Below are 72,089 nucleotides of genomic sequence, written 5' to 3'. Positions count from 1 at the left end.
GCTTGGCTGTTTTTTCCAAGAGGGACATTATGTGAATTGATCCTTGCCCATGGGGTGTTTGATTTCCTGCGCTTATTTCGAGACATTTAGCACCTTCCTGTAGTGGGTGGTTAGGAGACTGTTGGGCCTATGCTCAATGGTCCATAATTTGGACAATTTTATATGCGCAGGCCCCAAGGATTCCAATATGTGTACCAAGCTTTTGGAGACCATTCGTAGGATGTTTTTCAAATCTGGGGTTAATTTGGCAAAAGAACAAAAGAGGGGCCTATGAAATGTATAAAAAAGTTTTTGGGGATCAAGCTTGATTCTGAGCATCAGGAGTGCAGGCTGTCCAGGAATAAGATTTTGGATTTATGTGATAATTGTGTTGCATTTGGGAGGGAAAGATTTGGGGCCTCGTCCTATGTGTGACCTTGTTCAATATGAGTTCAATAAATAGGGCTTTAGTTGAACATGAACTATGGTCCATGTTAATCAAAGAATGAAATTCAACCACTTTCAATGGAATTTTTGTCAGTATTGTCAAAGGGTAAACTCTTTCTTTTACTTCTTGATACATATGTCTCCTATAGAAATCCTATAGAAATGAATAGAGAGTTGCGTAATTTCACTAGCAAACAGTGGCAAGCTCTACTTTGACTCTTTTAGAAATATGCCTGTGTATTATGTATGGAAACATACTACAAAATTCCAAAATAGGACATTTGCCCAAAATAGTTCAGAGATACGTTGGCTAGTGATTGTTCCACCCCAATAGCAAAGTGATCTACAAGTTTCATAGTTATCAAAAGTTTCATAGTAATACTAATTCAAGTATGTAGCAATTGTTTTGTTCTTGTTTCCCCCATCTGTGGGTGTATATATATATATATATATATATATATATATATATATATATATATATATATATATATATATATATATATATATATATATATATATATATATATATATATATATATAAAGTACTACCTTATATTTTATATTCTGTATTCTGTAAAATGTCAAACATGATAATGAGTACAGGTATGAGATCCGTTATCTGGAAACCCATTATCCAGAAAGCTCCAAATTACGGAATGGACTACATTATAATCAAATAATCCAAATTTAAAAAGATTTTCTAAGATATACGTAATCCTTTTTGGAAGCAAAACCAGCCTATTTAGTTTATTCAATTTCCACGATTTTCTAGTAGACGTAAGGTATGAAGATCCAAATTGCAGAAAGATCCTTTATTTGGAGAGCCGGAGGTCCCGAGCATTCTGGATAACAGGTCCAATACTTGTACTAGCAAAATCTAAAGTAGACTTGGATCCCTGCTGCCATCTAGTGTAAACAAACTAAAAAGGATACTGCACAATCCACAGATTCTGTTAAAATCATCATAATACTTCTTACACACTGGCATTTTTTTCCTGCATTTAAGGGTAGGACTACATGGACGTTTTAGGCGTGATGCGACGTGCTGTGACAAAACGCATACGACAAATCGCACGCGTCGGAAATAAGGTAAGAGATAGAAATGTCGGATGAAGTCGCAGCGCAGATCTGACGTGACACGACAGTCGCATTGTGTTGGATCAATGCTGCGACTTCATCCGACATTTATTCCTCTTACCTTATTTCCGTCGCATGCGATTTGTCGCACGCGTTTTGTCGCAGCTCGTCGGATCTCGCCGAAAACGCCTGTGTAGTCCTACCCTAAAGTGTGTTTAAATGTAGGCTAAAGAGCAAATAAACACATTCGCTAATTTATTTCAATTTATTCTGCCTGGCTGTACTAATGAGCCTTCTAAATTGCATTTTACTCCATTTGTTTTTCAGTGCATTTGTTTAGATGCAGCATGTCACATTTTCTTGCAACTGACGCGCATTCAGCTATCAATAGACTAGAGGGTTTCGTTTGGGACAGTAAAATTGTGCTTAATTGCTTTAAAAAAAGAAGCAAAATGCTATTTATGTGTTTCTATGTGCTCAGCATGCATTTGAAAAACGTAGAAACAAGTGCCTGTATGTAAGAGTCCTTAGTATTGCAACATAAGAAATTATAAACAAATTTCCTCTTATGCTTTATTTATATTGAATTAGGATTTGGCCTGGATATGCCTCAATTAACCTGAGTAAATTGCACTTAATAGTAGGGATGCAACGAATCCACTATTTTGGATTCGGCCAAAGCCCCGAATCCTTCGCAAAAGATTCGGCCGAATACTGAAAGGTATCCGAATACGTATTTGCGTATGCAAATTATGGGTGGGGAAAGGGAAAACATTTTTTACTTAGCTTGTTTTGTGACAAAGGGTCACGCAATTTCCCTCCTTGCCACTAATTTGCATATGCAAATTAGGATTCAGATTCAGAGAGATTCTCCCAGAGACCCCATTTTATCAATGTTATGCAATTTATTTTAAATTATTTCCTTTTTCTCTTTAATAATAAAACAGCTTGTACTTGACCCCAACCCCAATCCTTATTGGAAGCAAAATCAGCCTATTGGGTTTATTTAATGTTTTCATAATTTTCTAGTAAACTTAAAGGGATTCTGTCATGGGAAAACATGTTTTTTTCAAAATGCATCAGTTAATAGTGCTGCTCCAGAAGAATTCTGCACTGAAATCCAGGTCTCAAGATGACATTTTGAATAGTTATGAGTTTCATGCCACCAGCAATGTTTTGTACTGGATGACCTGCTGAGGTTTCCAGTCAGTCATAACAAAGTAGTGTTGTTCAGGAAGAACTAAAATACACCAGGCTGCCCTGTGTAGGACTCACTTTCCCTGAGGCAGAACAAAACTCGGCAGCATTGGCAGGTACACTGTGCTTTTTAAACATTTATTTGTGTTATGATTTTCTCTACATGTCATGCAATCCTATGCCTAGTGCAAACTTGTTATGCTTTGAAATTAACTGGAAAATTTGGAGGTTATAAACATTTTCTACAGAGGCAAAAGCAGAATGGGGCTGTTGGGGTTCCCATGTGGTCACCGCTTGGTGGCTGAAAATCCACAAACTTCATTGTTCTATATTAAAATTGGGAAGGTGCAGAAAAAAGTGAGGGTTGAGGCTAACTGCATTTCATGGCAAACATAACACAATTACTTATCACTACAACATTTATATATAGCCAAGTGCTGGATTTTACATCAAGTGCACTTGAATCCTGATAGGAGCACTAGGAGCCTACTGTGAACCAGAAGGGACAACTGCTATGCTCTCTACTTCTGCAACTAATTCCTCTACCACTTTTGAAGAAAATCTGGGTAAAACCTGTATATCATCATCATCATTTATTTATATAGCGCCAACAAGATACGCAGTGCTTTTCCTTAGTGATAACAAACAGAGAATAAATGGTGGATTACAAACAAGTGTTTACAGTACAGGAGTACAATAGGATTAGAGGGCCCTACAAATTAGAATTTACAAACTAAAGGTTAGGGCACAATTGAGACATTAGGATTTTAGAAATGATTGTGTGATTTATGATACAGCAATGATTGATTAATTAAGGTACATTGAATAAGCTTCTTTAAACAGGTGGGTCTTTAAGGAGCGTTTGAAAGTTTGGAAAGAGGGAGAAAGTCTAAGAGCTCGAGGCAGAGATTTCCAGAGAAGCAGAAGCCCGAGAGAAGTCTTGTCGACGAGAACGGGCAGAAATGATGAGAGGAGTGAGGCGAAGATCAGAAACAGAGCCAATGTTGCGTGCAGGAGAGTATTTGGAGATCAGAGATGAAATATAGGGAGGGGCTTCATTGTTATGGGCCTTGTATGTAAGCAGCGCCGGATTTCAATGTGCGGCGCCCCTAGGCCGCGCGGTCCGACCAGGCGGCCGCGCGGTCCGACCAGGCGGCCGCGCGGTCCTAGCGCCCACCTCACCTCCCCTTCCCAGCGCGCCAGCGTTTTTTCGCCGGCGCAGCTGCTGTAATTAAATGGGGACGCACGCGTCCCCATAGTGCGGCTGGGCGGCATGCCGTCCCTATTTTTTTGCCGCCCTAGGCCCGGGCCTGTATGTAAGTTTTAGTAATTTGAATTTGATTCTAGAGGAGATTGGGAGCCAGTGAAGGGACATACATATGGGAGCAGCTGATGTAGAGCCGTGAAATAGACTGAGTCTAGCAGCCGCATTTAGAACAGAGTGGAGTTTTGAAAGGTGACTTGTTGGAATACCTGTGAGGAGTAGGTTGCAGTAATCAAGGCGGGAGATGATAAGAGACTGAATCAGTGTTTTGGTTGATTCTGAACTGAGATATGGTCGTATTCAGGCAGAATGATTACGACAAGATTTTGCAAGTGTTTGAATATGTGGTGAATAAGACAGATGCGAGTCTAGGATAACTCCTAGGCAGCGTGCCTGTGTGGTGGAATGAAAGGTGGTGTTGTTTACTGTGAGTGATATCTGAGGGACAGGGGAAGATCTTGGAGGAGTTCTGATTTTGAAAGGTTCAGTTTCAGGTGGCGCTGTGACATCCAGGAGGAGACAGCAGAGAGAGTCTGTAACTTGGGAAAGGACAGAAGGAGAGAGGTCAGGAGTAGTCAAGTAGATAAATCTGATGAGTCAGGTCTACACGTGTGTATTGAAATGAATGATCTTTCCTGGAAAGATTTTTTCAAGGAAAGATCGTAATTGCTACGTCTATGGCCACCTTTACAAGGAGGGTATAATCAGATCCAAGATCAACTGCGAAATCTCCAGCCTGTGGTACTTTCTCCTATTGAGTGTACAGTCTCCTAGTACTTCCTCTTCTTCTGCCACTTCTGAACTCAAATGTCTCTTCCTGAGAAATTTAGTGGGGATCGAAAAAAATTCAGAGCCTTTGTAAACAGCTGCAAGCACTTCTTCACTCTTAAGCCACAGACCTATCTTACTGAACAGGTCAAGTTGGAATTTGCTATTTCACTGCTACAAGTGCAACCTCAGTCCTGGGCTTTCCAACTGACGAATCAACAAAATCCTACCCTATCATCTGTTGAAACATTATTCAGAGAAATGGCTACCCTCTATGACGACCCATACCACACAACTGCTGCTGAAGTTGCTTAATGTGCCGCTAGTCAAGGTATAGTCCTGTGGAGGACTATGCTGTGGAGTTCCGTGACTTTGCTGTGGACACTGAGTGGAATGAAGCAGCACTCAAACATCAATTTTGTTTGGGTTTATCCATGAGATTCAAAGATGAACTTGTTCAAGTTGAGATCCCTGGCTCTCTAGAGGACTTGATTCTCCTCATTATTCTTTGAGAAAGGAAAACAGAAAAACTTTTTGAACCTTTTCCCTTCTGGTTCACCCCTAAAGCTTCTCCCTCTGTTTGCAGTAATCATGAAACTCCTGATCCGGAACCTATTCAGATTGGACCATTAGACTGACCCTTTCCGCTGAAGAGAGGTTGACAACCACATTTAATTCATGTCTTTACTATGGGCAAGCAAGACATCTCCTTTGTACCTGTCCCATCACCTCAAGAAAAAGAGCTTTTTTCTCTGTTACTAATCAGTCTGCAAGATATTCTCCCTTACTGATTGTGTCCCTATCCTTACAGTAGGGAGACAAGCAAGTGACCCTGCCAGCCCTCGTTGACTCTGGAGCAAGTGGATGCTTTATTGACTCCCAAGTGTCCAATCATCATCACATCCCTCTTCCATCCAAGAAAGATCCAGTTCTGGACCTGTAACTGAAGAGATTGTTGCAGTTCTCATCTGTCTAAGTAAAAGTCACTTAAAGCAGTTGAACGTTGATGTAGTTGCTTCTCTATCATTGGCAGTAATGTTAGGACTTCCTTGTCCTTTTAGACATCTGGTTTGCACCCCTCAGTTCATCATCACCCTTGTTTTGTCCCCTCTATTAACAAGCCTGTTCTCCTTTCTGAAGTTAACCTTGAATTAAGTGACATCTTTGTTAAGAAGGGTGCTGACACCTTGCCTCCTTTACAGAATAAATCATTGTCCAATTGAACTTTTGCCTGGCAGTCAAGTCCTGTTTGGGATAATTTACCCTTTATCAAAACCACAATTAAAAGTTCTTAAAGACTATCTTGATGAAAACCTGGCTAAAGGATTTACAAGTTAGAAATGTCGGCTCGCACACCCAGGCCTTCAGTCAGGATAGCCAGGTGCTCAATGCTGGAGGGATCGGCACCCTCCCCAAGGTCAATAGTAGAAATACACTGGCACACACGGCAATTCAAACAGGGAAATCCCTTGTGTCTTTATTTGCAGAGAAGCAACGTTTCGGGGCAGTACCCCTTTGTCAAGCATAAAAATTGTGAACAGTGAACAAACATTTAACAACCCACAGGCAACGTGATTGGTTAATTACCACTGTGTGCAGAAGAGAACTTACACAAAAATCCAAACCTATCGCCACCTACTGGTGACCACAATAATAATAAAAAATTACAATATGTAAAAATTGCAAAATACATTCACGTACAGGTTCATTATAAATATTTAAATAGTGCAAATAGATGAAAAGACTCATTAAAAAATTTTTTGGTAAAAAGTGTTATCCAAAACGCGTATTTAAGACAAACCCACAGTATATGGTGATATAAAAAACATTTTACAAAATCGTTATAAAATCTAAGGGTTTAACCCTTAGTGCCGATCCCTCCAGCATTGAGCACCTGGCTATCCTGACTGAAGGCCTGGGTGTTCGAGCCGACATTTCTAACTTGTCTATATTTCTTCGGTGAGTCGTCCTCAGCACCCCTTCCTAAAGTGCCTCTGTGAAGATGTCATTTGCAGATATTGCTTCTACTACCAACAAGAAAGCTGAAACTTTTGGTTTCACTGAAACTGAACGAAAAAGGATTCTACAGGCGGCACATAGTTTGCCAGCACCTACCACTTCTTCAGAGAGTGAAATTCTCCGTAAGTTGGAACAGCTTAAGCGCCGGGACACAGCATGGGCATTGCACTCATCCTCCCTAGCAGAATATGCCAGAGCCCAAAGAATTCCTCGAGGGCTGAGGGTTACCCTGAAACCAGCATTATTCAGGGACGACGAGGACTTCAAACAGAAATGGCGGGGAATCCTCAACAGGTGCAGTTTAGACCTAATTGCCCTTACCATTCAACAGCTGCATATTGCCTCAAAGGACTTGAAACAGCAAATCCATGTGTTGGAGGAGGAGTATGCAGCTGTACCAGAGGTCGCCTCCAACACTGCCTTACAGGAACTGGAACAAAGGATAGAAAGTTTGAAACAGGAAATCCTCCAGGTCAAATTGAGGAAATACAGAAGAGATACATACGACTACGAACGCGGGGAAGTTTATACTTGGATGGACGCCAGACGCTTACATCGTCAGCAGCGCACCTCCTCTGCAGCACGCTCGGAACGATCACCTGCACAATCAGCCGCATCGGAACAGGAATCTCCGCTCTCTACACAGAGCTCTGCTGGATCTTCTCCGGTTCCTTTTTTATCGTGGGGCCACAGAAAAGGCAGCGTAAGATTCGAAGGGGGAAAAGGAGAGGCAAGATACAAGCCTCCATACAAGCAGAGGGGCCAGCGTTACCAACACAGGTAAATACTGTCTTTAACCTGTCGGCTTCTGAACTATCGCCAGACGAACTGCTGGTTCTTAATAAGGGCCTGGGTTTTGTCCCTATACAAACTGCTCCTCCATTTACATTTTCTATTGATTTGTTTAAATTCATACGATCTTTAAAACTCAAGGCGTATTTTAGTGATAAAGTTAGCATGCCTGAAACAGATGATTTTTCACGTCAATTAAGGAGTAAGTTAGGTAGCAAAAGTACATTTGTTCCCCCAGGTAATTATCCTGCTATAGACACCTTTGAAACTATGGTTGCATTTGAGACAAATAACATTATGCACAAAGTGGGTTGTAACATAAAGAAGGGTCCTTACAATATTACCTTGGCTGAAAAGAAAGCTCTCATGTCTCTACAGCAGAATGAAGCATTGGTTATCACTAAAGCTGATAAAGGTGGGGCGACGGTGGTTCTTAACAAAATTGATTATGAGGGGAAGCATTTCGACAGATATCTAACACCCTCCACTATAAAAAATTACGGAATGATCCCACACATGTTTTTAAAAACGAATTGAATGTATATTTGAATGCTTCTGTGATGGAGGGGGTTATATCTGATGAAATCTATCAGCTTTTGTACCAACAGTTTCCTAAAATACCTTATATGTACTTACTTCCAAAGATTCACAAAAGTTTGGAAAACCCGCCTGGTAGACCCATAGTTTCTAACGTGGGTTCTATATGGCAACCATTGGCCATTTACATTGATATGTACCTCCAGGTTGTTTTGCCAACTTTGAAACCATGTCTCCTGGATACAATGGAGTTTTTGAACAGATTAAAAACGGTCACGATACCAACAGGTGAATTTTATTTATGTTCTTTAGATGTCAAAGATCTATTTACATCCATTCCACATACTGAAGGCATTGAGTGTATACGCAGGTACTTAAGTGTCAGTAACCTTGCGGACTTCAAGGTTAATTTTCTTTGTAACTTGCTCGAGATGGTATTAACCAAAAATTATTTTTCGTTTTCTGGAGAATTTTTCCTACAGCTACAGGGTTGCGCAATGGGGGCCAACATGGCCCCTGCGTATGCTAATATATTTATGGACCACTTCGAGCAAGAGTATATTCTTACTAACCCTGCCTTTTGTCCTTATATTCAGAACTACATGCGTTATGTGGACGACACCTTTTTTGTTTGGACAGGGTCAATGGACATGTTACAAGCTTTTTTGGTGTATTTAAACAATGTCCACCCCACTATTAAATTCACCCTTGAAACTGACACCAATACATTACATTTTCTTGATGTTGTTATACAGGTTGCAGGGTCCTCGTTTACGACATCTGTGTATAACAAACCTACTGACCCTAACAATCTGTTAAAAGCCACAAGTTTCCACCCACAAGGTCTATTAAAAGGCCTCCCAAAGAGTCAATTGCTTCGAGTTAAGCGTATAACCTCTTCTGATGCCCTTTATGCACAGGAATCTGAAAAAATGGTTCAAAAATTTGTGGAGAAGGGATATAATGAAACTGAATTAAACAACATTCGTGATGAGATTGGGGTACTCTCAAGGGAGGATACCCTTAAGAAAAAAACAAAAAATACTACCAATAACCAGCGTATCCCTTTTGTAACAACATTTGATACTAACAATAAGGTCATTAGAAAAACAATTTTAAAAAATTGGGGAATTTTACAGTCAGACCCCAAATTGGGACACCTGTTTAAACAACCCCCAGTCTTTGCTTACAGAAGGGGTAGATCTATAAAAGAGCTGTTAAAACCTAAAGGCACCAGCATGGAAAAACCATTGGGGAAATTATCTAAACAAAATACAGGCACTTTCCCCTGCAGAAACTGCGGGCATTGTAATGGAATAATTCCAGGGTCTAATGTGCTACACCCCCAACATGGTACAAAACACATAATTAAAGGTTTTTTTACGTGTGATACTAAAGAGGTAATATATTCCATTAAGTGCCCTTGTGGGTTAGTGTACGTGGGCCAGACAGGTAGAGCTATAAAGGTAAGGCTCAATGAGCATAAATCTATTATACGCAATTACAAACCCCCTGTTCCTGACACTAATACGGATCTAAACCCTAGGTGTAAGGTTGTTGAGAAATATAAAAGGGAGACATTGTTGGCAAAACATTTTTTTATTCATGGACATAGAGTTTCACAGCTGCGTTGGCAGATACTAGAAAAGGTGACACAGAAACAAGGTTTTGATATTAAAAAGCGTCTTTTGCAGCGTGAATGCTATTGGATATGGCTGCTACAATCCAGGCATCCTAAGGGTTTGAACGAAGATTTTAATATGACATGTTATTTGTGAATCTTTGTATTAATTCCCTGTTCCGCTTTTTCTAGATAACCAAGTCTTCCAGTCTTCTCGATTTCCGCACAGGGACAGACTTCCTTTCCTCTTCCCTTTCCTGTAGGGTAAGATAAGATATCTAGTTATAGTTGATACATTTCCTTGTAATGGATTAAGTACTTATACTTTGACACAATGTCAGCAATGTAATGTTTTTTGTAAATGGCTAGACTGTTAATAATGCTTTGTAACAATGTCCCCTTTCTTACAATAACTTTTTTCTTGGCTGCTGGACGTTTTTCATCTCTGATCGGGTTTAACCCTTAGATTTTATAACGATTTTGTAAAATGTTTTTTATATCACCATATACTGTGGGTTTGTCTTAAATACGCGTTTTGGATAACACTTTTTACCAAAAAATTTTTTAATGAGTCTTTTCATCTATTTGCACTATTTAAATATTTATAATGAACCTGTACGTGAATGTATTTTGCAATTTTTACATATTGTAATTTTTTATTATTATTGTGGTCACCAGTAGGTGGCGATAGGTTTGGATTTTTGTGTAAGTTCTCTTCTGCACACAGTGGTAATTAACCAATCACGTTGCCTGTGGGTTGTTAAATGTTTGTTCACTGTTCACAATTTTTATGCTTGACAAAGGGGTACTGCCCCGAAACGTTGCTTCTCTGCAAATAAAGACACAAGGGATTTCCCTGTTTGAATTGCCGTGTGTGCCAGTGTATTTCTACTAAAGGATTTACAAGACCTTACACATCTCCAGCTGGAGCAGGTATTTTCTGTGTAGAAAAGAAGATGGTTCTTTGAGTCCATGTATCTATTATAGGGAATTGAATAAGATCATTATTAAGGATTGATATCCGCTTCCTCTTGTTCCAGAGCTTTTTCAACAGCTTCAATGTGTCTTCTCTAAATTAGAACTTTGTGGCAACTATAATCTGGTAAGGTTTGACAAAAGGAACGAGTGGAAACTGCTTTTCGCACTCACTACAGGTATTGTGAATATTTAGTCATGCACTTTGCATCGTGCAACATGCCAGCTACTTTTCAGCACTTTCCAAATGATGTCTTTCAGGACCTTGCTGATATTTTTGTATTTGTATATCTTGATGATAGTCTTATATTCTCACAATCTCTTCAGAAACATTGCATTCACGTGAAGAAATTATTTACAGGTATGGGACCTGTTATCCAGAAGGCGCAGGACCTGGGGTTTTCCCAGATAATGGATCTTTCCATAATTTGGATCTTCATACCTTAAGTCTAAATCATGTAAACATTAAATAAACCCAATAGTCTGCTTTTGTTTCCAATAAAGATTAATTATATCATAGTTTGGATCAAGTACAAGCTACTGTTTTATTATTCCAGAGAATAAGGAAATCATTTTTAAAAATTTCAATTATTTGGATAAAAATCTATGGAAGATGGCCTTTCCGCAAAGGCTTTCTGGATAATGGGTTTCCGGATAACAGAGCCCATATCTGTATGTTAAATTGGAGAAGTGTGAATTTGAGAGAGAATCTGTGGAATTCTTAGGTGTCATTGTTTCTGCTTAAAATAACAGAATTATTTCATAATTTACCCATACTTGCCCTCTTTTGTCTCTACAAACAGAAACAGCTATAGCACTAGAACTTCTTCTCAGTGTCATATCAAGCTCAGTATCAGAATATATGCCTTTATAAGCCCAGCCTGCTGTGAATTTTCTTAGAATGGTTGATAACTGATTCACCACAGGAGCAAAGTAAAAATTGCCTAAAGCACTGTTTAATGTGCTCTATAAATAGCAAATTGCACCCAAACCTGCCTAGGAATGATTCAGGACCAGATTACCTTCAGCTGTCACTATAAAATTGCCATTTTTTGTTCGTATAAAATACCAGATCCAAGATCTATTGTAAGAAAATACCCTACTGAATACAGAACAACAATAACCCAATCTGTAAAATAGGCATATTCCACCTTCTTACCCCTTTTGCCAAGCCATAACAACATCACTTGTTGCTAGGGCAGACTGCGATATTAATTTAAACACTCTTTCTTGCTCTATTATGTGCTCAGAAAACAAAGGAGTAACTTTTTTATATGTATATCTTCATTTTTCCTGTGTGCAGCTGGATATGAATGTTAACAATGTATCAGTTGGGAAATGAAAGAACACATCACTGATCTCACTGATTTAGCTTCTTTGTATCCACATTGTTCCAACTGAAAGCAGTAATTTTGTCAGTTGTATTTGCATTTTGTACCCATATGAGTGGATCTTAGCTTTAATTATGGTAGAGCGGGTTTGATCACACAATTGCCGACATACAAGGTGCAAGTTGATTGTGGTGGTTAGTGTCCTTTTAAAGTATATTTAAAAAGGCAAATAAGGCAAATAATGCCCCTGTCTCTAAAAGTCATGGCCAGTTGACCACATATGATCAAGACCAAATGAAATAAATAATAGCAAAGAAGTGGCTGGTTTAAAGACAAAAAAAGCAGGGATGCACCGAATCCAGGATTTGGTTCGGGATTCGGGCAGGATTCGGGCTTTTTCAGCAAGATTCGGATTCGGCCAAATCCTTCTGCCGGGCCGAACTGAATCCTAATTTGCATATGCAAATTAGGGGATGGGAGGGAAATCGCGTGACTTTTTGTCACAAAATAAGGAAGTAAAAATTGTTTTCCTGAATCCAAAATAGTGGATCCCTAAAAAAAAGTGTTAATCATTCAACCTTATATAAAGGTAAAAAAAATTGAATGCAACATAATAGTCTTGTTGGATAATATCCATGTTCTGTTCTGTTCTGTGATGCCATATACTGAAAATCACACTCTAAGAAGGGAAAAGAAAGTCTTTTGAGTCTAAATTAATAAAGGATCATTTCGCATCTGGTGGTTTTACCTTTAGCAGCTGTAGAATCGTGGATCTCTTCATTTCCATTGTAATATTTAACCTGAATGCCCCCTATAGTCCATTTCAAATATGCACAGTATACATTTTTCGTGTATTTCATGTATGCAATTTAAGATGTGCCTGTTAACCAAGGCCTATTTTGCATTGCAGTGCATTTGCTGTGCAGTAGACATATGTAAAGTGTAGTTAACCAGGTTTTCGCTATGTTTTATCAATAATATTAGCTCTTTCATTTCTTGACAAGCCATAAGCTAGGTGTTTTTGAATTTTATTACTGTTGTACATTCCAGAGGAGCTCATTAACTAACAGAGAAATACGCACACCTTCTTTATTATAGTGCCTGTGTTACACAGTTAACTTAATTATATTAATATTCACCAAATATCTCTGATTCGCAAGAGCTTAAGATCCTGACAGGATTAAAATGATGTGGATTATACCAATATATGGACCAGGAATGCAACATATACGTTTGTATGTTTTACTGTTCAGTAGGTTCTAATTGTTAATAGTTTCTAAAAGACCAGCTAACTTCTGTGTACTTCAAAAGTTGCACGTAGTTAACATACAGGGTATCTAGCATGCTTGTGACTAGTGGAGTGAGAGTAAGAAAAGTGTTAACGATATTAGGGCATTGCCCCATAGAATGATCAGGGCAATGTCATATCTAGCACCCATCTAGCATTTTATAGGCGTCATTTTTCCATGAGTGTTGAATACAGTGCAAACCCTGTGGAGGGGTTGAAGGAGCAGGTCCAGGGTTCCTTGGTCTTCCACAAGTTGTGTGCATGGTTTCTATTTTGCCACTTTATCAGGACCTTCATCATATAAATGATGGAAATGAGAGTCAGACTGGAATGAGCAGGTCTGCAGTTTGCTACTATGATGGGGAAGCATGCCACAACACAATACTCATTTTGCACTATATTTATCAAGGTCTGAAAACAGAGCTCACTTTAGACTACCAAAGTGAAATTTCCCCACTCTCTGTGCACGTACAGTGCCCTCCATAATGTTTGGGACAAAGACACATTTACTTTACCCTCAGTGTCAAATTTTAAAACGATGTGATTAAAAGGGCACATTATAGACTAAAATTGAGTTATTCGCATACATTTCAGTTTCAGTATGTAGAAGGTACAACACTTTGTATACAAAGTTCCCTACATTTCAGGGCACCATAATGTTTGGGATATTATTGGTTGGTATATTAAATTAGGCATGTTTAGTACTTTGTTGACTTGCATGCAATGTAGACATGACCAGGTGCTGAGTATCTTCTCTGGTGATGCTCTGCCAAGCCTTTGCTACAACCGCCTTCAACTTCTGCTTGTTCTGAGGGCTCGTCCCTTTATGTTTCCTATTCATATATGGACTGCCTTGGCCATTCAAGAATTTTTTTTATTTTTTAGCTTTGAGACACTTCCATATTGCCTTAGTAATATGTTTGGGATTATTATCTATTTTTAGGATGAAGTGCACAGTGAATTGTGCAGTTGAATGGAAGGTTTTATTGGAACTTAGGTCAGATAAGATGTTTCTATACATCTAAGAATTCATTGTCCAACTGCCATTAGCAGTTACATCATCAATTAAGTTAAGTGGGTGTATTTGGTTACCTTGTTTTTACACAGCATGAAAAACAGGCCCCTTTGCGTGTATAGCATGATGAAAATGTATTTGAGGTTGATGAAAATGTATTTGAGGTTTATGAAAAGGTTAACTTTCACAAGTTTGTCCACCAGATGTCAGTACATTCATAATGAAACAGCAAGGCAGCTGATACAAAGCAATAACAATATCCAATACTATATACTTAAGGGATAAGTAAGTGAAATTCTGTGAAATCATGCATTGTGGGCAAAAATATTGTTTAATTGCAGCCAAATTAAGAACTTTTTAAAGTATGCTGTAAAAAAAGGCATACAATAGAAACCTATGAACCTCTGAAACCATCAATAATCTAGCCAGACTGCCTTTGTACATGGAACTGCCTTGGACACCACAAAAGAGAAATAACCAGCTTTGATGGGGGGAGAGGAACAGAGGTGCACCAGAAATTGGTGGCTGCAAAAAAATGAATGGCAGCAAAATAAATGCTTTGGTTTGTTTGTATCTCCTAGACTATATGGCGCGCTTGCACACCCTGGCCTTCTATAGATATCGCCTGGTGCATGGTAAAGGAGAAGAAAGGGTTAAAAAGAAAAAGACTAAAATAATATCCAGTAAAGCAAAAAGAGCAAAACATTTTAATAGCGTAATATGTTACATCTAACATTTTTATAGAAATGACAAATTTATGACAAAAAGCTGGTAAAAAAAACAGAAATGACATACAGTCATATGAAAAAGTTTGGGAACCCCTCTCAGCCTGCATAATAATTTACTCCACTTTCAACAAAAAAGATAACAGAGATATGTCTTTCATTTCCCAGGAACATCTGAGTACTGGGGTGTTTTCTGAACAAAGATTTTTTAGTGAAGCAATATTCAGTTGTATGTAATTAAATCAAATGTGAAAAACTGGCTGTGCAAAACTCTGGGTACCCTTGTAATTTTGCTAATTTGAATGCGTGTAGCTACTCAATACTGATTACTGGCAACACCAAATTGGTTGGATTAGCTTGTTAAGTCTTGAACTTCATAGGCAGGTGTGTCCAATCATGAGAAAAGTTATTTAAGGTGGCCAATTGCAAGTTGTGCTTCTGTTTGACTCTCCTCTGAAGAGGCATGGGATCCTCAAAGCAACTCTCAAAAGATCTGGAAAAAAAGATTGTTCAGTATCATGATTTAGGGGAAGGCTACCTCAGAGGTTTAATATCCACGCTGCGTTTTCATCCGACAGTCTGATAAATGTAGTTCTTACCTGCGATTTGTCCTTCGATTCCTTTTTGTTTAGAACATCCGTCACGTCGCATGCATTTTGTCGCATTGTGACGTGTCGGCTCCTCTCGCATCTTACCCTTAGGGCTAATTTACTATTAATGCAAGTTGAAGAACCCTAAGGGGTGCAAAACTGCCCTTTTGGGACCCAATTTGCACTTTGAGCCCATTAGTGCTCCCTAGATTGGGCATGTGACATTGAATCTAACACATCTCACATGCCACTGCTCATGAATACATCTATGTCAAAAGCAGACAGCGGCGCATTCATCAGAAAGGTCTCTTTGTTATATTCTGGATTGCAAAAACGTATGGGGGGAATGTAATAAAAGATGCTAACAGAAAAATATTTGCAATTGCGAAAGGTTTTGCCTTTGTGAGAACAAATTTTCCTTTGTGCAAATTTAATATAGCTTTTGCGAATCCGGAAACTGTTTAGCGACCACTTCCGACAGTGGAAAAAGGTTTGCGAATTTTACAGTTTGCTCCAGTGTGCAGTGAATATGATAAAACTTCTCACTTAAAAAGTTTTGATATTTGCTCCAAAAGATTATGACATCTTCAAGCACTTCTTAAAAGTGGCCAATGGGCAGGGCCGGACTGGGAGAAAAAAAAATAGCCCTGGCAAACAATCAAAGCAGCCCACTTCAGGTATGGGATTGGTGATCTGGAAACCCATTATCCAGAAAGCTCCAAATTACTAAAAGGCCATCTCCATTATAATCAAACAATCCAAATGTTTAAAATGTATTTTATTTTCTCTGTAATAATAAAACAGAACCTTGTACTTGAGCCAAACTAAGATATAATTCATCCTTATTGGAAGCAAAACCAGCCTATTGGGTAAATTAAGAGGCACATTTATCAAAGGTCGAATTTCGAATTCATGAGAGTTTTTAAAAACTTATTGGGCTTATACTTTGCAGTCCAGATGGTTCCTTCCCCATCAAAAACCCCACACGGCAAACAAATCTATGCCTTTCAGCTTAAGCATTACTATTGTACATGTGTAGAGGTATGGGATCCGTTATCTGTAAACCAGTTATCCAAAAAGCTCTGAATTATGGAATGGCCATTTTCCGACTTCATTTTATCCAAATAATCCAAATTCTTTTTAATTATTCCCTTTTCTCTGTAATAATAAAACAGTACCTTGTACTTGATCCCAACTAAGATATAATTAGTCCTTATTGGAAGCAAACCCAGCCTATTGGGTTTATTTAATATTTACATGATTTTCCAATAGACAAAGTATGAAGATCCAAATTATGGAAATATCTGTTTTCCAGAAAACCCCAGGTTCTGAGCATTCTGGATAACAGGTCCCACACCTGTATATGTAAAGGAGACAGCAAATTACTGTTACAGAGCCTAATGATGAGAATGGGTTAAACGGGTGCTTCACGTTTCTGTTTCTGCCAATTTAAGCAACTTTTAAATTGATTGTCATTACTTATTTTTTTTTATAGTTTTTTAATTATTTTTCTTTTACTTGTGACTCTTTCCAGCTTTCAAATGGGGGTCACTGACCCCTTCTAATAACAAATGCTCCGTAAGGCTACAAATTTAATGTTATTGCTACTTTTAACTACTTGTCTTTCTATTCAACTCCTCTCCTATTCATTTTCCTGTCTCTTATTCAAATCACTGCATGGTCGCTAGGATAATTTGCACCCTAGCAACCCTGAAAATGCAAACTGGGGAGCCGTTGGATAAAAAGTGAAATAGCTCAAAAACTACAAATAATAAAAAATGAAAACCAATTGCAAATTGTCTTAGAATATCCCTCTCTACATCATACTAAAAGTTAATTTGAAGCTGAACAACCCTTTTAAACAGCAGCTAAACATTGAAATGTTTCATCCTTCAAAGTTCAACACACCCTGCGGTATTTTTGTTCTACTGGTGCATCATGGGATCTCTGACCAGACTTGCAGTTGTTTGGTGGGGGCTCATTTATCAACACTGGGCAAATTTGCCCATGGGCAGTAACCTATAGCAACCAATCAGTGAGTGGATTTCTTCAGTCAGCTGCAGGTAGAACAATGAATACAACAATTTGATTGGTTGTCATGGGTTACTGCCCACGGGCAAATTTGCCCAGTGTTGATAAATGACCCCACTGTGTGCTCAGCCCCAATGCTCTTTACACAGCGTTAATGCTTTCTGTGCTGAAGTGGCTGCTAAACCTGCAGTTCTTTCCCAATTCTAAAGGATTATTTGTACCTCCCTGCCTCCAATATAAACAGTTTTATATAATGTCACAATATAAACAGGACAGTTGTGTGTTTAAATTTCTATTACCTGCCGTGCAGCTGTTACATGTTATAATGAAGTTGTAACTATTATTATCTTCATAATGTTAAATGTTACTGTTCTGTTCTTCATAAACGCGTTCCCATGGTTCAGTCTCTTTAGCCCCAAATGGAAATAATTGAACATATCTTTGTATTTAGGATTTTTGTTTCCTTATGTCCACACGTGCTGGTGGCCAAGGTATAAACACATTGGTCATCTTTGATTCAGACTGGAATCCACAGAATGATTTGCAGGCACAAGCCGCAGCTCATCGTATTGGCCAAAAGAAACAGGTTGGCAAAGGGTTTATTTTAAGGCAGTATACTTTGATGTTCAATGTGATCCAATAAACTGGGCTATACTTCATAATTCTTCAATATTTGTAGTATTTACAGTCAATGTTCTCCTGAGTTTATCTGCCAATTATAATGACCTCTTCTTTATCTCTTTATTATGATACCACTGTCATCATAAGAGAACAGGAACTTCTTTTCATTCCTCGAACTTCAGGGGGGAGGGCAAATGTGTTGCCATTTTTAAAAGTTCCTCCTTTTCGCTTTGTAACCACATTCCCTTTACTCATAATGTTGAATTGGAGGCAGCTTTACATTACAAACAATGACTTACGTACTATTGAAAATAATATTAAAAGTAATATCAGTTCTGCTGCCAGTAAAATGTGTAGTGACCACTCTACCCCACCAGGTGTCAGTATATTACACCCAAATTGTATTGTTACACTTTTAAAATAAAATAGAACAAAAGGTGATGTTACAGTAACAACAGATACAAGGTAAATCCGTCGGTCTCTCCCTCTCTTTCAGTAACTGAAATTTTCTGAATGCTTGCTATGGTGGCCATCGATTTAAAGGGCAAGTCAACCCCAAAATAAAAATTTGCCTAATAAAAGAAAACCTAATTCTAAGCAACATTTCAATATACATTTAGTAAAAAAATGCAATGTTTTTTAAGTTATTTGTAAAAACAAGCAGCATCTGCTTGTTACTTATAAAACAATGTTGCAAAAGACGTTGTTCCCCAGCAAAGACAGGTCTGTTAATCAGCTGCCTTGTGTTACATTGTTTCAATAGCCAGTAACCAGGGTAGAGAATAGAAAGGGACAGACAAACACTGCTTTCAATAGCAATTCATTTACAAATAACTTAAAAACCATATAAAATGTGGGTTTACATTCCCTTTAAGATGCTGATTTGACTCTTTTAGATTAAGTTGGCAGCTTATCTGCCCACATATGGGGCCCTCCAAACAGGTTTACCAGCCTGATATCTGGTCATGAATTGGCAGATGTCGATCGAGCAAGTTCGTTTCTCATGGTGGATTGCCCCAAAAACCCCTTTTCTGATTATGGGCATATTGGGGGAAAGATACACTTGTTTGGCAGCCTTACCAGAGCAGATCTGCAATCTGGTTGCCAGGGTCCAAATTACCCTAGCAACCATACATTGATTTGAATAAGAATATGAAAGGGACTGAATAGAAAGATGAGTAACAGAAAGTAGCAATAACACTGAGGGGCAGAGTTATCAAAGGTCGAGGTGAATTTTCGAATGAAAAAAATTTGAATTTGAGATATTTTTTGTGTACTTTGACTAGGCAATATTCCAAATTCGATTCGAATTTGAAAAAAAATCGAATATCGAAATTTATCATGTACTGTCTCTTTAAAAATTCGACCATTTGCCATCTAAAACCTGCCGAATTGCTGTTTTAGTCTATGGCGGACCTCCTAGAACTCACTTGGAGTCAATAGGTGGACTTTGAAAAATCAAAGTTTTTTTTGGAAAAACTTTGAATCAAATTCGATCAAATGCGCTATTCCTTCGATTCGAATTCAGCCGAATACAGACCTTTTCGATAGAAAATGGACCTATTCGACCCAAAAAAACTTAATTGAAAGGTGAACCACAGAACCTCAAGTCAGAGGGGGTTTTGTGCTTAAGCCACCTTCTAACATAAATGAAAAAGAAAGCTGTTGTGTGATGTGTATACAGCCCATGACCCTCTATTTAGTAAATGTTAAAAGCATTATGAATAGTGATGGGCGAATTTGCGCGATTTGCCGCCAGCGAATAAATTCGCGAAAACGCCCACGAAAATTCGTCAAAAAAACATTTTCGCCGGCGTCAAAAATGGGCGCCGGCGTCAAAAATGGGCATCAGCATCAAAAACGAAACACCGGAGCTGTTTCGCAAATTTTTCGCCGTTTCGCGAATTTCGCAAATTTTTCGCCAAAGCGAAACGGCGCAAGTTCGCCCATCACTAATTATAAACATGAGTTATGTAGTGAATCAATCAAGGTTAATCCAGTGCAGCAATATTACTATATTCAGCTCTGCTATGTCCCCCTTCCTTCACTCAATGACACAGAAGTACCAGTGCCACAGAAAAACAAGTACTGGAGCATTTATTTGCACATATAATGGGTGAGGGCTTGTGATGTTAAAGGATAATTAAACCTTTAAAATAAATGAATGTAAAATTGATAAGGGTGCTATTCTAAGATATTTTGCAATGTACATTGATTATTTTGTTTTTATTCCAAGATATTAAGGGATACATGTACTGTTAATATGAATGCATTTTGTTACAACAGCGCCACCTGCTGGTCAGTTTCCCACCATTCCGATCAATAGTAGAAGTTGTCAGGAGAAAGAAAGATGCTGCTCTGATGTTCTTTTGCTTAGAAAAAAACAGCATCTTTCTTTCTCCTGACAGAAGCAGCACTATTAACTGATGCATTTTGAGAAAAAAAACTTTTTTCCCATGACAGTATCCCTTTAACTTTTCAGTGTCTGCTGCGTGCAATATTATAAAGAAGTTTGAGGGCCATGGTACAGTAGCCAAGCAACCTGAATGTGGACATGAAGAAAAATTGATAAAAGATTGCAGAGAATGATTGTTCAGAGTGTGAAAGAACCTCCATCAACTGCCAGGCAGATTCAAGCTAATCTTTAGATTAACTGAAAATGCCGTCTGAAGGCAGGAGACCACTGAAGATGCTACAGCTGATAGAAACATGAAGCACAACTGATGTTCACCAAATCACATCTGAACAAGAACAAATTCTGGGTGAAAGTCCTGTGGACACGAGTAGAGCTTTTCAGTAAAGCTTAACAAATATATAACATATATATCATTTCTGAGTTTAATGAAATAAGCAGCAATGTTTTTGGATATGGATTTACAGAGGTGCCAGCCCAGAAATGTATTTCGGGTGCCTCTAGCCGCACTCCATTATGCCCCTGGCCAGGCTCCCCTGTCACCCGCTTTGATGTCCAGTGCTCCTTGTTTCTGAGGGTTTTCAGGTGTGTTTCAATGCCTTTCACTGATAGAGGTTTACATTAATTTTGGGGCAAATGACATGGAGAGGAAGAGGTGGGGTTTATAAGGTGACATTTCCAATCTGTTTAGGATGAATCACAACTGACATTCATCTAAGAAGGCTTCTAGGATAGCTGCAGAGTAGGAGGTGAATAAAGATTTAGGTAGACTTCGCTCAAAAGATACCAACTGCTTAAGATTCATTTATAAGTTTGAAATTGACAACCTTCCATTGGTAGCCTCCCTCTCCAGACAGTGCCTCTAACCTTATATATAATAGAAACAATGTTGGCATTCCTGTTTATGTTAACCCCATACCAAGGAGAAACCATTTTTTCTTTCTTTTCCATCTGTATATGTTGCAATTGAAAATGTGGCCACATGAGGGAAGCACATTACCACCTGTCGGTGGCACTTCTAAAGATTTCTTGTTACATTCATTTCCAGAGAGCAGCAGAAAACCAGGAAAAATCTAATGTATGGGTAGGGTTGCCACCTTTTCTGGAAAAAAATACTGGCCTTCCTATATATCTATCATTTCTCCCTATTGATAACATTGGGATCAACCATCATTTTCACCGGCCACGCCGGTAAAATACCGGCCAGGTGGCAACCCTATGTATGGGGCATGAAGTAGCACTTTTAAGTGTGGCTCTGTCATTTTTATTCTCACAGTTCCCATTACAAAGGGAGTGTCCACATGGGCGTTTGAGTTACTGACACGCTGGTCCTGTGATGCAATCGTCACATGACCCGACTTCTACAGGAGGATGTCGCTCATACTCGCCAGCATCGCAGGACTTGGTCTTCCAGCCTCCCCAGCTCCTGCCCACTCACTTCCTGCAGCATAGGCTCCTGTGACAATGCTGCCAAGGTCCCCCCTGTACACAGAAATGGTAGGTGCCCCCTTTTTTTGTTAGAATTAGTGATGGGCAAATTTATTCACCAGGCGCGAATTCACGGCAAATTCACGGGATTCTCCGCCGGCGAATAAATTTGCAAAACTGTCGAAAAAATTCGCCCGCATAAAAAAAAAATGGATGCCGCCGTTTCGCAAATTTTTCACTGTTTCACGAATTTCGAGGGAAATTCGCAAATTTTTCGGCAAAGCAAAACGCCCCAAATTTGCACATCACTACTTGTGTACAAAATATACCATATGGTTTTCAAGGGTCTTTGTACTGTTAGGGGGTCTTACAGCACATAATACGCAGTCAGGGGGCTTTGTTCACAGAAGGCAAATTGGCCTGAGAAAATTGATATGCACTATATTCATTTTGGTTCTGTACATGCCACTTGCTTTGGTATTTCTATGCATATTGGGCATCAAACTATTCACTAGACCCTTGGCATTCATATTTAGGGTGGTTTGTATGTAAGAAATTGGATGAGATAAATGCAGCAAATTGCAATCATTTTATGGAATTTTCACGAAAAGGCATAAAAACTGCTGTCTATAGCATAGTTTGGTAGTTTGGAGTAGAAAAACATAATTATCCACATTGGATTTGTCAGAAAGTGTACTTAAAAGAAATACATGAATTTAAGGGTTTTGTTATGGTTTCCAGGGTAATGTTATGGGGTCTTACATCACATAAGGAAGGGTCACATCTGCCTGTGTGTCACTAGTTGGCGGTATTGCTGCATTGCACTGCTGCAATAATTTTAGAACAAGACTGCTGAGATACGGTTTTTAAATGTGCAGATCTGTAGGCATATACAGACCCCAAAACAATTTCCATCATTGGAACTCATACAGACCAAAATGTGTTAAATGTATATAAAGATGTGGTCATCAAATGCGCTGAGAAAAATTGGGACTGTGATTGGTAGGTTGGGCACTGACATTGAGGATTCGCTCTGGAGTTATTCCAATACATCCCAGAGGTGATCAGTTGGGTTGAGATCATGGTTCTTTGCAGGCCAGGCAGGTTCTTCAACTCGCAGCACTGTAAACCCATTCAGTGACCATGGCAATGCACCAGCTGCACACGGACAAGTTCTCTTCCAAAATGGACCTCAAGCTGCAATGTTACTGAACAGCTTTGAACTAATTTGTGCAATGAACAATTTGTTATCTCCAGACTACACCATTCAATAACAATGTGTGTGGCCCCTATGGAAAATGTGCCCAGGCACAATAGGTGACACAGATCTGGTGTACAAAGTCCATATCCATCTCTACAAAAGCTGCAGAGCTTCATATTCTGTAATGTTGTAGTAGTTTGCCAGCCTGATTGTGCACACATACATTTGGGCCCTTTAATTAGGATGATAGCTGAACCCCTGCCATTAGTATTATTGATACCCCCTAAATGTGACCATGGTGAAAGGTTAGTCTTGAAAGTAACGAGCAGTTGTCTGGTATCATCTATAGTTGCATTGCTGGCCATGTTAGGACTTTCTGATGATTAAAAGGTTAGAACTGTTACAATGGCACCCTATATTTTAAGCTGAAATATGAATCTGTTGAAAATGTAATATTTTTCTAGAGTCTATGTCACAGTGGGGTGCAAGAGACAGAGAAACGATCCCTTGAATGGGCTTTGGGGGGATTAAAAAAAAAAGAAAGACGCAAAGCTTGTTGTTAAAAATGTTTTACTTGAATTTCTTTCAATAAATAATTTACATTATCTACACAAGGCAATGGTTCTATAACTTTAATAACAGAATTTGTTTTCCCCTTTGTCCCATGTACTATACTGCTGGGTCTATCTTGGCATCATGTAACCAGGTCCTTTGTTAAATATGCCAAAATAAAGTGCTTCGCTTGAAATATTTAGACAAGGCAAATTCCAGCAATAATCCTTACTCCACTAATCACAATGGGCTTCCTGCAAAGCGGTAGGTCAGAATGGAACAAGGTCACATGAGCATTTAGCAGACAGTTGCCTGTCTGGGATCTCTGATTGGACCAACATGGTGCCCCATTTGGTGGGTGATGCTAAACCTTGTACAGGGGTGAATACACTGCTGTGGTGTTAGGTGTTATGGAAGGGAAATTTTAAAAGGAAAAATAAATGTTCACATACTGAAATAGGTAGCGCTTGATGCAAATGTATAGGGAAATACTGTATATGTATATATATATATATATATATATATATATATATATATATATATATATATATATATGGATTTAGTGTTGCTCTCCATGTATATAAAGGGGTGGTTCACCTTTAAGTTAACTTTTAGTATGTGCAGCTTTTCAATTGGCCTTCATTATTTCTTTTTTTATTATTTTTTTTTAATTATTTCCCTTCTTCTTTTGACTCTTTCCAGCTTTCAAGTGGAGATCATGGACTCCAACCAAAAAAAAAAAAAAAAATGCTCTGTAAGGCTACAGAGATATTGTTATTGCTACTTTTTATTGTTCCGCTTTATATTCAGGCCTCTCCTATTCATATTCTGAATTGCTGTTTTAGCCTATGGGGGACCTCCTAGAACCTATTTGGAGTCAATTGGTGAACTTTGAAAAAAAACTTTGGGAAAAACTTTGATTCGAATTCAAACGAATACGCTATTACTTCGATTCGTACAATTCAATTCGACCGAAAACGGACCTATTCGGCCAAAAAAAAAAGACTTCATTTCGGTTGGTCTTTTTGAATGACGTTTTTCAAATTCGACCCTTGATAAATATGCCCCTTAAAGTTAAATTAAAGGTGAACAACCCCTTTAAAATTACTTGTGGTTCCACACAAGCCTGTGTGTTTCTTCTCCAATATTCCATCAGTCCTGCCCTGCCCTATAATAGATATTTAGGAATCATAACAGCAGCAAGTCACAGAAGTCATAGATGCTCAGGCCAAAGCCCATTACTGGGATTCAAAGGAGCTGCCATTCATTTTAATGCTCCTATTTCATTTTATGTATGAATGTCAGCAGCACTTTGCTTTCGTCTTCACCAGTTAAATGTATGAATGGTATAAAATTCTTCTCCGCATGAATGTCTTGTAACCGAAGAAAATACGTTGCTCTTTTTCTGATTCTGACAGGACTGATGTTTGGAAGGAAAGTACAGGCAGTCATAGGGTAGGACTACACGGATATTTTTGGCGCGATCTGACATGCTGCAACAAAATGCCTGCAAAAAATTTCATGCGACGGAAATAAGGTAAGTGAATGCATTGTCGGATGAAGTTGTACCATGCAGCGTCAGCATCCGACAGTTGTGTCGGATCAACACTGCAACTTCATCCAACATTTCTATCTCTTACCTTATTTCCGTCGCATGCGTTTTGTCGCAGCGCGTCGGAACGCGCCGAAAACGTCCGTGTAGTCCTACCCATAGGATTGCTGGGCAATAACCAGGAATACATTGGGATAAAAAGGAGGTAATCTCCTATTCAGGAAGTAACATGTGCAAAGGAAAAATGCTTCTATATATATATATATATATATGAGCTGCAGATATAGCACCACTTACATGAAACCCTACAGCAACGTGTGGCTCTCCAGCTATTCCCCTGCACGGGAAGCTGAAAGATGCAGTTCACCAAACACTATAGAGCCTCACAGCCCTACGGCATTTACCTCTGCAGCAACCAGGCTTCTACGTTTTTTTGAGTTAAGAAAGAGTTAAAAGAGGAGAAAAAAGTAGTAAACACATCTATTTGTTTTTTTTACACTGGAACAAATGACATCTTTTCCTATGTACAGTGAGACTAAAAAGAACACGAGAGCTCCATATATTAGAGACAACATAAATTATATCCAAATACACGTTGCATTTCTTTGCTTTACATAGGAATTATTCTTTCATTGTATTTACACTGTACAGTTGTTCCAGTAATTCAGTTGGACTGATACCCTGCCTGCACTTCTACAGCCGCCCACTGGGGGGCACCAGGTAATGTGCAGCCCTCCCCTCCCCCTGTCTGAAGCTCTGATGGCTCAATGATATATATATTTATTTTTAATCCTTCTCTCTGGGCCTTATTTATATGGCATTCAGACAAAGTCAGGGAAGTGTGCAAGACTCCAGCTCTAAGGATGGTGGCTTTTTTTAGTCCCAAAACTGTCTCACCCCCAGACAGGCCCCCTTTTACTGGAGTGGGGCTAAACATAATGGGGGGGGGGGGGGTGGAATTCACTAAAGTGGTGATATTTAGACAAAATAAAAGTGGAGATTAAATTGTCAGATTTGCCACCAAATTCACAAACCTCTATCTCCACTATTTATATATATTTTATCTTAGATCAATTGCTGCTAAAACTAAAAAAAAAAATGGCTGGGACGCTTTACTTTTCCTTTAGATAATATATTCACTCAAATTGCTAATATTGCCTCATTCGTTAAGCTAAAAGTGTGAGTTCAAAACGTTTTACATATCAAATTGTATAAATTGCACTTTTTGTTTAATCAGTGTTTTACTTGTTTTGTTAATGAGGGTTTTACACCTATAGTCTTAGACAGAAACCTGTTCCCTGACTATAATATGCTAATACCTATTAATATGATAATTCTTCCCCAATGGGGCACCTACAAGAGGTGTGAAATGAAGATTGTCTGAACCAAAGCAGGGCAGTTTATGTTAGAATTGATCTGATACATGGGGAAGAGTAATACTGAATTTTACTCCATTTTAAAAATGATGGGAGAAAATGTTGTTTAAAATATTGTCTGTAAAGTGTCTTTCTTTCACTAAAATATGAAAAGTGGCGGTTGAGTCGGAATTTAGGCGGATTTCTGTTATTGTGATTATGGAGAAAGAATTTTACACCAGTTTACCACCACTTTAACTCCAAAAATGGTCTCTCTCCAATTTTGTCAATTCCCCCCAATGAGGTGTAGTCTGTTATCCGTCGGGGGAGGGGAAAAACCAAAAAGCAGCCCTACAGCAGTTTGCTGCCCCATTTAAAGAACTGAATAAATACCAGCACTGCACAAGAGAATGTTTACACAAACAATGTTCTGGCACGTCATATACTTGTCATTCCGTATAAGGCATCTCATACTGGGCCAGAATCAATAACAGTTCATGCATTAAGAGCTTATTACGAAACACAAAGCCACATTCACAAGTTTCACAGCCACCACAATGCCCGCAGTACCATGAGTGAGCTACAGAGGGCACCCCCTGCCTTTGCGCTTGGTATCTCCTGTAGATGAGGTATGATGCTTTTTGAACTGCCCTAGGTAATGTTAATAGCCATAAAACTACCTGTGCACTAATTTCCTTTCGGCTAGAAACACTTGCAATTGGCTTGAGGCTGCCTGACAGCTCAGTAACCTCCCTGCTCTGCATCAGTAAGAACACTTCTCTGAAGGGTTTAATATGCATTTCCACAGCTACTTTCTCCTGCCAGCAGTCCCTTTTCATTAGACGCAGTTCCAAACTAGAATTCCAAAGAAACGCTGCTGCCTTTTCTGGGTCGACAGTTGGGTGTGCAAGTTAAAGGGAAAATGTTTTAACATTTCTGAGTGCTTTCAATATACCTATTACACTTCACAACTACAGCTGTCTCTCTCGTTTTTTGTTTTTTTTATTATTATTTAAATAGTCCTATTCGGCTGGGGATTTACACAGTAAACAGATTTACAGCAACATTGCACAGCACTGAAGAATCAAACACACCAAAGCCACGAGGATTTCAGGAAAGTTCATTCCAGCTCGGGGAGCTGTATTCGGAGGCCCTAAATCTGTGGTCCTTTCAAACAAATGGACTTTGTTCTTGTTGGAGTGCAATAGTTTCACATCCTCGAAGGCGTAATAAGCAGCTAATGTGAAATTCACATCGCCTGTGGTGAGGAGGTCAAACACGCAAGACTGGAAGTAGAGGTCCTCCACCGGCAGCTTCTCCTTGCACTTGGCTTCTGCCGTTTGGGGGGTGAAGGAAGCAGCACTGGAGGCACTGGTTAGTCTCTTAAGACCAGTCTCTGGGGCTTGCAAGTGAAAGTTTCGAAAGTCAATCTGCTGGTTTTGAGGGCAACCATGAAGGCACAAGTAGAGTCCTTGGTTATCCTTGTCCTCCACAGCATTCACAACCTCCTCTGGCATCCGGACTGCAAAGGTCAAGTAGCGACCCACCTGACGGACTACAATTGTGGTGCCGATGTACTTGGCCTGAATCTCTATGTGCTGCCCTGACACTTTTTCAATGATTCTCAAGCTGTTGGCTCCACTCTTGTCTCCGCCATTTTTAGAACCATCAACGAAAGCTGCAGGAAGCTCATCCATCTCAGCCTGGTACACTTTCTGGTCCACGCACTCCTGGAAGTTCTTGAAAATTATTGTCAACTGAAAGATAGAATGAGAACATGTTGTATAAGTTGTAATTGAAGCCATCTAAAGTCGCAACTTTGCAAGTGGCCTAGTAACCCATCAGATTGCAGCATTACTGATACCCCATTTGGTTGCTATGGGTTTCCCATTAGACATTTTTTAATTCAGCACCCAAGAATTCCAACCAGAATGCTGGAACAGAACCTTGTCCATACAACCAAAAATAATGTACTGTACAGGCAATTTTTCTACCATAAGGATGGACAACATACACTATCCAGATGATGAACTATTAAAGGGATACGGTCATAGGAAAAATATTTTTTTCAAAACGCATCAGTTAATAGTGCTGCTCCAGCAGAATTCTACACTGAAATCCATTTCTCAAAAGAGCAAACAGATTTTTTTATTTTGAAATCTGACATGGTGCAAGACATATTGTCAGTTTCCCAGGAGCCTCCAGTCATGTGACTTGTGCTCTGATAAACCTCAGTCACTTTACTGCTGTACTGCAAATTTGAGTTATATCACCCTCTGCACCCTAACAATAGAACAATGGGAAGGTAACCAGATAGCAGCTCCCTAATGCAACATAACAGCTGCCTGGTAGATATAAGAACAGCACTCAATAGTAAAATCCAGGTCCCACTGTGTCACATTCAGTTACCTTGTGTAGGAGAAACAACAGCCTGCCAGAAAGCAGTTCCATCCTAAAGTGCTGGCTCTTTCTGAAAGCACATGACCAGGCTTAATGACCTGAGATGGCGCCTACACACCAATATTATAACTAAATAAAATACATTTGTTGGTTCAGGAATGAAATTTTATATTGTAGAGTGGATTATTTGCAGTGTAAACAGTGTAATTTAGAAATAAAAACTACATCATAAAAATCATGACAGAATCCCTTTAAATGTTTCTGGGTAACCTCTTGAGTTGTACTTCAGCATCATCTGTAGGGACACAGGCTTCACTTTCCAGCCTTTCCAGCCAGTTAGACCTCTTGAAAGGTCTCAATAGCCGGAATGACAAAATAATTAAAATTAGGGATATCTACTCCCCAATAACTGGGTAGAATATTCGGGAAAGATAAGAGTATAACTTTTTTAATTTACCAATAATAATAATAATAATAATAGCAGATTATTTCAAGAAGGAAATTCTTCATTCCTTTACCCAGTGTGAGTGACCTCCGGAATAAGGAAATGATGTCTGGCTGTGCCATTCCTTTACTATGATATTCTCATTCCTTCTTAGCAACACCGAAATGCAATTAAAAAAAGTTACTTGATCCACTGCTTTAAAACATAAGAACCTTTTCAATCCCTGGCATTGTTTTATATTGAGGATAACATTCTATCTATCACACACAACATCTCCCTCTTGTACAGAGTTGGCCTCTCCTGTCTATGCTTGAGGTCACTGCATCAGGCCTGAGTTACTGCTGACTCCCAGACTCTTATTCTTTTGCTTCCTCCTCTGAAATATTATACTCCCTGTACCTTCACTGGCAGCACATTTTTTTCTAGCAATTGCATCACAATCCGTTCTTTCTGGTCTACCATAAAGAAACAGATGCCCATGACTATTTATGCTTCTACTACTGTTGTTAACTTTTAGGAAATAGGCTATTGCCATGTAGGTTCCAGCGCTGTACAAAGCCGGACCCAATTACTATTACCCTTTAAAAAGCCTCTTCTAAGAATATGGAGCAAATGTTGGGTCAACCCCCTACAATTAAACTTCCCGTTATGATCTACAATTATTATTAAAAGTAGATACACAATTACTTCAAATCTTAAGGCAGCCAATAAATGGGCCACTCCTCGTAGGTATCTTCCCTGAGAGCTTAAAGGAGAACTAAACCATAAAAATGAATATGGCTAGAAATTCTATATTTTATATCCTGAACTTATTGCACCAGCCTAAAGTTTCAATTTCTCAATAGCAGCAATGATCCAGGACTTCAAACTTGTCACAGGGGGTCACCATCCTGTTTTGATCTACAATTATTATTAAAAGTAGATACACAATTACTTCAAATCTTAAGGCAGCCAATAAACGGGCCACTCCTCGTAGGTATCTTCTCTGAGAGCTTAAAGGAGAACTAAACCATAAAAATGAATGTGGCTAGAAATTCCATATTTTATAACCTGAACTTATTGCACCAGCCTAAAGTTTCAGCTTGTCAATAGCAGCAATGATCCAGGACTTCAAACTTGTCACAGGGGGTCCCCATCTTGGAAAGTGTCTGTGACACTCACATGCTCAGTGGGCTCTGAGCAGCTGTTGAGAAGCTATGCTTAGGGGTCGTCACAAATTTACAAGCAGAAAATAAATTTATTGGTAATATAAGCTGATGCTACAGGGCTGATTATTAAATGATGATGCTAGTTGCAGTGGTTTCTGAGCTGCCATGTAGTAATTAATGTGTCTTAAGTACTGATCATTGAGACATTTATATAATATATATTCATTTTTTTGTGCATCTGTCCCTAAGCTCAGTAAGTGACAGCAGCACAGAGCATGTGCAGTGAATCAGCAGAAAAGAAGATGGGGAGCTACTGGGGCATCTTTTGAGACACAGATCTTCTCTGCTAAAGGGATGTGGTTACTTTGGGCTGGTACAGATTTCAAAACTTAATGTACAACATTTCTAGCTACTTCTTTAGTTATGCTTTAGTTCTCCTTAAACAGATACCATACAGAGGAGCCATTCAAGTTATGGCCGCCTTCCTGTTGTTCGGATTGTTTGGGCAGACAGCCTCAACAATCAGCACACAAGAAAATGAATAGGAGATGCAGCTTCTTCACCTGCTGATGCAATATACACTGGAGGATAAAAATCTCCAACAGGCCTGATCTCCGGAACCTACAGATATTCCTAGTACATGTATATCGGCTAGAATCGTCAGCGGCCACACAAATTCTGAATAGAGTACAATAAAGATTTTCAGTAGAAGTATGGCTGGCTTATATCTTTTCTTGAAAAACTCACACTTGTTTCATCTAGATCCTACCCTACAATGGTCAGGAAACGACACAATCAACTATCCATTCAATGCTGGATCAATGCAATGCAGAAAACAAGTTATTCTAGTAATTAAAGGGGTAGTTCACCTTCCAAACATGTTTTCAGATTGTTCCCCAGAAATAAAGACTTTTTTCAATTACTTTCCATTATTTATTTTTTACTGTTTTTCCAAAATCTAATTTTAAAGTTTAATGTCCCTGTCTCTAGTATTTGAGTCTGGCAGCTCAGTAACTCCGGTGCAGACTCGGAGTCTAAACTGTTACAATTTTGCAGCATTTAGTTGATACATTTCTCAACAGCGTCTCTGGAGTATTAGCAACTATTGTATCAATTCAAACAGCTGCCTGTAATGAAACTCAGGGATTCTGCTCAGAAGGGGCAAAGATAAGAAATGTATCAACTAAATGTATCAATGTAGAACAGTTTACAGGGTCAGCGACCCCCTCCCAGAACTGCTTTAGAAGGTGAAAAATTACACTTTAATATTAGAAAACTGGTGACACATACAAAATAGAAAGTAATTGGAAAAAGTCGTTATTTCTGGTTATCTATCTGAAAACAACTAGTTGTTTGAAGGTGAACAACTCCTTTAACTTACGCAACATCAACTGGCACCATTGTTGATGCCAAAAGGAAATGCTAATCTATACCAAGGAGGCAGCTATAATAGAATGGGGGAGTAATCCCAATTTATAAGTAATTATTGTGCTGGATGGGGCAAGAGAATCATCACACTGAAGCTGGAGAGAGTTCACAGCTCACATATATATTTAGCATTTCCTCGGGGCATAGCTTCCATAAATACAGGCTAGGCCTGTTATTACTAAATCAGTGTTCAGCCCAAAGGTCATTAAAAGTTTATGTAAATGATTTGCATTTCCAGTGCTGCACCTTATCTAACCCTTAGGCGAGTGCCTGACAAGAAACCAACTTGCATGAACCTCTAAAACTGCCCTTCCAGGGGGCCTTCCTCAATACAGGTGCGGGGAGTGACAACATTTGTATTTTCGGGGTGATTGCTATGTATGAAATGTGTTTTACAGGTGGGGATTCCAACTAAAGTGAAGCAACAAGGATTGTGTTTGGTTGTGGGGGGCTGCCATATCATCAGGAACTTGCAGTGTTGCTGGGACTGCTCTGCTCGTTCGACTTGAGGTGGGCTATGCCTTGAACTGACTTGAGGTGGACTATGCCTTGAACCCGCAGTCTCATTGTATGTTTCAGAAACTCTATAGTGAAACAAACAAATCCATCCCAGTGACAAAGGACAATGATGGGCGAGTTACAATAGCCTGGATGTGCCTTGTGGGAGGCTTTATTTTTGCTCCCTTGCTTTGTTGTCACAACAAGAAGCAGTTGTTTGCCTGGGATATTGGTTAAGATCTTTTACATCAGCAGTGTTCAGTTTTAAACCAGTCTACTTGCTCTATTTATATGAATCACAACTGTAGAAACGGGCACAATTCTGCCAATGTGACATAAGTGTTCTATAAATATCCAGTGCCACTGTCATTGTGTGAGGAAATATTGCGAAAATGTAATATAAACTTCAGCATAATGAAATAGGAAACTTTGTAAATACAATCTATTAAAAGTTCTGAACTGTCTTGTTTCTGAAACAATCAAGTTTATCTTCACTATTCCTCTCTCAGCATCTGTTTCTCCTCATTCTGTCTTCATTCAGGAGTTGAGTGTCATATGATTGATCCAATATATCTTATAGAGGGGCTCCTTTTGCAAAAAAAGATGTATCAGAGCTCACTATTAAAATCACCAGAAATCCTGTCTCTCTACATGCAAAATTTGAGAGAAAGGCAGTTATTTTGTTACATTTTGTTGGTACTGGAATAAGTTATTTTTTAGTGAGCTCTAATACATCTGCTAGGAAAGCGAGTCCCCCCCCCATAAGATATATTGGATCATTCATCTGACACCCAACTGCTGCATGAAGAAAGAATGAAGAGAAAGATGCTGAGAGAGGAAAAGTGAAGGCAGATAAACTTGATTATTTCATAAACAACGCAGAATATTCAATTGATTGTATTTATAAAGTTTCTTATTTCAGTATGAGGAAGCTTATATTAAATGTTCATTTTCACGATAGTTCCCCTTTAAAATCACCAGACATCATGTCTCTCTACATGCAGGATTTGTGCGAAAGGCAGTTATTTTGTTAGATGTTATTTGTACTCGAATTAGTTATTTGAGTGGGCTTTAATACATCTGCTAGAAAAGGAAGCCCCCTTATAAGATATATTGGATCTAACTGTCAATGACTATCTGACACCCAACTGCTGCAAGAAGACAGAATAAAGAGAAACAGATGCTGAGAGAGGGATAGTGAAGATATACATGATTATTTCAGAAATAAATCAGAATATGTAATTGATTGTATTTACAAAGTTTCTTATTTTAGTACGCTGAAGCTAATATTACATTATACTTTTTTCCGATAGTTCCCCTCAAAGAAAGTCAATAGCTATATTGCCTACAACAATATAGGCCTCAGCAGCACTATGGCAGCTTTATGGCCAGTTGGAAAGACTGCTGGTGTGTGAAAAGTACATACTGCAACTGTCACTAGGAAGCTTTTCCTGGCAACCCTTTAAATGAGATATTATCATGAGCAAATACCCAGTGTTTACCTTGCTGGTCGCAGTGGCAGTTGATCCTGGAAGCACGGGAGTGTTGGTAACCTGCACATTCAAGTAATTATTGTCTATGAGGGGCCAAGCACCTTGGATTTTGCAGGTCTGAAAAGTGTCGGAAAACGTCCTAAGATGTGGGTCTCCAAAGAGGCCACAGTGGGTGTAGTTTGGAAGGGCAGAGGGTCTGTGGAAGCTTTTTTCATAATGACATATTTCAGGGCTGTCCGACCTCTCCTGGCTGTCCCCTGGAGGCAAGATGCGTGCACGTGGCTGAGAGGTGGGGCCATCTTTGGAGCAGTTATGGTGGCTCATGAGGTCGTCAATGCCATGGACAGTTGAATGGTAAGCCAGGTCTCCTCTGCATGTGCGTGCCGTGCGTCGACTGCAGTGGGCGTAGGTGCGAAGTGCCGTGCAGATCTCCACCGTGTCCTCAGCTCCTGTGTGATGGTGCGGGTTGGAAGTCGCTTGCAAGTAGTCGGCAGTGCACTTCAAAATCTTGCACGATGAGCTCACTAGACAGAGATACAGGGAGTTAATATACACCCTCTGCATAACAACTATAAGCCCTTCGTTTACATCAGCACTTACCAGGAATCTTACTTGGTATTTAATAGACATTTACATATTTATATAACAGCATTTACTTTCTATGACAACGGCATGACAAAACAAAATTCCCCCCCCCCATTCAAAGAGGAGGGGGGGGGGAGTCACCAGCAAGTGCACAAACCCTGTAGTAAGACATGTATTAAAGGAACAGTAACACCAAAAAATTAAAGTGTTTGACAATATAATATATTTTTGCCCTGCACTGGTAAAACATGTGTTTTTGTTTCGGAAACCCTAAAATAGTTTATATAAACAAGCAGCTGTGTAGCCATGGAGACAGCCATTAAAAGCTGAAGGAGAAAAGGCACAGGACACACAGCAGATAACAGATAAGCTCTGCAGTATACAGTGGGATTCTTCAGAACTGATCTGTTATCTACTGTGTATCCTGTGCTTGAATGGCTGCCCCCACGACTACACAGCAGCTTGTTTATATAAACTATAGAAGAGTATCTGATCCAAACACAACCGTTTTATCAGTGCAGGGAACAGTATATTATATTGTCATTCCTTTAAAACACTTTCATTTATTGCTGTTCCTGTTCCTTTAAAGGGAATATTCTACAGTACAAGCCCATGGCATAATGGTAGCCTTGAGGCAGGAGTTGTGCATGCCCCATGGTGGAAGGCCAGTGCCACATGGAACTCATTGCTATTTTATTGCACCAGCAGTCTGTTTCTCAACCACAAATAAGATTACTGTGAACCTCAGAGCCCAGTGCAGCTCCATCAGGACAGCCTGCCTGTGTATTTAGCATAATCCGCCGTGAGTAAATAAGTCTTGGTTTATTGGGCCAAACAAAGTAGAAATGTCAGCCAGTGGCAATCAGCATGTATAATGCAGCAGGCAATAAAGAGTGATCCTGCTAATCCTGATACCAGCCCCCACAGAAGATATGTACTTGTGAAAGGAGCAGAGGGAGGGGGCAGCAGAGCTTTGTCTTACTGAAAGACAAGGTTGAACGTGGGCAAATCACTATGGAGTCTTCAAATATTGTAAAACGCTTGTGAGTGTGTGCAGCCAGCTCCCCCCATTACAAGCACATAGGGGCAAATAGCATCATTTAAACAGTGGGAACAGGCCGCCCATTTTAATTCACGGGACTCTTTCCTTTTCTTTTTCTTGCAGGGGGTGGCTGGGAGTTTTAGAACAGTTTTTACTTTATTACTAGATTGTTCCGGAAGAAGCAGACACTGAACAGGCCTTGGTGCCAAAACAAACAAGCTGCCTGAACTGTATTGTAAAAAAAATAAAAATAAAAACCTAAAGGGCAACTCTAGAGGAAGGTGTAAAAATTCCCAAACCCAGGGATTCCTCCCTGTGGCCTCTCGTGTGTACAGATGTGCCCTGCAGGGCCGCTCCTACCATGAGACAAGGTGAGAATCTGACAGCAGCGAGCTGGCAATTACAAGGGGATGCATGATGTTTTAAGTGGAGGGGGCGGCAGAAGTACTTTGGATCGTCCCTGCCTGCAGAGTCACTGGGCTAAGCACTGCTCCACTACAGCACCTTATAAGCCAGGATCTGGATCTCAGTAGATACAAAACTAGACATTACAGGTCCCACCATGCTGCATGTACTGAAACTGGACATCACTCACAGTCTCTGCAGGCTTCCCTGGACTCTTAGTAGGCCCCCGGGAGAAATTGGCTCTGCCACCCCTATAACTAAGAGCCTGCATGGTACATCCCCTTGCACTCTGCTAATTGTTCCTTTTTTTCTCTTATGTTCAAGAACATCAATTTGTTCAGTAATTGAATGATTCACAGTAATTATAATAAATGGGTCTCTGTGCCTGGAAGCCATGGATAATGATGAGTGGAAGCAACATGCAGAAGGGGTGTAGCTCCCAACCAGTCTTGTCGTACTGACAAATATTCCACCCTGGTAGCAACACTCCATACTGTCCAGCCAGGGTATAATGCTGCAGCCAGAGCATGATGGATCAGAGAGGTGCACTGGGTTTTATCCCAGCCAGGGCATTGGCTGTATGTAAACAGGACAATAAAATGAAAGTAAAAATGACAGCATCTGTGTGGGTCTTATTGCCCTAAATTAGCTTAAGTGTTGGCTATATGGCTCAAACTGGTTATTACGCAGTTAATAAATCCAGATCCGACAGGTTTTATGCCTAAATGTTCCACTGATGTCAACTTGAGGAGGCTGTACTATAACATGCAAGTCCCCCGTGGCAATTAGGGGTCCAGGGTAGTGGATTCTGAATTTCCTTGATTCTGAAAAAGCCTTTGACTTCATTGTGTGGCCCTATTTGTGGGATACGGCTTTGTGGACCACTACATTAAGAACCCCACAGCAAAAAAACAGGTCAGCAACTTTATCACTTCAGAATTCCCATTGGCCAGGGGAACCTTCCAAGGGTGCCCTCTGTCACCACTACTATTTGCATTGGCTATTGAGCTGTTAGCCACACAGGTTAGACTGTCTCCTCAACTGACAGGCTTCAAATATAGTGTCATCAAAGAATGAATTTCATGATATGCAGCTGCTCAACCTGCATATGCAGCTGCCCTGCTGAGACCCTTACTAACAGCTATATTAAGCATTTTCTTTACATTCACCTATACACAGGTCTTTGTATCAATTGGTCCAAATCTATAATTTTCCCGCTAGAGCCTGATCTGGACCCCAGTCTAGCAGCTGACTCAAGATTGCAATGGGTCACAGGCTTTAAGTATTTAGGGATAAACATCCATGGAGACCCAAATAATTTTCTAGCCCGCAACATCACCCCCCACTAATGCAATGGCAGCCTGGAACTCCCTGCCACTTACCCTATGGGGTAAAATAAACACAATCAAAGTGATTTTCCTACCTAAATACTTGTACTCCATAACACACCAGTAGTCATGCCCAAAGGGGTATTTGACTCAATACAAGCATTAATCAGAGAAGCAAAGTACCACGAGTCTTCTTTCACGCACTAACTGGACATACCTGTCCTTAGTGAGGAGCAATGGGAGGAGGTGAAAGATAATCTTTATAAGATCTGTGCTAGAGATAAGCTGATCCAACACAAATTCATATTGAGAACTTATCTGTCCCCCCAATAGGCTGCACAGCATGGGAAAGGTTCCCTCCCTGACTTGTAAAAGGTATGGGGACAATGACGGGTCCTATTGGCACATGGTATGGATCTGTCCTATTGGCACATGGTATGGACCTGTCCTATAATCCATTGGTACTGAACAGCTGTCTCTAAATGTATGTTGAAAATGCTAGCTCATCCCCTGATCCTGTCCCCTGAAATATGCTTATTGAGCATGGTGCATGACCTTCTTCCTACAAATAAAGCAAGGTTGTTATTAAGATCCCTCCTTTATTTTGCCAGGAAAGGAAGAATCATGAGACGGATGTCCCCTCTTTCTCCGAAGACAGGTGCATGGGTAGACTATGTCAATTGGATGCACCCATTAATAAAGTTAACATATGAAGCTTCTGGTTGCCCTGACAAATTTGGTAACATATGGAACCCATGGCCAGATGTGCATTTGTTAGCTTTACCTTGATACTGTGAAACACTTACATTGCTGTACAACTGACTATGTAAATCTGATTAGATACTGCTGTACCCCACTCCCCTCTATTCTTCTGTAGCCTACCTCTGTTACTTTTTGAAAATAAAAAGAGTTAACAATATATTAAAAAAAATCACAGCATCTACAGTCTACTATAAACATATATGCAGTGGGTAAATATTGCAAAGCCTATGTTAAACACAGAACATACAGCAATGCTCTTCTCTCGTGATGATGTCATGTATGTGAAGGAGTGATTTGACATGGAGAGAGAGAGAGAGAGAGAGAGAGAGAGAGAGAGAGAGAGAGAGAGAGAGAGAGAGAGAGAGAGAGAGAGAGAGAGAGAGAGAGAGAGAGAGAGAGAGAGAGAGAGAGAGAGAGAGAGAGAGAGAGAGAGAGAGAGAGAGAGAGAGAGAGAGAGAGAGAGAGAGAGAGAGAGGCATAAAAGGGCTCTTTTTACCTTGGGACAGGGATGGCTGCAAAGTATACAATGTGTCAATGTATTTATAGAGTCTGAGCTAAGAAATCTAACCCCGGGCCGCTGAGGACAGCTGCATTCCCGGGTGAGGCATTCAAGGCAAAAAAGAAAAAAAAAAACCTCCACCTCCCTTATTTGAAAGTGCATATTGGCTGCAGGCATCAAAAGTGAACACCTGAAAGCAGCAATGACATGTTTGAGTACCTGGCAGCTGACACATAAACAGTTAATCGCTGTCCCAGTCAATGAAAAATAACATACCCAGCGTCATCAGCAGACAGGTCTCCTTTTCTTCAGGGCGACAATCTCCCCGAACTGCCTTCCCCCTGCCCTCCGCCGGCTAAGATGAAAATCGCCTGCGGCAATGCACACGCTGCGCTTCGTTTTCCGGAGTTGCCTCACAAGGAAACTTTGGGCGACTTCGGAAAACGAAGTGCCGCGTGTGCATTGCCGCAGATGATTTTCGTTTTAACTGGCGGAGGGCAGGGGGAAGGCAGATTCCCCCTGAATCTGCTCGTGTGGCCTGACCCTTAAGAGCTATGAAGACAAGACACTGCATTGTTCAAGATGCCCGTATAATTACAATCTCAAATGCCTCCTAACTTGGACGTTTCTCCTTCTTTCCTCCTTTTTTTCTCCTTCCTACAGCAAAGTAAACAAGTATGGCATCTGTTATATAAGGAGGAAAAATTACATCTTGGGAAAAGATTAAAAAAGAAGCTTTGTGCTTTTATCAGTATCATAAATGCTCAAGCTAAGTGCTGTTTGCTTCTCGTTATATCACTGTGAATTAGACAGTTCATACAAGCAACATATTCTTTGCCAGTCTGCGGGTGTGTTCACCAGACGTGCTCCTTATATAACAGATGCCAAACCTAACTCTATACTTTTCCTATAGCTTGTTTGGATAAAATTGTGGGACGGCAATGGCCTTTGCAAGGAACTGATGTCTGTAACATGTCTGTGAAGAGTGCTGGAAATTACGTTAAAGGGGAACTATCGCGAAAATGAGGATTTAATATAAGCTTCAGCATACTGAAATAAGAAACTTTATATAAATATAATCAATTAAATATTCTGTACCGTTTCTGAAATAATCATCTGTTTCTCTTCATTCTGTCTTCATGCAGGAGTTGGGTGTCTCATTGACAGTTAGATCCAATATATCTTATAGGGGGGCTCCTTCTGCCTAGAAGATTTATTAGAGCTCACTCTATTAAAATCACCAGAAATCCTGTCTCTCTACATGCAGGATTTGTGCAAAAGGCAGTTATTTTGTTAGATTTTGTTAGTAATGGAATCAGTTATTTGAATGAGCTCTAATACATCTGCTAGGAAAGGAAGCCCCACTGTTGCATGAAGACAGAATGAAGAGAAAAGGATGCAGAGAGAGGAATAGTGAAGATAAACTTGATTATTTCAGAAATTATGCTGAATATTTAATTAATTATATTTACAAATTTTCTTATTTCAGTATGATGAAGCTAATACTTTATTAAAATTAGGGATGCGCCAATCGGGATTCGGCCAGGATTCTGCCTTTTTCAGCAGGATTCGAATTCGGCCGAATCCTTCTGCCTGGCCGAACCGAATCCTAATTTGCATATGCAAATTAAGGGGGAGGGAAATATCGTGCCTTTTTGGCACAAAACAAGGAAGTAAAAAAAAAATCTCCCTTCCCACCCCATATGCAATATGCAAATTAGGATTCGGGTTCGGTATTTGGCCGAATCTTTAGTGAAGTGGATTCGGTGCACCCCTAATTGCATGAAAGATAGCCTTTCTATAAATCGGAACTTTATGGATAAACAGGTTTCCAGATAACGGATCCCATCCCTGTATTAAATTTTCCTTTTCATGATAGTTAATTTGTACAGGAAGATTCCAATGCTCCAATGAGGAGTGCAGAGGAGGCTATGGGAAAGGACTAAAGTTGATGAATGTTAGCACAGGTGGCTTATTTCATGGCTCTGGCTTTATGACTGATCTACCTGTACTCTGGCTCGTGGCTGCATGTGCGGCTTCTTGTTTTGCAGGCCCAGAGAAAAAAGAAAGGAGGTTTGTGTGGGAAGAGGTGTTTGCTAAATTAAGGTCAAGGAAAGCTCCATTAAAACCAGCGAATACAAACGTAGAGCTTTACAGCACGGGCTGCCATGTAAAAGACGCAGATTCACGTCAGGCGCCTGCTCAATAGCACAGTTGTTTGAGACCTGGACCGATCACAAATCCTTCTTGTGTGACTCATGCCTGGCAGCACCCGTTGGTATTGTTGGCACCCACTGCTTTAGAACTTAGTTTACTTGGTTTTGACACAGAAAGAAAGAAAACCGTGCCAACATATCTTGGCTAGTGGCAGCCACATCTTTCAACAGAAAGACCAGAAGATTGAAAAATTAGCTGATCGAAATGAACGCTAAAAAAAAAAAAACAAAAAAAAAACTCCCTTTATTCAAGCTGTTTCACGACTGGTTTTCAGTGCCGCACACCCTGAAAGGTGCCACCGTCAGAAATCTTGTTTCTTTTCAATAGGACTAATTGGCTTCATGCATCATTTTTATGCCTGCGGGATTTTCCGACTTTAACTTCTTTTCTACAAACAGTATTTCCAGGAAGACAGAGAACCATGGGCAGGCCCGGACTGGCAATCTGTGGCTGCTATAAAGTCCCATAGAAAGTCAGTATTTAGTGGGCTGGTGGGGGCTGTTTGGGCCTCTGTGTACCTGAAATTCCAGGGCCTATTTTAATTCTCAGTCCGGACCTGACCATGGGCCACACTAGAACCGCCCAGGCAAAACTTTAACAACCATAAATGTCACTGAAACTCCTGCCCTTGCAATATGGGAACTCTATAGAAAGTCACCATTAAAATGGCTGAGGCTGCTTTTCACAGGTAACTTGGAGCAACGCCTGACCTGTACTTTGTAAGTTCTAATCTCGCAAAGGAACCGCCATACCTTTCATCTGCCGATACTGATAACCAGTGTTCCCATTGGAATGACATTAATCACCGTTACTATGTTGTAAAAAAAAAAGGCTGCGGTGGTGGAATTTGTCGGTGGAATTTGTCGCACAAAAGCACACAACTTTATAGCCTTTTTTTTTTATTTAAAGGAGTGGTTTGCCTTTAAGATAACTTTTAGTATGTTATATAATGACCAGTTCTAAGCAACTTTTCAATTGGTCTTCATTATTTATTCTATATCGTTTTTTTTAATGATTTGCCTTCTTCTTCTGGCTCTTTCCAGCTTTCAAACAGGGGTCACTGACCCCATCTAAAAACAAATGCTCTGTAAGGCTGCAAATTAATTGTTATTGCTACTTTGTATTACTCATCTTTCTATTCAGACCCTCTCCTATTCATATTCTAGTCTCTTAGTCATATCAATGCATGGTTCTTAGGCTGTTTTCAACCTTAGTAACCAGATGGCTGAAACTGCAGACTGGAGAGCTGCTGAGTAAAAAGCTAAATAACTCAAAAAAACACAAATAATAAAAACCAATTGCTAATTTTCTCAGAATATCACTCTACATCATACTAAAAGTAAACTCAAAAGTGCACAACCCCATTAAAAGGGGTCAACACATTAAAACGTGAATCATATTGTATTATATTTGTAGCCATACAGAGCATTTTTAGATGGGGTCAGTGACCCCCAATTTGAAAGCTACAAAGAGTCAGAAGAAGTAAATTAATTAAAAAGAAATATAAAATAAAAAATAACGAAAAAAACAATTTAAATGTTGCTTAGAATTAACCATTGTAAAACATACTAAAGGTCATCTTAAGGGTGAACCACCCCTTTAAGTGCAATGGCACTCAAGGTGTTTTATCTTCTGTGGTAAATCTGGGCAACAAAAAATCCCGTGTGTTCATTCCCACCAGCATCAATGGTATTTGCCAGTGGGAAAACATATGCGCTGTGAAGAAGCCAGAAGTATTCAAAGTGACAGCTAGATCTGCCACTTGATTCCATGGACTCTAGGAATATTTGACAATGATTATATTTTACCTCCCAACATTTTGGAAGTAAAAAGAGAGACAAAAATTTGCGAAATGTTGTGACCACGCCCCTTTCTGTGGCCGCACCCCCTAACTACCATGTTCATGATACATAATTTGGCAGGTTATGAAAGGTTGAAAAGATTTCTCCTTATCTAAACCGTTTTTTTTTTTTTTTGTCTCAAAATTGTTACAAAGTATCTTATTTGCACCTGTTAGCTGTTCTGTGCTTTCTGCTAAAATCCAATTAAGTGAGAAACTTTGTTTCTTTTTCTGGCTGTTCAGTGAAAGTAGGGACTTTTCAGCACAAAGAGGGACTGCAGGTTGAGCTATCAAAAGAGGGACTGTCCCTCCAAAAAAAGGGACAGTTGGGAGGTATGATTATATCATCTTATACTGTCACTAGAAAGGAGGTGGGGGAATTAAGTGGCAGTATGAATTATAAATGTCTCCCCTGTTGTAGTTGTCCTTTATACATGTTTAAAGGGATTCTGTCATGATTTTTATGGTGTAGTTTTTATTTCTAAATTACACTGTTTACACTGCAAATAATTCATTCTACCATGCAAAATTGAATTCCTAACACAGCAAGTATATTTCTTTTTAGTTATAATATTGGTGTGTAGGCACCATCTCAGGTCATTTTGCCTGGTCATGTGCTTTCAAAAAGAACCAGGACTTTGGGATGGAACTGCTTTCTGGCAGGCTGTTGTTTCTCCTACTCAATGTCATTGAATGTGTCGCAGTGGGACTTGGATTTTGCTATTGAGTGCTTTTCATATATCTACCAGGCAGCTGTTATCTGGTTACCTTCCCATTCTTTTGTTGTTAGGCTGCAGGGGGGAGAAGGGGAGGGGGTGAAATGACGCTAAAGGTGGCCATACACAGGGAGATCTGCTCATATGGCGATGTTGCCAAAGATCGGATCTCTCCCCGATATGCCCACATTGAGGTGGGCGATATTGTGCTGATCCAATCGTGGGCCCTAGGGCCCAACGATCGAATCAGAATGGAGGCCATACTGGTGGTCAGATCGCGGGACTGCATCAACGAACAATGGCAAGATTTTTTACCCTGTCTGATCCGCATCTGCCTGACTTTCGGACAGATATCGATCAGGGAAGCCTGTTGGAGGGCCCCATACATGGGCCAATAAGCTGCCGCATTTTTATGGGGGCCTTTACTTAAAGTGCAGCAGTAAAGAGTGACTGAAGTTTTTCAGAGCACAAGTCACATGACTGTGGACACCTGGGAAACTGACAATATGACTAGCCCCATGTCAGATTTCAAAATTCAATATCAAAAAATCAGTTTGCGCTTTTAAAAAAACAAATTTCAGTGCAGAATTCTGCTGGAGCAGCACTGTTAACTGATGTATTTTGAAAAAAACATGTTTTTCCCATTACAGTATCCCTTTATGGGAGAATCTGCCTGTTGTTTAATGACCTGACCTTCATGATTATCACATTAATGTGAAAAGCAGCTTTAACATGTGAATGATCAGTTAATGTGATCCCACAATATGCCAGTACTTTGCATACATGCTCTGCTAATCTCAAACCTCTACGGCCGGGACATGCCCAGCCTCCCTCATTTGCAACACACTGCCGCATTAATGAAGATTAAATCCATGACATGTATAAAAGTGAAAGAATGAAAGAAAGAGGCTCTCCAAGGTTCATTGTCTAGTCAATTACCTTTGGCCTAAAGTGAAACTTCCAAGGGAAAGAAAAGGAATTCAGTAAAGCAGAAATAGTGAATATTTGTCTGTGGGCTTTGGGGTCCTTCCAGTGACCTCTTTTGAACTGTTAATGGAGCAATCTTGCGGAATAATGAGCTGATTATTGTTGCCTTGTTTGCATAACAAAGTGTTCCAATAAAACCTATTTGACTGTACTCAGAGGGGTGTGAAAGATCAGCTGAGAACCGAGTCTATGGAATGCACCCGCCTCACTATAGCTTGGGCCCAGGAATAAAGACAATGCAATGTGCCATTAAGGGAGGCCCAACAGGCCAATAAATTACCCCATGTGCAAAGGGATTAGATCAGGTTTCAGTTACACTCAGGAGGTGGAAGAGTGCAACAACAAAAAGAAAACCTTTTCTTAAAGACACAGAACTTTCTTTCATTCAATGCCTTCACAACAGGGATCTTCTGAGACATATGGTCTGATGCTTCATTATTCAGCTACTAAATAATGCATTGCTGGGTTCAATCATTCCTCTGCTACATACCATGCCCTGCTATCTCTGGACCACCTGCATTTTAAAAGCTGACGATTCCGAGTTGGCAACTACATGATAATTGGGCAAATAATATTTGCGCAGGCTTGTAAATCCAGTCGGATGACGACCTCATTGGCCCAACAATGGCATCAGCCGGATTTGGTCGCCCATAGACTTGTATGTTGCTGCGCGTCAAAAAAAAAATTGACGCCCATAGACTTTATTGGACGTCAGCAACATTTCACTGGCGGCGAATTTTTGTCAAAACTAAACAGGTCAAATTCGCACGTCACTAGCTGTGAAGTGTTTGCCTGTATCTTACGCTGCAGGAGATAATGGTGCTATACTGTATAAACAGTCACCAAAAAGTCTGTCCATGACTCCGTGAAACCTGAGGATCTTTGGCTATTATGAACTACACCTCTCAGTATCCCCTCCTAGAGCAGACAGCCGGAATCTACATTATAATAGAGCTGCCTTGACATTTCCCCGTATCCTGCTCAGAATACACTGTAGACATCAACCCACCACCCAAACAATATTACTGTCTGCCAGAGAAACCTGATCTAGTAACGCTGCAAGCCGTTTCAACATGGAAGCCCGAATGCATGTTTGGCCAACCCGGCAAGACACCCCCAGAACAGGTTGCCGGCCATTGCCCTATTGCATCATCTATGAAAGACATGGGAAGATTTTACAAAGCAAACAAGGCTGGCCTGCCCCAATATAACTCTGACAGCATAAATGATAGAATGCTGCGAGAAGCTCACTGATCTGGCCCCAGCCTTTAATAGTGTAACGGCAGCTCACTTCCTACATTAATGAGATGGGAGAACACAAAAGCCATTGTATGCTAAAAACAAGAATGCACATATAGCCATAAAATATGCAGTCCCACCTTAGGGCCCAACTGCAAGGAAACACCCGGGGCATTTGAATAGGCTGCTCAGCTCACTCTATGTAACTGAACACGGAGAGAAAGAAAAGCAAGGGAAATGCCTGCAGAAATCCCATATGGAGTGGTTAATCTATGAGATAAGAATACATCCCAGAGCTGTCAGCAGACTCTCATTATCTTGCAGTACTTGTGAGAATACGCTCAAGTAGTCAGCGCAGATACTCCCAGCACTACAGACAACTTTCAGATACTCCAAAGTACTGATACAATATAATAATCACGGCTTTGCTAACACGTCAGGCTGATGACACCACAAAGGGAAACCAGAGAGAAGCATCAGAACAAACTGTCAGTTCTTAGGGTTGAAAGTGGCGACAGGGCATGACAAATACAACACGTGCACTGGTATATAACACGGAGATGCCAATCATGTGGCCCTGTTTACTGCCCAGTAATGTTGATAGCTGCAGTTCCACTACAGCTACAGGGCCACACACAACTTATTTTGTTACAGGAACGTAGGGCTGTTGGCAAAGGAGCATTTCTAGTTCACAGCAATGATACACTAGTAATTGGATCAGTGTGACCAGGTGCACACACAGCCTTAAAGGAACAGTTTAGTGTAAAAAAAAAACTGGGTAAATATATAGGCTGTGCAAAATAAAAATGTTTCTAATATAGTTAGTCAAAAATGTAATGTATAAAGGCTGGAGTGACTGGATTTCTAAAATAACAGAACACTTCTTGCTTTTCAGCTCTCTAACTCTGAGTTAGTCAGCGACTTGAAGGGGGGCCACATGGGACATAACTGTTCAGTGAGTTTGCAATTTATTCTCAGTAAGCAGCTCAGAAGCAACGGCAATGTGGTCTCCCCTCATGTCACTGATTGGTTACTGCCTGGTAACCAATCAGTGGAAACCAAGAGAGCTGAAAAGCAGGAATTAGTGTTCTGGCTATTATGTGAGACATCCAGTCTCTCCAGCCTTTATACATTACATTTGTAGCTAACTAACTATATTAGAAACATCTTTTATTTTATCTATTTACCCAGTTTTTATTTTTACACTGAACAATTCCTTTAAACCCGCACACAGGAACTGAATCGGACAAATTGGTCTTATAACGTACACTATGCAGACCCCAAACTATTTCTGAGCCTGAGTAATATTTCAGCTAATTCATTCCCAAAGAAACACAACCAACTGTACAATTAGCTCTCCAAATAAGGCTAAATGGCAGCTTGACCACTGGCAGCATCTGGCCCACTTTACTGGGTTAATGCGCAAGATGTTTTGGCAAGAAATAGTATGTGACCTCTACTGAAATATCAGCTACTCCTGATTGGAAAATCCACACACTATCTGCCCTTGCAATGTAAATACACTTTAGCTCATAAAGCCCAGTCCTACAGGCCGCTCGGATCTGAGATATCTGACTATCAGCAAACTGGGGATTTTCATATGTTGTTGAATGTGACACAAAGCAAATACATATCCTGCAGGGTGAATGTCTTTTCATTGCAGCTACATACTATATGGAAAAAGGATTTTGGAACGCTAGGCTGCCATATAGATTTTAGGGAGAATACAAACACTGGTGTTAAATTGGTGGTTCACCCTCAAGGTAACTTTTCACATGTTATAGAGAGCAACTTTTCGATTGGTCTTCTTTATTTATTTTTTTTATAGTTTTTAAATTGTTTGCCGTTTTCTTCGGACTCTTTCCAGCTTTCAAAAGGGGGTCACTGGCCCCATCTAAAAACAAATGCTCTGAAAGGCTACAAATCTATTGTTTTTGCTTTTTATTTGTCATCTTTCTTTTCAAGCCCTTTCCTATTCATATTCCAGTGTCTTATTCAAATCTATGCATGGTTGCTAGGGTAATTTGGACCCTGGCAGCCAGGTTGCTGAAACTGCAAACTGGAGAGCTGCTGAATAACTCAAAAAACTGAAAATTAAATCTAATTGCAACTTGTCTCAGAATATCACTCTCTACACCATACATAAAAGTTATTTTAAAGGTGAACAACGCCTTTAAAGCCTACAATAAAAGGTAATGACATATGCACCAGGTACTTTATAAAGACAATAGCTGGAGGGAAATAAGTCTGCATGTGCCCAGGTTAGTGCTATAGACAAAATAGGAATCTGGTTTAGCATATATGATCCATTTTGGAATTATACATGTACTCCAAATGACACATGCCTTGTGTTTCTATACACAATTACAGAAACTATAATGCTATTCAGTCTTGTATTGTCCTCGTGGAACACTACTTGTCCTATAATGCGTGCCATGAAAGATAGAGCACAGCTTTGATTCTTCAAAAACAAAGAATATTTTCACATCTGCGAGTTTTGTTGCCTTTTTTAAAAACTTTCCAAAGGTGTTATTTTTGTGCAGCCCAGGGCCCCTCTGGCCTGAGTTTTCAATAGGACTGAGCACATCCCCCATGGCTGCCATGAAGAGACACAAAGGTGATTTATCAGCCTCTTTGATAAACCTCCAATAAGGCTGATCTTTATCTAAACAAACCGCACAGACTGGATACGAGGTGCTGCTTCTTCTGAAAAGCACTTCAATCAATTAATATATCACCTTCCTTTCACATAGCCAGAGGGGCTCTTAAAACCCTCAAGGAACAGAAGGGATGTGCCAAGCCTCAAATAAGCATCATTTTTATCTGCGAGTGTCTGATTTGCCTTTGTAGACCTATTTTTTAATACAGCTGGGATCAGATTCTACGAGGGCCTGGAGGAAATTAGAGGCATTAATCTTTCACCCAGAGCTACACTGAGATATTATGAGAAAATCCCTTTTGAGCAAGCAGCATTGCAATGAGCAATTAGAAAGTAATCAGGGTTATACCACCTCACTTTTCCCCCCCTTCTTCTCAAAATAGTTTGGCCGCCTTTAGACGACAAGGCAGCCTCTGTCCAACTTCTAGATTAATTTCAGTGCACAAACAATAACAGTATACAGATATGCTAAATTAGTCTCAACTCTTTTTTTTTTTCAGCGGGTAAAACAGAATCCCCCGAGGCATTTTCCCTTCCAATAAATCACCATGAAAAGCAGTTTATGCTGTTGTATATTTTGCATTATATAATAAAAACAGTCTATTTGCTTTCTTTTTTCCCTGTGAATTCCTGGAGTCAAAAATAACCTTACATACATCGCTCTATAAAAGCCCATTAATCACAGTATCTCATTTTCTTTATTTATAAATCTCTGCTGTGTTTCGCATATGGAGGCAACCTCGCCTCAATTTAAATTCACATTGAAAGAACTTTTCAGCAGAACTTTTTTCTAAACTCTATGGCACATGTAAGCAGGGATTTAGGTGGAATAAGGGAATCTAATTGCACGCATGATATCAAGTAGCACTTTATCACTTCAAGCAAGACTCAAACATTACCCTACCTGATTGTTTACAGGACACGGACTAAAATCAAGGGTAATTCTGCAACAGCGTGAAATTTGCCTGAAAGTGATATATTGGGGGAGATTTCATATTTTTACATTTCCAGGTGAATAAAACCTGAGGGATATAGGAATCCGAGAACTTTGGAAGGAACAAAACCCCCAGTGTGAAGGCTGTCCTCCTCCCCCAACAAAAACAAGGCTCACAGGAATTTAAAGGCAAGGATCAAGCCAGAAAAACAGAGGGATTCATTGGAAACAGATGGCTTCTCCTGCTCTTATTTTATAGGTCTTTTAGCCCTTACCTTGGTGGAGTGGGGAAAATTAAAATTAAAAAGAAAAAAAACAAAATCCAATAACACCTAGAAAATATGAGCCTGGCAATCAAGTGTGCAGATAATATAGTTAAAGAAAAAGGCACCTTGAGAAGCGGTGATCGATATGGGAGCAAAAAGCCTTTCAAGGTTAAGTTGATGTGGGGGGGGAGCTGCATTAAAGTGCTACTTGATGCAGAGCAATCATTTATAGTGACAAGCAAACAGCTCTGCAGAAAGAGCAGCCCGTGACCATGATGAACAGCAAAGGCACAATGCACCGACGCAGTTGAAAAATGCATTAGAAAGGATACCCATGCAAATGATATGCCTATTCTCAGGTTTCACATTCCAACCAGCCCCCAGATAGAAGAATCTAAGGCAGCAATGGGCAACCTGTGCCCCTCCAGATGCTGCTGAAGTACAGTTTTTAGCATCCCCCCACCGGCAGCCTCCTGGGGCTACCCTTCACTCATCCTAGAAATATATATATGTGCAACAATGAAAAGTCCAGCATAAATAGGTTTCGGGAAGCATTATAAATTAAAGGGGCCCTGGCATGCAAATCAATTTAGAACAAGACATGGAAAAGTATTTGCTTACCTGTCTGAAAGGTGCACAAGAAGACAGTGAGGATTTTGAAGAATCCCAGGGCTTTGGGTCCTGCCCCTCTCCCCATACCCATCCATCCAGCTTGGGCTTTAACCGCAACCCTCGCCCTGGACGAACAGTTAAGAGACAGAAAAAGAAAGGCTCATCAAACTCCGGCAAACAGAAACTTGGGCTAAGAAGCAGCTTCTTTCTCCTCAGCCAGCACTGCATTGAAAGATTAGACACACTCTTTTCTTCCCTCCTCCTCCTCTTCCTCCTCCTTTGCACAACAGAAAAGCTATCAATCACCTGGCTTCTCTTCCAATGCCTACACAGAGCCTCCCTCTTCCCAGCCCCCATGGATGATCTCAAAGCGTCCCACCCACAGGCTCCTGTTACAGCCGACAGGGCCCAACTCTAGGAGGAGGGGAGATTCCCTCTCACACGTTCGGCAACTGAAAAAACACGCAAGCCAAATATGTAAAGGCTTGGAGGGAAAAATAAACAGTGCACAGGGCCCATGAAGAGCCATTTGTCACCAGATGTCACACTCAGCATTTGGCTGCAGGAGAGAAATGTTAGCTCTTACTCCACTCATTATTAGAACTTGTGAGGCTTATTGTTGCTACTCTGCCACACAAATACAGCGCTTAGCATTGTGCTACACCTTCTTTCTTTCTCTCTGTATCAAAAATGTTGCCTTAGCCTGCTGAACAGTGAAATACTCCAAAGTAACAGCTCCGGCGCCCTCTTACAAGTAAATAGCAGCTGGAACAACATAATTGTTACATTGGCTCTAAAGAAATAAATACATAGTCTAGTCTCATAATCAGACTGCTTTTTTGGTTGCTGGAATCGCTGCCCCTAGCAACCAGATAGCATTTTTATGCCAGTTAGAAAGGCAACTAAGTAATAATGGCAGATAAAGCAATAATGACCTATAATCACAGTGTTGCTTCTGTCTACAATGTACTTTTCATTTTTGAGGGTGAACATTCCTTTCATTAAAAAGCAACAAGCTGCTGGCTGGCATGGTGTTTAAATTTCCAAAGCATGCTTGCAGGTGGACAACAGAAGCTAAAAAGTAGCCCTGCATAGGGGAAAATGCTCTGACCCTGCCAGTGCCCTTTTGGGTCAGGAGATTAACATTTAAATACGTCTAGGCTGTGTAATATTTCCCCAGTGAGTTAATATATATATACACATATATGTTTAGTGTCATATATATATATATATATATATATATATATATATATATATATATATATATATATATTTTAAGAAGTGCATATGCCTAATGTTCTTTGTACAAGATGAGTTTATTTTTTGTACTCATTTCCCTATTTTCTATCTTTTTGTATCCCTTTTTAATCCAAAAAAGTTTCTATTAAAAAAACAAAAAAGCGCTATATACGTCTAGGCTGTGTAATATTTCTGGATTAAGACCACACAGTGATATATTTTTCTTGTAGTTTATCTCTGAGAGTAATATCACTGGACAGAGCAATGTTATAAAAACAAAAAAAGTGTGGGTGTTCTGTACCCTTATATATATAACCCATCCTAAGCACAGAAAAGCTGTGATGGATCCTAGCTATCTAGCTATGTTAGAAGGCCATTTGTGTATATAATATGCAATTTAGAGTAGTTCAGTGACTTTATGGGCACCCTGCCATCTAATGAATATTTATTTGTTATTAGGCCCTTAAGACAGAAAAGTGATGGAAGGCTAAGAGCTCATCCCCAACCACAAATGCAGTCAAATCAGTGTCAGTCTGACAGCCTGTTAACTTCTGAGTAAACTGTTTGACCATCTGTCTATGTTTGGAGACCTCAAAAAAGCACTTTGAACTGAAGTGTGTTCACATGTCACACAAAAGCTATCTGATCAGTCCATGAGCCTTCAGGTAAATCCAAGAAGTCAGCATATGTGGCTACCTAAATATAAAGTTGTATAAGGATAGTTTATCCAACACCCTAAGGCTAAGGCCACACTAGGCGATAGCGCCGCGATTTGACTCGCGGCGACTTTTCGCCGCGACTTTTAAGCCGCAATCGCTGGGGAAACGTTTGCGCTGGCGTCTATGGGGAATCGCGTAAAATCGCCAGCGTAAAAACACACGCGGCGATCTTTTTTCTATTGTCGCTCGAAATCGCCTAGCGAGGCAATTTCGAGCGACAGTAGAGAAAAGATCGCCGCGTGTGTTTTTACGCTGGCGATTTTACGCGATTCCCCATAGACGCCAGCGCAAAAGTTTCCCCAGCGACTGCTTAAAAGTCGCGACGAAAAGTCGCCGCGAGTCAAATCGCGGCGCTATCGCCTAGTGTGGCCTTAGCCTAAAGAACCATGAAGCAGGTCCGGACTGAGAATTAAAATAGGCCCTGACATTTCATTTACACAGAGGACCAATCAGCCCACACAGAGGCCCAAACAGCTTCCACCAGCCCACTAAATACTGACTTTCTATGGCACCTTATAGCATTTGCCAGAACCCACAGATTGCCAGTCCGGGCCTGCCATGAAGTGCTTATAGCAATATTAGGAGGAGAAGCCCCTTCAGACAACCCCTTTAGGGTGGGTACTCACAGAACATAATAGTAATAGTTAATGTGCGTATCAACAAATCTCTCCTTCAAGTCTCTGCTCCCGTTCAGGACTATAAAAGACTAGAACAAAAACCGTATAAAACCGTATACTTTAATGATTAAAGGACCAACAAATTGCACTTAAAATATTTCTGGACTTATACAGAGATGGTAAGCGCTGGATCAAGTTTGAGTGATGCTGGAGCACTGCAAACTGTAAACAAATTAAAACTTAAAAGAGAAGGAAAGCGTAGTTTACTTGGGGGTGCCAAAAGTTAGGCACCCACAAGTAATTGTATTTACTTAACTCACACCCCAGGGCCGGTGCTCCTATCAGCAGAAAACAGTACTGGCCCGAGGTTCTTCCAGTGAGCACCACAGAGTGTGCCTCTTCCTGCTTCTTCTGGCTTCTTGTTTCGAGTGAAAAGCTGAACTTTAACGAAAAAGCTGGCTATTTCGTTCTACAGCGCATGCGTCTTCCCCAGGAATTTTGAAAAGAGAAAAAGCGAAGAAGATGATCGCTCCGTGGTGCTCTCTGGCAGAACCCCAAGCCGGTGAAGGATTTCTGCTGACAGGAGCACTGGTATCAGTTAAGTAAATACTTTTGGCACCCCCAAGTGTAAATTACATTCCTTCTCCTTTAAAGATCAATCAGGAAACGAAAGGCAATAGTTGAACAGAACTACCTGTTACAACATAAAACAATACTGATAGGGGCAGATTTATTATGTGGTGTAAAAATGGCAGAGTAATTCACCACACATCGCCAGTCATCGCTATGCAAAAACGGTGTAAAAAATAGGCTAATTTTTTTACACATTTATTCTTTGAGCAACTTCCACCGGAACTTACTTACAAAGGTCGGAAGCAATGTAAAAAAACGCAAACAAATCTGGTGTGCGCATGGGATAAAATATCAAACACCTTGATAAATTTGCCATTTATTTTATACAGCTTTTTTAACGTTTTTTTTCCGGAAAATGTCATTTTACACAGCATAATAAATATGCCCCTTAGTGTAACCAAATCAATCAATGACAAAAAGGTTACAATGTTAGCAACCTAGTCTCGATATTTATATTATGTAAAGGCTGCTAGATCAAGGCCGATATTGAGACCATCAGGAGCTATTCTTCTTATTCTATGGATCCAGAAGGTTTCCTGCTGACTTAGTTTATTAAATAAATTATATAATATAATATATTATTAAATATAAACCCACCACACTAGTTGTGACTAATCTAGTGTAATACCAAATATCTCAACTTCTCTGGATTACATTGGTGTTTATCAATATATAATGTTTTGGGACACTGTGGCTAGAGACCTTTTACCCAATACAGATATGGGATCTGTTATCCAAAATGCTCAGGACCTGGGGCTTTCCAGATAACGGATCTTTCCGTAATTTGGATTTTCATACCTTAAGTCTACTAAATAATCATGTAAACTTTAAATATACCCAATAGGCTGTTTTTTTTCCAATAAGGATTAATTATATTTTAGTTCGGATCAAGTACAAGGTACTATTTTATTGCTACAAAAAAAAAGGAATTTTTTTTTAAAATTTGGATTATTTGGATAAAATGGAGTCTATGGGAAACAGCCTTTCTGTAATTAAGAGCTTTCTGGATAATGGGTTTACGAATGCATTCCATAATCCTGGTACCAACTGCTCTTTTGGTACGGTCAAAGTAAGGTAGCTTGCAATCACAAACCAATGCACAAGTTGAATAAGCTATTCTACAATTGTCTCTTTAGTGGGCATAATATATTCTACATAGATAAACCTTCCAGTACTATGTGTTGGCATGCTTTACATCTCCTACTTAGGCACTTAAATGCCAGAAATGGCATTACTGGTGTGTTTTGGTTCTAATTTACCAAACATATTAGATGGTGCTCTCCTAATATTGTTATAAGCACTCCATTGTTCTATAAGGTGTCTGATAAAACTACTGTATACCGGTACCTTATTTAGCTTTATATTACGGACCAGGGTCAGACCCCCTAAAGAAAAGAAGATTATCAGTGCATTGTGTGATGTGGCGGCGTACTCACATGAGCGCAGAGGGGGAGGAAGTTTGAAAGTTGGGAGGAGGCCGTTTGGAAGTCAGGAGGGGTCCCCTGGTGGCTGCTAGGAGGGCCCTTGGGGTTGCAGCCCCAGTGGACCCCCAGTACTCTTGTTTGACGCTGTATGGATCTGCTCTATGCATATGTATGAATATACATAATAACTCTACTTATAAATAGGATACATTTACTTCAAGCTCTGCATCTATTTTATACCCCCCCCTTTCCATTGAAGTTTATTATGTTACTTATTTGGCATAGTATATAGTGATACAAATCAGGTAATAACACTCCGTTATCCTCCATGTTTCAGCCCGTGGCACCTCATAGTCCCGAATTTCACAGCGGGACCCTGGTGCCAGCGAAGTTATAGTTCCGCTTATAATGTGGAAACAAATTTCACAGCACCGTACAATATAGAACTATGTTTATTGCCAACCAGAAAGACAAGAACAAAAGTGCTATGCGTGCAGGAGGAATTCTATATACAGATCTGAAGTCTAACAACACAGATCATCATGCAAACATACACTTCCCCAAGCCTGGAAGAGCCACTATGATGATAATATCTCTTGCTTGCTATAGGATTCCTCTCTCTCCTTAACCAAAATAAAAATTAGGCTAGGCTGATGCTCTTTCCCCACTCACCCCTTCCTGACAAAGAGGTTTAACATGCAGAAGTGTCAAATCAAGGTAAGACGAAGCGGTTTTGTGGAACGCTACGCATAAACATTTATAAATGCACTGCGCAGAGAGCTGATAAAAGCACATCCATGGTGAGGAAAGATAAGCACAATGTCATCCAATTCCATTAGCAAGTATCGGGGTGATTAATCAGAGAGCAAGACATTCGTCTGGGGCTAGCGCTGTATATATCCTGACAATTTCAAACCATTTCTTCCAGCCCCTGGCACTTAAGAAGCTAGCAACCAGCTGTATTTCTCATGGTACGTGTTTTATATGGGCCATGCATGATCTCCGGGGGATTGTAAAGCTAAAAGCTGTAATATCGCTATATCATAACAGGTCACAGAGGATGCCTGATTCTATAAACAACACTTTTACAACCTTGGAGAGAACAAACAGCTCTGTATGAGAGATCACTTAGCGTGACACTTGCTTCCTATGTGCAGAAAACCCAGTTGACAACCCAGTTGACAATCTCAGTTCTGTCCATTCAGCTTTTCTAGAATGCAAACTCCCATCGCCCTCAGTCAGTTACAGGGTGGGGTCCTGTGTTACGGCCACTTTTATAGAACATATGTATTTGATGCACATCTGCAAGTGTCGAGCTAGCAAATGGATGACCTGCCTTGGAAGGTCATTTTGAAGAAACATTTATAGGAATAATTCAGTGTAAAAATATAAAATAGATACCTAGTGCAAAATAAAAATGTTTCTAATATAGTTAGTTAGCCAAAAATGTAATGTCTAAAGGCTGGATTGACTGAATGTCTAACATAATAGCCAGAACATTACTTCCTGGTTTTCAGCTCTCTTGGTTTCCACTGACCAATCAGTGACTTGAGGGAGGGGGGAACATGGGACATAACTTATTGCTTTTGAATCTGAGCTGAATGCTAAGGATCAATTGCAAACTCACTGAACAGTTATATCCCATATGGCCCCCCTTCAAGACGCTGACTAACTCAGAGTTAGAGAGCTGAAAAGCAGGAAGTTGGGTTCTGTTCTGTTATGTTAGACATCAAATCACTCCAGCCTTTATACATTACAGTTTTAGCCTACTAACTATTTCAGAAACATTTTTTATTTTGCACAGCCTATTAACCCAGTTTTTATTTTTACACTGAACCATTCCTTTAAAGCAAAAATATTTCTTATAATTTAACATTGTTTCAGCTTGATAATGGTTTTTCAATCGCTCCAAGATGGGGGTAATACAGATGGTAAATGTCCTGCTTGTAAGAGCTTACAGGTTTGTGCAGCTGGCCAATCAAACGTCTGCCCAACATGCAACTCCCAGAATTCCCACGATGTGACAGTGGCACCTGTGGGGTTCAAACCGTTACATGGGGAGGCTCAGTAAGTAAATGCTGATAGACTGTTACAACATTTGATATATTGTGTAGCTTTATTATTAGCTAAGGGGGCATGAACAAGTCTTGTGCACTATGGCTGACATATGTCCAAATGCAGATAACTTTAAGCTGCCTGTGCCACGTATAGACATTTCCCCTGTGCTCACTTTGCCTTTTGCGAACACAATTTTCCCTTGTGAAGGAAAGTAATGCAAAGCAAGAAGACATATGATTTTTTCTGCACACACACCCTCCAACTTTCAATCTCCTGTAAAGAAACACAGAGCAGAAAACAAGTGAGATGAGCCACCTGTAAAGCTGACAGGATCTCTCTGCTCATAAACTGTAGGTGAGTTTTATGAGGCTTGTAAAAATAAGCTGAATTCTAGGGACATTTGCATGGGAAAAAAACCCTTCATTTCTAGCTAAGAGAAATCCAGGCAATAACACGTAGTCTACAAGTGACTTTTCACTCCCCATTTAAAAAAAAAAAAATTGAAATGTTCAGATTTCAGCCCTCTGGATTAGAGCATGCCAGTGCTAAAGATATACCTGCTCCCCCAATGACTCCCAATGGCTGTAGGTACTAGAAGAATAGCAATGAAAGGGAAACGCTGCAACACATTAGTTGCCTGGCGACAAATCTCCTCTTCTTCGGGGCGACTAATCTACCCGGACTGCCTCCGGCCGGCGATCGGAGCACTTCGTTTTCTGAAGTCGCCTCTCGAGGAAACTTTGGGCAACTTCAGTTGAGAATCGTTCCGAGTGCCATCCTGCCTGAGATTTACCCTCTAGCCAGCGGGAGGCAGTTCGGGGAGATTAGTCGATCCAAAGAAGAAGAGACTCGTCGCCGCGCGACTAATCTCCCACGAATCTGACCCTAATCTGACGGCTGATCCAATCACTTTCCCCAGGGGGCTTATGAAACCCCACTTAGAGAGGACAGTGACCTGATGTGGGTCTTACCCAATGGAAATACATACCTGGCCAATCCTTAGGCCAATATCAGTTGGGCAGGTCTTCTATTTGGGTGACACGGGCCAATTAAGGTTGCCATCTTTTCTGAAAAAAATTCACCGGCCGGTGGGGGGGGCGGAAACAAAAAGGGATGGGCCGTGTTGTAAAAGGGGTGGGGTCACACACAGTGACACAAAAGGGGGTGGAGCAACATGCACGATGGACAGAAACCTAAAAAAAAAATGGTAAGTACTGAGCGAATTGTGGGCGGGCCAAGGGCTTTTTCTTAAGGGTATTACAAATTACCGGCAACTATATTGCTGGTAAATTTGTAATACCGGCCCCGGCCTTGGCAGATGTTTTACCGGCTAGGCTGGTAAAATACCGATCGGGTGGCAACCCTAGGGTAAATATAAGAGTGAGTGTGCTTGTGGGACAACAATGAGACTAGAAACACACTGTAATGGGATGTAGACCATACAATGAGATTAAGGTTCAGCTTGTCTTGTAAATCATAATTAGCTGTTCCCAGCCCACCTTTACTCAAACCTCCAAACATTTTGGAAACTGAAAGAGGGACAAAAAGATTTGCCCACGTCTATTTTTGTGGCCACATCCCCTAATTACCTTGTTGATTTTAAAAAATTTAACAGGTTATTTAAGTTTGAACACATTTCTGTGGTTATGTATAATTACAGTTTTGCAAATGAAGGTGTATTGCCTTTAGGATTAGTCCACACCAGGCGATTCGGGGAGATTTAGCGCCTGGCGACTAATCGCCTCTTCTTTGAGGCGACTAATCTCCCCGAACCGCTTTCGCTTCTCCAGCGCCGACTATAATGAGAGTCGTCTGTGTTATGACACACGCGGCGCTTTTGTGAAGTTGCTCGAAGTTTCCTCGTGAGGCAACTTCGAAAAATGAAGCGCCGCGTGTGTCATAACGTAGGCGACTCTCATTACAGCCGGCGCAGGAGAAGAGGAAGCGGTTCGGGGAGATAAGTCGCCTCAAAGCAGAGGCGATTAGTCGCCAGGGCACTAAATCTCCCTGAATCGCCTGGTGTGGACTAAGCCTTAAGCTGTGAGTCTAAGTTCTGCCAAGAGTTTTTCTTATCTTATCTCGTAACAAAAGTATCTATTCTGGGATCTGTGCCAAAAGCCAGTGAAGTTAGAGATTTTGTATCTTTTTCTGGCTGTTCAGAAAAAGATACAAAGTAACAATCCAGGACTGCAGGTTGAGCTGTCAAAATCGTGACTGTCCCGTGAAAAACGAGACAGCTGGGAGGTATGCTTTACTTAGTAAAAGCAGTGTCAATGCAAACTCAAGTATAGTCATTTTTATAACTTTAATCACCCAAGGGAAGTGTCACAACGCATATGTCTGTAGCTGTCATATGTGACACTACATAGAACATGCTCTCGGAAGAGGAAGAAGCATTGCTAGTTTTATTTACAATGCCAGAGGCAGTGTGTACAAAGTGTGAAAAGTGTATTCCTTGCTCTGACACTTTTTAATAAATTGAAGCCAGCATTTCCTATGCCAGGACAATACTGCACTATTGCAATATATAAAATTCAATTGCGTATTTATTACACTGCAGGCAACTGCCCCAGACTGAGGTAAACTGGCAGACAGACTGCAACTGGTTTCTCTCTCAAGAAAAGTAGTTCCAATTCAATTTCAGAGTTTGAGCCAGGTCTTTTAGCCCATAAAAATATACAGATACCCACACTATCCTTCAACCAGAGACCAGCAAGCGTGGCCTTGTGATCGGTCACTGTTGGTTACTAGGCCTGAACTGTATTCTCACCCCAGGTTTGACATTTCCTATTGGCTCCATACTTGCATGTCATATATTGGCTTCTCTCGGCATGCCCAGTGTGCAAATAGCCTTAGATTTCAATGCACTATATGATAAACATGGTTCTACAAAACAATGAATTACAGTAAAGCAAATCTTTCTATGTGGCTAGAACAGCTTGGAGAAGTGAAGGGACAGGGGCAATTCCAATGGAACAAGATAAGAGCAGAGTCTGGGGGCCCATGATACCCTTGGGAACTGCAATAAAGCCACTAACATACACTACCTGGGGACATGAAAGATCCTATATTGCATACAGTATTATCTTTTACAGAGAACATAAACTCAGCAAAACTAGCCCACTATCTACAGCAAATCTAAATATGCAAATAATATAGGTTCGGCTGGGTTAATATTTTCTGCACATTCCAGAGATAGTCACATAGCCTCATATAATTTTATGGACTTGAACCTGTTTGATGTATTTTCAAGGCCCATGCACTGCACATAAGTCAGACACCCAACTATATAGAACAAGGAATTCTTCTACATTGTCCCAACATGCAACAACATTAAAGCACCGAATGTAAGTTGAAATATACAGGTATGGGACCTGGTATCCAGAATGCCTGGGATCTGGGATTTTCTGGATAACGCATCTTTCTGTAATTTGGAACTTCATGCCTTAAGTCTACTAGAAAATCATGTAAACATTAAAGGTGGCCATACACGTGCAGATAAAGCTGCCGATATCGGTCGTTTGGACCGATTTGACAGCTTATCTGCCCGTTTATGGGGGCTTCCGACGGGTCTTCCCGATCGATATCTGGCCATGATATCGATCGGGAAGGTTTGATTTTTAACCGACCCGTCGGAGCCCCTTGGCGTATCTTAATTCGATCGTTCGGCCATATAGCCAAACGTTTGAATTACCCCGATATAGACATGCCCTTAGTGGCATATCGGGGAAAGATCTGCTCATTTGGCGATGTCGCCAAACGAGCGGATCTTTGAGTCTATGGCCAGCTTAAGGGGCAGATTTATCAAGGGTCAAATTGAAAATTCAAATTCAAAATTCAAATTTTTGAATATTTTTATGGTCAAAACTGTCAAATTCAACTAGGGAGTTATTCAAATTCAATTCGAGTTTTTTGAAGATTTGAATTAGATTTTCAAGATTTATCATACTCTGGCCCTTTAAAAACTCAAATTCGACTATGCACCACCTAAAGCATGCCGAATTGCTGTTTAAGTCAATGGGAGAGGTCCAGAGATCGAAATTCGTATTTTTCCATGGTCAAAATGTCAAATTCAACTAGGCAGTTATTCAATTTCAAATCGAGTTTTTTTTATTTTTTTTATTTGATTTTCGAGATTTATCATACTTTGGCCCTTTAAGACCTCGAATTAGACTATTTGCCACCTAAAACCTGCTGAATTGCTGTTTAAGTCAATGGGAGAGGTCCAGGGATCAATTTGGAGTTGTCAGCAGCCTTCCTGACATTCAAGTTTTTTTCTGAGAAAAGAGCTGTATAGCTCTTTGGAATTAGTGAATTTACAGACAACGCATGCTTGGCCAGCTGGCTGTACTTTTATATGTTTTACACCAGGGATATAGCTGTTGGGCGATGCTGGGAAATGTAACTGTATGGCTGTGATTTCTACACCATTTTTTCCCCGTAGCCTTTTTTTTTTTTTTTAAGCCAGAACCTTGAGCAATCTGTTGCAGCTTGGACCCACAAGATGTTCTTTTGCGGTCGGTTTGATGAAACAAATATTAAGACGTACCATCAATACGGATGGAAACATATGTTTCAATGATAAATTATTTAAACAAATCCACAGTTGCCTGATCACAAATTAAGCAGAAACTGCATCTGGAAATTTTCTGCGATTGCAAAATGTGATGTAAATAGGTTTCACCGTGTTTCCCAGTCTAGTGCTTGGCAGAACACAGTGCCGCACACGGCCAAATCCCTGCTTATCACACCCTTATATGAGCATAGAGAAAGGCCTAAACATTATCAAGATGCACTGGAGGAGCGTACAAAGGGAATGCCGAATTCTGGCACCGGCTGGAAAGGTCTCTTCACGCTAGATGGAGCAGTAGTTGTGCTACCTAAAATACTCAGTGTGCTAAATGTAAGCAGGGATCTAGCTTAAAGGGATACTGTCATGGGAAAAAAAAAATTCAAAACGATTCAGTTAATAGTGCTGCTACAGCAGAATTCTGCACTGAAATCCATTTCTCAAAAGAGCAAACAGATTTTTTAATATTCAATTTTGAAATCTGACATGGGGCTAGAAATATTGTCAATTTCTCAGCTGTCCCAAGTCATGTGACTTGTGCTCTGATAAACTTCAATCACTCTTTACTGCTGTACTGCAAGTTGGAGTGATATCACCCCCTCCCTTTCCCTCCCCAGCAGCCAAACAAAAGAACAATGAGAAGGTAACCAGATAACAGCTCCCTAACACAAGATAACAGCTGCCTGGTAGATCTAAGAACAGCACTCAATAGTGAAAACCCATGTCCCACTGAGACCCCTTCAGTTACATTGAGAAGGAAAAACAGCAGCCTGCCAGAAAGCATTTCTCTCCTAAAGTGCAGGCACAAGTCACATGACCAGGGGCAGCTGGGAAATTGACAAAATGTCTAGCCCCATGTCAGATTTCAAAATTGAATTGCTCTTTTGAGAAATGGATTTCAGTGCAGAATTCTGCTGGAGTAGCACTATTAACCGATGCATTTTGAAAAAAACATGTTTTCCGATGACAGGATCGAATTAAGAGCAATGCCATTAACTCCTTTGTTGCAAGCATTCTCAATGTTATGTTGGGGTGGGGCAGGACCTGGCAACTGGGATGGACATCACTTCCCAGTCTGAATCAAGGACCTTCAGATAGTGGGACTCTGCACCTGGACAGCAACCAGTAGTAGCCACTAATAGCTTTGCTTTCATTACTCTTCTTGCCGCAGGCTGAACATAGCTACTCACTAATTGCCTGCTATGAGCTACTGCTGAGGTGTCATTTATCAACTGTTTTTGAATGAGCCGAATTTGATAACTTAAGAAATGTATTATAATGATATATAAATTGTATAATGAGCATGATATCTGCTGCTGATAAAACATTGTATATGTATAAAGGTTAATTTACTAACATAAGTGCTAAATTGCACAAGTGCAGATGCCAATCAACATTTAGCTTCAAACAACTTAGAAAATGAAAGCAAAGATCTGACTGGTTGCTAGGGTTTAATACACTGGCACAATATCTCAGCTATGGCCCATAACCCTAAATACTGTTATTATTTATTTACCTATAATTATAAATCAAGACTGCCTTCCTACAGATGTACGGCTGCAAACAATGCTGGACTTTGTAGTTATATAACAGGTCTAACCATTTCCCAGCCAACAGAGCGGTCATATTTAAGCATCTGTTAAAGAAGTGGTTCACCTTTAATGTGTTGAATGGCCAGTTCTAAGCTACTTTTTAATTGGTCTTCGTTATTTTTATAGTTTTTTTTTTATTATTTGCCTTTTCCTTTTGACTCCTTCCAGCTTTCAAATGGGGTCACTGACCCCATCTAAAATGAAACAAATTATTTGCAAGGCTACATATATTTGTTATTGCTATATTTATTACACATCTTTTTATTCTGACCCTCTCCTACAAGAATCAATGCATGGTTGCTAGGATCATTTGAAACCTAACAACCAGACTGTTGATATTGCAAACTGGAGAGTTCCTGACAAAAAACGAAATAACTCAAAAACCACAAATAATAAAAAATGTAAACCAATAGCAAATAGTCTCAGATTAGAAGTCTCTACATCATACTAAAATCTGACTCAAACCCTTTAAGCTGACACAGTTTGGGCATCACTTTTAGTTAGGATTTTGATGACTGCTTACTGCATTGTGCCTGGTTTGGGATTTCAGAAGCCATGTTAGAACATTCAAGCACGGCATGCCCTTTAGAGCACTGACAGCCGTGCATGAAAATAAAGATTATGTTACAGTATTATATTCCCCAATTGAAATGATCGCTGTAATCTTGAAACAAATCATTTGTTCTGAAAGATGAATGCATCCTGCACAAGTTTCACTGGGTACAAAAAAATTGCCTTCCTAAGCATTTCCTGTCACCTCTAATGTAATTTAAGGCTGGTAGTCAATAGGGAGAATGCACTGCTCCTTCTACTGTAGGGAAAACGAAAAACTGCAAAACACACATAAAGGGAATCAATAGATTTGGGCAGCATCATGTAAGGCTCATTCTTCAAATTAAGCCAATAAAACCAACGACAAAGGAAGAGCTAGCCTCTGCATTAAACTAAAGTGTGATGGATGGAGGCATAGTCTTGCAAACAAAACAATACTAGAAAAAAAAAACATTTTCTTTTCAATTCTAACAGTATAGAACCAGAATAATTGAACAACTCTATTTAATGTTTAGAGCTGCAATAGAGGATACAAGGCACCTGTCACAGTGCAGAATGGAGACAGCCAGCCAGCAAATATTAAACCATAAACCTAAATCGTCATTTTCATGTGATATTAGAAGAGGAAGGAATAATATGTTTACAGTAGATACCCAAGCATTTTGCACCTACAGGTGTTACCAGAAGGTGGAGCTGTTAATCCGAACTCAAGTGAAATTTAGCACAATTCACCATGATATGTGTATGTAATGCAGAGGCACAGCATGATGCACACGCTCCGCAACCTTATTGTTGGAATACTTGTGTATTTGGATTCAAGGTAATTAATCTGCCATGCAAAATCTAATTAACCACACTTAAGCTTTTCCGTGCACCCTTCACACTGAGGTTAGACCACCTGCCCCTGCGTATTTCCGTCAGGCAAGAAACAATATATATATATATATAGTTGGACAAAAAATACATGACTGGAGCAAAGTAAATAATGAAAATTAGAAACTTTAAGTTCCAGTTATTGAGCAACCACAACCCCCCCTCCCAGTGTCCTCTGCTAGATACAGGGAGTTCTAAAAGATGCCTTTACCTGCTCTGGATTGTTAGCTTTCTGAATAGTCTTGTTAGCTTTTCGCACCTCTGATATATGTTTTACAGCACTACAAACTCTATTACAGCTATTAAATGAACAGGTCACAAACCCACTGATGTTATGGATCATAATGCCATAATGTGAGTGGTCTTATGATTATAAACAGAGAATCCTGACCCTTGTTCTCCCCCCCCCCCCCCGGGTCAAATTTAAATGAGTATAGCAATGTAGTATTGTCGGTTTGAAACGGACTCTCCTATTTAACTTAAGGGGCTGTGTTAAGATGAAACAATTAGCACAAGCAATGCCTTTCTTATTCTGGTTTCAGTGAATCTCACAGCATGTGCCGGGTTCCTTTGTCAGACCCAATTCCCTGTGGATTCTCTCCATCTTAATTGTGCATCCAAAAGGGACCAGCGACTCCCAGCCTTCTCACTCTGCCTGAGGTTTCAGTGTCCTGCTGGCTGCCCTCAAACTAAACTGGTACTAAATAAAACGACCAATTCTAGATTTCTCTAAATTACTGAACAAAATTTCAGTATGTCAAATATTAAATCGTTAGTTACTGTGACATCATAACATTAATCTGGCATACTTATATACATCATTGCGTAAATAGTTCTGGACTAAACAAATGCCATTTGAAAACAAACACTAGATCCATTCCATATTGATAAGAAATACAGAGTACGACCATTATGCTATAGGCTAATGGACTAATGACAGAGCAGTCACTGTGCCATGATATTAGCTCTGATGAGTATTGCAGGTGCCACGTTTATATATATATATATATATATATATATATATATATATATATATATATATATATATATATATATATATATATATATAGAACATGGAGGAGCACTCACCAAACTAAAACACAGCATGCCTGGGTGCAAGTAAACTGTGTACAAAATAGCAAAAAAATACCGCACTCAACAGGCTCAGTTACAGTAAAACAAAAGAAAGTCCAACGTTTCGATCACATCATAGTGATCTTCCTCAGGGGAAAAAAAACAACTAAAGGATATCTAGAAACAAACGCCTGCGTGCTCTTAATATCGCTGGTCTCTTTCTTATTAAATGGCAAATTACAAAAGAGTCACCTGCTTCCAGTTTGCCATAAAACATTGCATTCAGCGCATTCTGAGTGTTATTATTAGTAAAATATTTCCCTAGCACATTTTCCAACTTTATAGACGGTATCATGGAGTTTGTAAAATGAAGAAAAAGGATGAACTACTACTATTGGGGATTGCCTTGATGTTGAAGGATTCTGGGAGTGTAGGGTCATCTACCTGTTGCAGCACAAAGCAGTCGTGTGTAACTGACCCAGGTGATACATGTCACATTACTGCAGGGAGCTGGGTCCTTAAGGGTAGGTCTACACAGACTGTTTCTGTGACAAAATGCATGCGACGGAAATAAGGTAAGAGATAGAAATGTCGGATGAAGTTGCAGTGTTGATCAGACGCGACTGTCGGAGCAGACGCAGCATGCAGCGGATTGTGCCGAAAACGTCCGTGTAGTCCTACCCTAATGGGAGTTCCAGCAAATGACAGGTGAAAGGTGGAGGCAACAATACAGCCCAGCTATGCAGGGAGCAGCCTGACAGCCCTGATCTGTGTAATGGTCTCTCATGTCATGGAGAAATTAGTAAGGCTTCCCAATCACGTCATAAATCAGCTATTGTAACACGGTGAACCCCAGTATTTTGTTGTTGTTAATCACCTGGACATTAACTTCTCAATAGAGGAGCAATTGGCAGGGCTTTGCCACCCTGAGGACCTAGTTCATAATCATATACCCAGATGCAAACACTGCACTGATTTCCATTATAGACAATGAAGCCGGCAATTCCAGTAATGTCCCAGTAGCTGGGAAGGGACAGGCTCTATTGCTACTTATGAGGGCAGCAGAACAGTCACAACATGGATACAGTAAGGCAAATAAGAGGAGCAGTCTGGGGCAGGTGCTGCCATAGAGAAGGCTACAATCGTGCGCACACACACAGTTAACGCGATTTAAAAGGACAGGAGCCTGTGCTGCCCTGTAACTAGGGCGTGCGGTAATGAGAATGAGTTGGGGTCGGAGTGCTACATGTTGGCAGTTGTTGGCAGTTGCGTGTGACAGTGACTCAGTGTCAGGCAGGTGTGTCGGTCACTAAGAGGCAATTTAAAGACATAGAGCCCCCTGCTCACTGCCTAGTCCCATGCAGGTGTAACGCGATGTGCAAGCAAAGAGACGTCAGCTCTACACTCACCTTATCGGCTGCATGAGCCCCTTCCCAGCCCGGAGGGTTAACCTCCCATAGGACTTCCAGCCCCAAACCAACTGTCACACGGGGTTCAGAGCTTCTCTCACGCACATGCTGCGGCGTACAGTCCGGACACTGGCACCGACTCTCGCCGCAACTGAGCGAGCAGCTCTGGGACCCGCCTACTACAGCCCCGCCCACTCTATGCTCTGAGACGCTGGGAGCCTGACATGCAGCCTACCCCTAGTCCGGCAATTGTTACCGCAGTGAAAAGTGGATGCGCTCTCTGAATTCAAAGTGCTTTGCGCACGTGCGTTCTCGGTTGCGCACGATTACGCACGCGCGCCCCTGGTTGCGCACGATTACGCACGCGCGTACTTGGTTGCGCATTGCCGAAGTGGCCGGCGGGTTTGCCTACATCGACCGGCTGGCCTGGCCCGACACTGGCGGATAGGGAAGGTGAAGCACTTGCAGAACTCACAGTGTCACTAGGAGAGGGGAGCAAATACGGGAGACTGCACCCGACTCGCCATGAGCAATGCATGCTGGGAAATGAGAAGGCGCCTTCATTATGCCCCACACAGAGCCTTGTTGTACTGGGAAAGGCAACCGGGAGGCTGTGTGTATGGCAGAAGCAGCACATAACACCAGGGCTGGGTTCCCAAGTCTAAGTTTCAAGATCAGCCCAAAAAGAGGCACTTCAAAAGTAGCCCAAAAATAGCACAATATGTGCAGTGAAAAAAAAGGTCTAGAAAATAAATGAAAGATTGTGAAACTACGCCTTTTACTAATTTTCACTGTTTTGCATATTTTTCCAGGAAGCAAAATGGGACAGATTTGCCCACTACCAGGGGCATAACTACAGAGTGGTTGCACAGGGGCCCTCCCTTCGAGCTACTCTTCTCCCTGCCCTCAGTTCGTGCTGCTCTTCTTCCCTCCCTGCCTTCCCTTTGTGCTGCTCTTCTCTCCCCTCCCTGCCCTCCCTTTGTGCTGCTCTTTTCCCCTCCCTGCCCTCCCTTTGTGCTGCTCTTTCCCCCTCCCTGCCCTCCCTTTGTGCTGCTCTTCTCCCCTCCCTGCCCTCCCTTTGTGCTGCTCTTCTCCCCTCCCTGCCCTCCCTTTGTGCTGCTCTTCTCCCCTCCCTGCCCTCCCTTTGTGCTGCTCTTCTCCCCTCCCTGCCCTCCCTTTGTGCTGCTCTTCTCCCCTCCCTCCCTGCCCTCCCTTTGTGCTGCTCTTCTCCCCTCCCTCCCTGCCCTCCCTTTGTGCTGCTCTTCTCCCCTCCCTCCCTTCCCTCCCTTTGTGCTGCTCTTCTCCCTGCCCTCCCTTCGTGCTGCTCTTCTCCCTGCCCTCCCTTCGTGCTGCTCTTCTCCTCTCCCTGCCCTCCCTTTGTGCTGCTCTTCTCCTCTCCCTTACCTACCTTCCTTCTCTCTGCTCTTCTCTCCCTGCCCTCCCTTCTCGCTGCTCTTCTCCTCTCCCTGCTAGGGTTGCCACCTGGCCGGTATTTTACCTGCCTGGCCGGTAAAAATGATGGTTGATCCCAATGTTATTAATAGGGATAAAAGGTGAATATATAGGAAGGCTGGAATTTTTTTCTAGAAAAGGTGGAAACCCTACTCCCTGCCCTCCCTTTGTGCTGCTTTTTTCCTCTCCCTGCCCTCCCTTTGTGCTGCTCTTCGCCTCTCCCTGCCCTCCCTTCGTGCAGCTCATGTCTTCTCCCTCCCTTTGTGCTGCTTGTCTCTTCTCCCTCCCTTCATGCTGCTCTTCTCCCTCTCTCCCTGCTGCTCGTCTCTTCTCCCTGCTGCTCATCTCTTCTCCGTCCCTCCCTTCGTGTTGCTCGTCTCCTCCCCACTTTTTCTCCCTCCATGCTGCTTGTCTCCTCCCTCAGTGCTGCTCGTCTCCTCCCCGCTCTCCCTCCATTCCTGCTGCTCGTCTCCTCCCCGCTCTTCCTCCCTCCATGCTGCTCATCTCCTCCCCGCTGCTCATTTTCTCGCCCTCGTTCCATCCCTCTATTCTCCCCAGCACGCCCGCCGTGCCTCTTTCACTCTTCCACTCCTGACGCCGGGCCCTAGATTGCGTTCTACCAGGAACATTGCCAGGATCTACTGTTAGACTATGATCAACGTCCTGGGCACCCCTGTGCTAGACTTAGTTCTCCCAAGAGACCTGTTTATCTTAAATAGTTACAAATGTATATTTGCTTATCTTAAATTGTTACAAATATATCAAAGTGCAGCCGCTCAGTTGGTTCTGTGCAGCTATACAACATGCAGCATGTAGATTTTAGCCTATTACATAATTCCATTTAGCCTTTGCACTGCTCCCCTAGCCCAGTCTAACAGGCACATACTTACTGCAGCAACTGGAGAAAGAATGTTGCATGATGGTTCACAAGCCATGTTGCATGATTAGTTTTAATTATTTCATTTACAAGGTTAAAGTATGTTTGATGGCACTTCAAATATAATTTCTGATCATGTGAATTATGTCATGATGACAGGTGGGTGCCACCTTTAAATTCATGTTTCCTGTATATTTAGGCTTGGACCTACCAGTGTTTTAACAACATTTTCCTACAAATTAAACATGACCCACAGGCAGCTGAGATAGCTTTTCTGAATATATAAGGCTCATTGGCGTTTCAGTTTGACAAGGCTCCTTCACTATACCAAGAATACTGTATGTTCTTTAGATCCAGCAAGGCTGGAGGAAATACATTTACCGCTGCATTTCTTCATTCCAGTGGAGACTGCATGCTGTATTGGAATGGGCCAGGACACATCAGGAAGCAAGGACAATAATAACTTCCAACAACCATCATCTTAGGCACTAACAAGTTATGGAAACATTTTGAGAGAGAGAGAGAGAGAGAGAGAGCGCAACTTCTATTTTAGGAATAGTGTCCTTTTCAAGCACATTTTTCTGCACAGGCCAATCTTAACTTAAATGACTCTCTGAGCAAAATCTAATATTGGCTCACCTTGTTAATGAAAATGTGATATTTTTAAAGCGATCAAAAGCTCAACAAAGATTTAAGCTAAAAAAAATTTTATTGGCTTTCTGAGCCTACCTGAGGGGTTTCTGTGCTCCAGGCCACACAGCCTTTTAGCTGTGAAGATCTGTGTTTTCAAAGATATCACCAAGATTACCCCTCTAATATTCTCTAATATATTAGCAGTTACTTGAGTTTATGGACTAACATACTATAAATAGTATATGTACAGCCTAAATTTTATGATACTGGGCTGTTTAGTCATTACTGTTAGAAGGCTGCTGAACCCATGGGTTAGCTCTTGGGTCAGGACAGACTTCCATTTAAAATGACTGCATTTTTGAGTGATAATCTACTGACCCAGAATTGCACCTGCTTGTCAAGTGATTACGGTAGATCTTAGGGCTCTTACTGATGAGCGGTTGAAGCTGCGCTCCACTGCGTTCCATTTTTCAGCGTTCAGCCGCAGGGGAGCGCAGGAATAGACGCATTACGTTTTTTCCAATGGGGCTGTACTCACACAGGCGCGTGTAGGCGCCGAACGCAGGTTGAGACGCAACATGCTGCATTTTTCCTGCGTTCGGTGCCTACACACGCCTGTGTGAGTACAGCCCCATTGGAAAAAACGTAATATGTCTATTCCTGCGCTCCCCTGTGGCTGAACGCAGAAAAATGGAGCACAGGGGAGCGCAGCTACAACCTCTCGTCAGTAAGAGCCCTTAATGTATGCGCTATGTATGCGCTAATCGGTAAGGGAAGAGGGTGAATGGTTGCTATTATAGACCTGCATTACACTACATCAGTGATTCCCAACCAGTGGCTCGTTAGCAACATGTTGCTCACCAACCCCTTGGATGTTGCTTCCAGGGGTTGTTCACCTTCAAACAACTAATTGTTTTCAGATAGATCACCAGAAATAACGACTTTTTCCAATTACTTTCTATTTTCTATGTGTCACCATTTTTCTAATATTGAAGTGTAAAGTGTCCTAAAGCAGCTCTGGGAGGGGGGTCGCCGACCCTGCAAACTAAATTGATGCATTTAGTTGGTACATTTCTTATCTTTGTTCCCGTTCAGCAGAATCTTTGGGTTTCATTACAGGCAGCTGTTAGAATTGATACAATAGTTGCTAATACTCCAGAGATGCTGCTGAGAAATGTATCAACTCCATGTTGCAAAACTGTAACAGTTTAGAGTCTGCGCCTGAATTACTGAGCTGTCAGACTCAAACACCAGGATTAAACTTTAAACTTCGATTTTGGGAAAACAGTAACAAATAAATAATGGAAAGTAATTGAAAAAAAAAAAGTCTTTATTTCTGGGGAACAATCTGAAAACAATATTCCCATTTCAATTTATAAATGCCCTCTTTTTATTCTTTCTCGGATCAGCCGAGTCAGTTGTAGCTCAATAACAATGACATAATAATATATCTAAGAATAGTAATGATCCTAATTATGTATTATGCATCTTTAAGTGTACGGACTTTTAATATTCTTTGGCATGACTTAAGACAACATATTTTTTTACATTTTAATATAAGAACAAATGACTTTGGGCTTATCATCAAAGTAATTGCATATTAAAAACTCTGTCTTCATCTCTTAAATGCAGTGAACACATTACATTATAAATGAATGCCTCCAGCAAGAAAAAAGGAAAGGCCAGCAGGTGCAATCACCAGTTCGAAATGTTTTCCTGCAATTGTGCATAAAGGTATATACACAGACCCTAATTTATAGGCAAGGGAAAACTATACTATTGCTGACCAGCAGCATTAAGCAAAATAATCCCTAGCACCTGTGCATTCTATATGGAATGTATCTACCAGCAACGGAGCTCTTTCTATGCCTTTCAGAGCCACTAGGGCATATTATAACAATGTAGATAAGCAGGTAGGCAGGTTCTGCCTTTATCTAAACAAAGTGTAGTGCTAGTCTATCACTATGTTCAGGCAGCTGCACTAAACATGTCTTTGTGTTATAAAAACTCCCTCACATGGAATTAATGTCAGTCTTCTAATTGGAGTAGTTGTTCAACAATTAGTTGATTGCCCGAAGAGAGATTA

At 40.6% G+C, this 72,089-nt stretch overlaps 1 protein-coding gene across 1 annotated transcript; it reads right to left on the bottom strand.

The window, feature by feature from the left end:
* Nucleotides 1–25,887: 25,887 nt before the first annotated feature.
* On the bottom strand, nt 25,888–67,264 carry rgma.S (repulsive guidance molecule BMP co-receptor a S homeolog). The gene is made up of 4 exons (XM_018255300.2): nt 67,042–67,264; nt 50,291–50,406; nt 34,200–34,714; nt 25,888–28,535 (listed from the first exon to the last, which is right to left on the bottom strand). The coding sequence occupies exons 1-4, from the start codon at nt 67,053–67,055 to the stop codon at nt 27,834–27,836; spliced, it is 1,347 nt and encodes a 448-aa protein (XP_018110789.1). The 5' UTR covers nt 67,056–67,264; the 3' UTR covers nt 25,888–27,833.
* Between the last annotated feature and the right edge of the window lie 4,825 nt (nt 67,265–72,089).

The sequence above is a fragment of the Xenopus laevis genome, chromosome 3S (assembly GCF_017654675.1).
Source record: "Xenopus laevis strain J_2021 chromosome 3S, Xenopus_laevis_v10.1, whole genome shotgun sequence".
NCBI lineage: Eukaryota > Metazoa > Chordata > Amphibia > Anura > Pipidae > Xenopus > Xenopus laevis.
Note: the sequence above shows the minus strand (reverse complement) of the source record. Positions and strands in the feature narration are given on the sequence as shown.

Bases quoted from the DNA above. Each gene is read 5' to 3' on its own strand.
- rgma.S (XM_018255300.2), bottom strand. The intron at 34,715-50,290 runs GTAAGCAAATAC...ATCTCTGTCTAG, and splicing joins CTTGTGCACCTTTCAGACAG to TGAGCTCATCGTGCAAGATT. The intron at 28,536-34,199 runs GTAAACACTGGG...TCTATCTTTCAG, and splicing joins CTGCCACTGCGACCAGCAAG to TTGACAATAATTTTCAAGAA.